This window comes from Aegilops tauschii, chromosome 6, assembly GCF_002575655.3.
Source record: "Aegilops tauschii subsp. strangulata cultivar AL8/78 chromosome 6, Aet v6.0, whole genome shotgun sequence".
Taxonomy (NCBI): domain Eukaryota; kingdom Viridiplantae; phylum Streptophyta; class Magnoliopsida; order Poales; family Poaceae; genus Aegilops; species Aegilops tauschii.
In genome coordinates this window covers 283,188,623-283,260,711 of record NC_053040.3, presented here as the reverse complement: position 1 = coordinate 283,260,711, position 72,089 = coordinate 283,188,623, and the positions used below count along the sequence as shown (strand labels likewise).

At 44.6% G+C, this 72,089-nt stretch overlaps 1 long non-coding RNA gene across 4 annotated transcripts; it reads right to left on the bottom strand.

Annotated features, from left to right (window-relative positions):
- Positions 1-26,534: 26,534 nt before the first annotated feature.
- LOC109784331 (uncharacterized) lies at positions 26,535-31,540 on the bottom strand. Of its 4 annotated transcripts, none has more exons than XR_012187750.1 (7): positions 30,569-30,953; positions 30,349-30,446; positions 29,651-29,717; positions 29,255-29,280; positions 28,973-29,094; positions 27,919-28,796; positions 26,535-26,912 (listed from the first exon to the last, which is right to left on the bottom strand). It is a non-coding gene; the product is annotated as an uncharacterized lncRNA (long non-coding RNA). The 4 variants fall into 4 exon arrangements; XR_012187752.1 differs by having other exon boundaries at positions 28,973-29,082; positions 30,569-30,858; XR_005760024.3 differs by lacking the exon at positions 29,255-29,280 and having other exon boundaries at positions 30,587-31,540.
- Between the last annotated feature and the right edge of the window lie 40,549 nt (positions 31,541-72,089).

Here is a 72,089-nt window from a genome sequence, read left to right as displayed (position 1 = left end):
TTGTAACATTGCTACTTGCTGCATTTTATGTGCTATCTAGCTGTTTATCGCAGATTAGTGTCATTCTTGTTTTGCTTGCCATTTGCAAACCGTGCATCCGATTCCGGTGATCTTTATATCGATTTCGATCAAAATCATCTCATCTTTCCAGTGGCATGCTTGGTTTGCCAAGTTACTTCCATGTTCATCTTTTTCCTTCCGGAGCACGCATATGCATCGCATATCGTATCTTGCATATCATACATGTTTTGCATCATGTTGCTTGCGCATTTCTCGTTGTTGATTGTGGTTCCGTTTGTTTGTGCTCTTGTCTTGGGTAGAGCCGGGAGACGAGTTCGTGAATGAGGAACCTGTCGAGTACGCTTACGAGGATCAAGCTTTCGACAACTCTGAGAATCTTGCAGGCAAGATGACCACCCCTCGAAATCATTTCTATCTTTGCTATGCTAGTTGTTCGCTCTATTGCCATGCTCGCTACCTATCACTTGCTATATCATGTCTCCTATTTTTAGCCATGTCAGCCTCTAACCATCCTCTCCTAGCAAACCGTTGTTTGGCTAAGTTACCGCTTTTGCTCAGCCCCTCTTATAGCGTTGCTAGTTGCAGGTGAAGTTGAAGTTTGTTCCATGTCGGAACATGGATATGTTGGGATATCACAGTATCTCTTATTTAATTAATGCATCTATATATTTTGGTAAAGGGTGGAAGGCTCGGCCTTATGCCTGGTGTTTTGTTCCACTCTTGCCGCCCTAGTTACTGTATACCGGGATTATGTTCCTTGAGTTTGCGTTCCTTACGCGGTCGGGTGATTTATGGGACCCCCTTGACAGTTCGCCTTGAATAAAACTCCTCCAGCAAGGCCCAACCTTGGTTTTACCATTTGCGACCTATACCTTTTCCCCCCGGGTTTTCTAGAGCCCGAGGGTCATCTTTATTTTAAACCCCCGGGCCAGTGCTCCTCTGAGTATTGGTCCAAAACTGTCAGTCGCCGGTGGCCACCAGGGGCAACTCTGGTCTGGCCTATCGGAAGCTTGGACAATCCGGTGTGCCCTGAGAACGAGATATGTGCAGCTCCTATCGGGATTTGTCGGCACATTCGGGCGGCTTGCTGGTCTTGTTTTACCATTGTCGAGATGTCTTGTAAACCGGGATTCCGAGACTGATCGGGTCTTTCCGGGAGAAGGTTTATCCTTCGTTGACCGTGAGAGCTTATGATGGGCTAAGTTGGGACACCCCTGCAGGGTATTATCTTTCGAAAGCCATGCCCGCGGTTATGAGGCAGATGGGAATTTGTTAATGTCCGGTTGTAGATAACTTGTCACTTGACCCAATTAAAATACACCAAGTGCGTGTGTAGCCGTGATGGTCTCTTCTCGGCGGAGTCCGGGAAGTGAACACGGTCTGTGTTATGTATGACGTAAGTAGGTGTTCAGGACCTCTTCTTGGTCATTGCGAGATGACGTCTGTTCCATTGCTTCTCTTCTCGCTCTCATTTGCGCAAGTTAACCACCATATATGCTTTTGCCGCTGCAGCCCCACCTCACTACTCCTCCCTATACTACAAGCTTAAATAGTCTTGATCTCGCGGGTGTGAGATTGCTGAGTCCCCGTGACTCACAGATTCTACCAAAACAGTTGCAGGTGCCGACGATGCCAGTGCAGACGATGGCGTCGATCTCAAGTGGGAGTTCGACGAGGAACGTGGTCGTTACTATGTGTCTTTTCCTGATGATCAGTAGTGGAGCCCAGTTGGGACGATCGGGGATCTAGCATTTGGGGTTGTCTTATTTTCATCTGGTTTTTGACCGTAGTCGGTCTATATGATTGTATTTTGGATGATGTATGAATGATATTTATGTATTGTGTGAAGTTGCGATTGTAAGCCAACTCTTTATCCCATTCTTGTTCATTACATGGGATTGTGTGAAGATGACCCTTCTTGCGACAAAACCACTATGCGGTTATGCCTCTAAGTCGTGCCTCGACACGTGGGAGATATAGCCGCATCGTGGGCGTTACAAGTTGGTAATCAGAGCCATCCCCGACTTAGGAGCCCCCTGCTTGATCGAATCGCTGGCGTTGTTGAGTCTAGAAGAAAAATGTTTTGAGTCTTAGGACTATATATATCGGAGAGTAGGATTCTTTTTACTCCTCAGTCCCTTCGTCGCTCTGGTGAGGTCTCCTGACGTAGAAGTTTTGACTATTCTCTCCTCAAATTTCACTAAAAAAAATTTAGGATCACGCGGGTATCTTGGAATCGTTCCGATGGTTTTGTGACGAGAACATTGTTCTTGGTGCCTCCTGACATTTAGGGGTTGTGGCAGTGTCCCGGGGAGTTGAGCTCCGAGGTGTTGTCGTCACAATTTTATCGTTGCAGTTCTGGAATACCTGAGTTTCGCCGACATCGAAATCTCTTTTATGCAGTTGTTGGTGAGATCACCTCGACGCCACCCAGTACTGTGGCGGGAGTTCGGGAGTATTGCCATAACTTGTATAACGGATGTTTTTCGAAGGTTGAGGTAAACGATTTCCGAAGATTTCTTGGTTATGTGTTGACAGATGGATACAGCTGGATCTAGGGATTGTTAGTTTGGGTGATATATTTTGTGTCCCCTGTATCCCCAACACCAGATTGCATAACCAGAAAGTTTCGGGAGTTTATAAGTGGGAATTCAAGTAGCTCTTAGGATATCTTTCCGACAGATGCATGATATGAGATTGGGGTTCGACGTCTAGTGGTCCGCCTGTATACGGTTGGTTTTACAGTGGTCTCGTAGTGTCTTAAAGAGTCCTTGGCTATGCCGACTCGGGGACGCTTCATATGTCATGTGCACTGCCTTGTACATGATGGTGCTGTACGATCGAGCCCGTGTGGGCCCCACCACGAAAACTTCGGACGAAATATCTATCATATGTTTGTTCCGGCTTATTCTGCAAGCCAATACTTTGTTTTATTTTGTATTGTGGTATTCGAGTTGCTTCGAATTCATATGTTCATTCCATATCTTTTTCAAGTGGCTTCTCAACTTATGGAAGTGTGATGATTTACTACGGAATTCATTCGTTCATCTTCGTTCGAATGTTTATTGTGAAGACTATATGTTGCAATTTCTATCCGTTGAGTCTACTTATCTTTTTGTTTATCAAGATGCTAACGGATGTCACCCTCTTCAGGATGGCTCCGCCAACGCGTCAGAATCCGGATCGCAATGAAGGGAGTCAAGCGAACCCTCCGCCACCACCTCCACCTCCGGAGGCATGGCAAGCAATCATGGCAGCCACCAACGCCAATGCTCAGATGATTCTGCAACTCTTGCAAGAACGTACTCAAGGGCAAGGCAATCAAGGCAATCAAGGTCAAGGCAACAATCAGTTTCACTTTGCCACTCTCAACCAGTTTCTCGCAAATCAGCCCAAGTCTTTCAGCTACTGTGCCGAGGCCACGGATGCCGATGATTGGCTCGTGGACATCAACAAGCATTTTGAATGTAGCAATGTCAGGCCTGAGGACTATGTCAAGTTCGCTTCTTTCCAGCTCAAGGACCAAGCTGCTGATTGGTTTCAACAATACAAAGATTCCAGAGGAGGTCGTGTGATCACTTGGACTGACTTCTGTCGGGACTTCAAAGTGCACCACATTCCACAAAGTGTTGTCGAGAGCAAGCGTGAGGAGTTCCGCAATCTCAAGCAAGGAAACATGTCTGTGTATCAATACAACATTCAGTTTCAGAAACTTGCTCGCTTCGCTAAACAAGACGTTCCTGATGAGAAGAGCATGATCTATCACTTCAGAGGTGGCCTTAAAGAGGATCTGCAGTTAGCTCTCGTTCTTGTTGAGCCTACTCAGTTTGATCAATTCTACAATATGGCACTGAAGCAAGAGGCTGCTCAGCTCAAGTGTGAGGCTTCTAAGAAGAGAGTCAGGGATGCAGTTCAGTCTTCTTCTTCCTCACTTGTGTCAGCTAAGCAACAGAAGTTCTGGTTGCCTCCTCCTCCTCCGTTTCGTCAGCCTTACCAGCAGAAGAACAAAGGTGGCCATGGTCCATCCAACTCTTCCAACTCTGGCTATCAGAACAAGTCTCAGAATCAAGCTCCAAAATCCAATGCTCCTTATCACCGTCCACTCTCAGAGGTGACTTGCAACAAATGTCAGCAGAAAGGTCACTATGCTAACAAGTGCTTCAACCAGAGGCGTCTTCCTCCTCCTCCTCCTGTCAGATCTTCCAGCAATGCAGTAGTCAAGCATAATCCAAAGTTTGCAAAGGTGAACATGATGAATGCAGCTCAAGCGGAGGAATCTACTGATGTGATAATGGGTAATCTTCCTGTTAATGATATTCCTGCAAAAGTTCTTTTTGATACTGGTGCATCGCTTTCTTTCATATCAAGACCTTTTGCATCCAAGCATGAATTGCATTTCCAAGGATTGCCTAGGCCGTTAGTAGTTGTCTCTCCAGGCAAATGCATGAATGCAAGTTCCATGGTTCCGAATGTTACCATCAAGATGGGCGACTTCAAATTCCAGTCTTCTCCAATTGTTCTTGGTGACTCGGATATTGATCTTATTCTCGGGATGGACTGGCTTTCTAAGCACAAGGCTAAACTTGATTGTGCTGCCAGGGAAATTCAATTGACACACTCGTCTGAGGATGTGATTATTTTTGCCGCTCGTGATGAAACCACTCGGTTTTTCTCTCTCAATGAGAAGGGCGAATTGGATGCCATCTCTCAAATTCCAATCGTTTGCGAGCATCAAGATGTCTTTCCAGAAGAGCTTCCGGGTATGCCTCCGCACCGGCCAGTTGAGTTCGTTATCGAACTAGAGCCTGGTACTGTACCTGTTTGCAAGCGTCCATACAAGCTTGGACCTAACGAGCTGAAGGAATTGAAGAAGCAGCTCGATGAACAAGAACGTCTGGGTTTGATCAGACCGAGTTCTTCTCCATGGGGTTGTGGTGTTCTTTTTGTCAAGAAGAAGGATGGCACGGACCGACTTTGTGTCGACTACCGTCCATTGAACAAAAAGACAATCAAGAACAAGTATCCACTTCCCAACATCAATGAGCTATTTGAGCAACTCAAAGGAGCTAAAGTATTCTCGAAGCTTGACCTTCGTATGGGTTATCATCAGATTCGCATTCGTGAAGAAGATATTCCCAAGACAGCATTCAGAACAAGCTTTGGTTCTTATGAATATACTGTCGTGTCTTTCGGCCTTGTCAATGCTCCTCCGGTGTTCTCTCGGATGATGAATTTCATCTTCAACCTCTATACCAATGAATTCGTTCTGGTGTATCTCGATGATATCTTGGTCTTCTCCAAGAATAAGCAGGATCATGCCAAACATTTGCGATTGGTGCTCGACAAGCTCAGAGAGTATCAATTCTATGCGAAGTTCTCTAAATGTGAGTTTTGGCTCGATGAAGTCCTTTTCCTTGGTCACATCATCTCTGCCAAGGGCATCGCTGTTAACCCCGAGAAGGTGTCCGCAGTTCTGGATTGGGAACCTCCTCAAAATGTCAAGCAGCTCCGCAGTTTTCTGGGTCTTGCAAGCTATTGCCGAAGATTCGTTGAGAATTTTTCCAAGATTGCAATGCCTCTTTCCAACCTCCTACAGAAGCATGTGAAATATGTCTGGTCTCCTGAGTGTGACGTTGCTTTCAACACTCTCAAAGAGAAACTAGTCACAGCTCCTGTCTTGACTCCTCCTGATGAATCCAAGCCGTATAAAGTTTTCTGTGATGCTTCTCTCCAAGGTCTCGGTGCTGTGTTAATGCAAGAGAAGAAAGTTGTGGCCTATACCTCTCGGCAGTTGAAGCCCAACGAGAACTACCCCACTCACGATCTTGAGTTGGCGGCAGTTGTCCATGCGTTGATTACGTGGAGACATCTCTTGTTGGGCAGACAAGTGGACATTTTCACTGATCACAAGAGTCTCAAGTATATCTTCACTCAGCCCAACCTCAACCTCAGGCAGACTCGATGGGTCGAAATGATTCAAGAGTACAATCCGAGTATTGAATATACTCCAGGCAAAGCAAATGTCATTGCAGATGCTTTAAGCAGGAAAGCGTATTGCAACAGCTTAATTCTCAAGCCTTTCCAACCGGAGCTTTGTGAAGCTTTCCGCAAGCTGAATCTCCAAGTTGTTCCTCAAGGCTTTCTTGCCAACCTCATAGTATCTCCTACTTTGGAAGATCAAATTCGTGAGGCACAACTCCTTGATGCCATGGTGAAGAAGGTGAAACGTGGTATCGACAAGGGTCTTTCCAAATACAAGTGCTATCGCATTGATGACAGAGACACTTTGTTCTTCGAGGACCGGATTGTGGTTCCTAAAGGTGATCTAAGGAAAGTCATAATGAACGAGGCGCACAATTCTCTCCTTTCCATTCATCCTGGAAGTACGAAGATGTATCATGACCTCAAGCAGTCGTATTGGTGGACTCGAATGAAGCGAGAAATTGCTCAATTCGTGAATGAATGTGATGTCTGCCGAAGAGTGAAAGCAGAACACCAACGACCAGCTGGTCTCCTCCAACCTCTTGCTATCCCGGAATGGAAGTTTGATCATATCGAAATGGACTTCGTGACTGGTTTTCCAAAGTCCAAGCGCGGAAATGATGCTATCTTCGTTGTCATTGACAAGCTTTCTAAAGTGGCTCATTTCCTTCCTATCAAAGAATCCATCACAGCAGCTCAGCTGGCAGAGCTCTACACCTCCAGAATTGTCTCTTTGCACGGCATTCCACAATTGATTTCTTCTGAGCGTGGAAGAATCTTCACCTCTAAGTTCTGGGACTCCTTCCAGAAGGCCATGGGCACAAACATTCGCTTCAGCACAGCTTTCCATCCTCAAACTAGTGGCCAAGTCGAGCGAGTCAATCAAATTCTTGAAGATATGCTCAGGGCTTGTGTCATTTCCTTTGGCATGAAATGGGAAGATTGTCTCCCTTATGCTGAATTCTCCTACAACAACAGCTTCCAAGCGAGTTCGGGCAAGGCCCCATTCGAGATTCTCTATGGCAGAAAGTGCCGTACTCCTCTCAATTGGTCAGAGACTGGTGAACGCCAACTTCTTGGCAATGACTTAATCACTGAAGCTGAAGAAATGTGTAAAGTCATCCGTGATAATCTCAAAGCCGCGCAATCGCGTCAGAAGAGCTACTATGATAGTAAGCATCGTGATTTGGCTTTCGAGATCGGAGACCATGTCTACCTCCGCGTCTCTCCAATGAAAGGCACTCGTCGCTTCGGTATCAAAGGGAAGCTTGCCCCTAGATACGTGGGTCCTTTCAAGATCATTGGCAAAAGAGGCGACCTCGCCTATCAACTTGAGCTTCCTTCCAACTTCGCGAACGTGCACGATGTGTTCCACGTGTCGCAGCTCCGCAAGTGCTTCAAGACGCCTGAGCGCACTATCGACTTCGAAGAGATTGACCTCCAAGAAGATTTGTCTTATCATGAGCACCCAGTTGCTATTCTTGAAGAAACTGAGCGCAAGACTCGCAACAAGTCTATCAAATTCCTGAAAGTGAAGTGGTCGCACCATTCCGACCGGGAAGCCACCTGGGAACGCGAGGACCATCTCCGTTCCGAATATCCGGAGTTCTTTCAGTCCTAGATCTCGGGACGAGATCCTCTCGTAGTGGTGGAGTGTTGAAACACCCCGCATGTAACTTGCCATATTTGTAACTCCGACTCTTGCCATTTCCGGCTATGTGATATATTTTTCCCTCCGTTGTCGGGTTTTGTCTTTCGTTTTGTATTTTGTCATGTCATGCATTTTCATATCATGTCATCATGTGCATTGCATTTGCATACGTGTTCGTCTCATGCATCCGAGCTTTTTCCCCGTTGTCCGTTTTCCAATCCGGCGCTCCTATCTCCTCCGGTGCACCCCTCTAGTTTTCTTTCGTGTGCGTGTGTCAAACTTTCTCGGAATGGACCGAGGCTTGTCAAGTGGTCTTAATATACCACCCGGAGACTACCGGTCAAGTTTCGTTCCATTCGGAGGTCGTTTGGTACTCCAACGGTTAACCGGGCATCCGCAAAGTCCATTTGAGTGTCCAGCAAAAAACCCCTCCAAAACCAGCCCAAAACCCACCAAACTCTCTTCCATGCTCTAGGTCGTTCGATAACGATCGTGTGGGCGAAAACCACACCTCATTTGGAGCCTCCTAGCTCCCTCTACCTATAAATATGTGGGCATCCCGAATTACAACCGCAGTCTAACCCTAGCCCTCGTCCCACTCCGCCGCCGGACACGTCCGGGCGGAGCCGGACACGTCCAACCGCCGCCGCCGGCCCGCGAAGCCCGCAGCGGGCCCGACCGAGCCCGCCGCCGCCTCCTCCTGTGCCCGCACCGCCGCCGGCCCCGCCGCCGCCGGCCGGCTCGCCTTCTCCGCCGCCGGCGCCGTGCCCGCCGCCCCGGCGCCGCCTCCTCCGCCCGCCGCCGGCCTCGCCTCCCCCGGACCGCCGCGCCTCCTCTCCCTCCTTCCCCGTCGCCGGCCAGGAGCTCCAGCCCCGATCCGATCTGGATCGAGCCAGCGGTACTGTTCCCGTTGACTTCTTCGTCCCCCCTTTTTTCTTCCAAGTCCTGGAATCTTATCAGTATATGCATTTGTTTCCGATGCCGTAACTCTGTGCATGTAGCTCTGATTCGCGCGTGTAATATGTCAAATTGTTCGCCTCGTGATTCTCTACATCTTATTCAATTGCACCATGTTCATTAGAGGTCATCTTGATGCCCAAATCTTCGTTGGAAGAGGGCTAGTTGCTGTTATTCTCTGGTTCTTAGCAGAACTTGGAGATTTGTCATTTTTGTATCATTTATTCTGTGCATCTTTTGAGCATGAGCTCTACATGTGTTTTGAAGTATGCCATGCCATCTTTCCAGTGGTGTAGTCCATGTATTTTTGTGATCTCTGTGGTGACTAGCACAAGCATGCAAAGTATGCCCCGTAATATTTCTGATTTCAGGGACTTAGTGTTTTCTGTAAGTCCTCGTCTGCTGTAATTTTGTTGCCATGTAAACTTGATGCTACAGAGAGATCCGTGTATATTATGGAGATGTTCAGTAAGGATGTTTTGTAGCTATTGTTGTAATTGATACATTCCTGTAATTGTTTGCAATTATGGTGTGCCATAGCATGACTCAATCTTGCTCTACTTTTGCTATAAAATATTTCTGGCAGATTCTTGACATGATTTGCAATCTTGCCAAGCTTATTGTAGTTGATCCATACATGCTATATAATTGTTCTTGCCATGGATAGCTTCATAAACATGCCATCTTGCTGTAGGTATGCTTGGTTTGTCATGCATTTCTCTGTAGTGAGTGCATTAAGCTCACAAAGAGGCCTACATATTAATATTTCTGCCATGCTCTGTTTTCTGCCAAGTCTGAAACCTGATAACGTAAACTGCTATGTTTACATGCTTGCCATTATATCTTCTGGTCCTTTTTGGCTTATGGTCAGTATGGGACTTTTGTCACGTGCATTTAGTAGAACACTACCATGCCTTGTTTTGCTATGTTAAGTTTCTGTAGCATGTTGATTTCGTGCTCTGAACATTGCTACCTGACGCTGTTTTCTGCCATGTCCAGTTTTTCACCAAGTCTGTGAACCTGTAATCTTTTGCACTTTTGCCATGCTTGTTTGAGCTTGATATGTTGTGAACTAGCCGTAGCTCAGTGTTCATCTTTTGTCAAGCATCTCCTGTAGATTACTACCATGTGCTTTGTTGCTATGTTGGGGTGCTGTAACATTGCTACTTGCTGCATTTTAAGTGCTATCTTGCTGTTTATCGCAGATTAGTGTCATTCTTGTTTTGCTTGCCATTTGCAAACCGTGCATCCGATTCCGGTGATCTTTATATCGATTTCGACCGAAATCATCTCATCTTTCCAGTGGCATGCTTGGTTTGCCAAGTTACTGCCATGTTCATCTTTTTCCTTCCGGAGCACGCATATGCATCGCATATCGTATCTTGCATATCATACATGTTTTGCATCATGTTGCTTGCGCATTTCTCGTTGTTGATTGTGGTTCCGTTTGTTTGTGCTCTTGTCTTGGGTAGAGCCGGGAGACGAGTTCGTGAACGAGGAACCTGTCGAGTACGCTTACGAGGATCAAGCTTTCGACAACTCTGAGAATCTTGCAGGCAAGATGACCACCCCTCGAAATCATTTCTATCTTTGCTATGCTAGTTGTTCGCTCTATTGCCATGCTCTCTACCTATCACTTGCTATATCATGTCTCCTATTTTTAGCCATGTCAGCCTCTAACCATCCTCTCCTAGCAAACCGTTGTTTGGCTAAGTTACCGCTTTTGCTCAGCCCCTCTTATAGCGTTGCTAGTTGCAGGTGAAGTTGAAGTTTGTTCCATGTCGGAACATGGATATGTTGGGATATCACAGTATCTCTTATTTAATTAATGCATCTATATATTTTTGTAAAGGGTGGAAGGCTCGGCCTTATGCCTTGTGTTTTGTTCCACTCTTGCCGCCCTAGTTACTGTATACCGGGATTATGTTCCTTGAGTTTGCGCGGTCGGGTGATTTATGGGACCCCCTTGACAGTTCGCCTTGAATAAAACTCCTCCAGCAAGGCCCAACCTTGGTTTTACCATTTGCGACCTATACCTTTTTCCCCCGGGTTTTCTAGAGCCCGAGGGTCATCTTTATTTTAAACCCCCGGGCCAGTGCTCCTCTGAGTATTGGTCCAAAACTGTCAGTCGCCGGTGGCCACCAGGGGCAACTCTGGTCTGGCCTATCGGAAGCTTGGACAATCCGGTGTGCCCTGAGAACGAGATATGTGCAGCTCCTATCGGGATTTGTCGGCACATTCGGGCGGCTTTGCTGGTCTTGTTTTACCATTGTCGAGATGTCTTGTAAACCGGGATTCCGAGACTGATCGGGTCTTTCCGGGAGAAGGTTTATCCTTCGTTGACCGTGAGAGCTTATGATGGGCTAAGTTGGGACACCCCTGCAGGGTATTATCTTTCGAAAGCCGTGCCCGCGGTTATGAGGCAGATGGGAATTTGTTAATGTCCGGTTGTAGATAACTTGTCACTTGACCCAATTAAAATACACCAAGTGCGTGTGTAGCCGTGATGGTCTCTTCTCGGCGGAGTCCGGGAAGTGAACACGGTCTGTGTTATGTATGACGTAAGTAGATGTTCAGGACCTCTTCTTGGTCATTGCTAGATGACGTCTGTTCCATTGCTTCTCTTCTCGCTCTCATTTGCGCAAGTTAGCCACCATATATGCTTTTGCCGCTGCAGCCCCACCTCACTACTCCTCCCTATACTACAAGCTTAAATAGTCTTGATCTCGCGGGTGTGAGATTGCTGAGTCCCCGTGACTCACAGATTCTACCAAAACAGTTGCAGGTGCCGACGATGCCAGTGCAGACGATGGCGTCGATCTCAAGTGGGAGTTCGACGAGGAACGTGGTCGTTACTATGTGTCTTTTCCTGATGATCAGTAGTGGAGCCTAGTTGGGACGATCGGGGATCTAGCATTTGGGGTTGTCTTATTTTCATCTGGTTTTTGACCATAGTCGGTCTATATGATTGTATTTTGGATGATGTATGAATGATTTTTATGTATTGTGTGAAGTGGCGATTCTAAGCCAACTCTTTATCCCATTCTTGTTCATTACATGGGATTGTGTGAAGATGACCCTTCTTGCGACAAAACCACTATGCGGTTATGCCTCTAAGTCGTGCCTCGACACGTGGGATATAGCCGCATCGTGGGCGTTACAATAGGCTTCATTTTCTTCGGAGCAGAAGAATCTGAAGAAGCTGATGCTTTCCTTTTCTTCACTGTTGCACGCTCTGCAGCCTTGGTCTTCTTCACATCTGATGCAGATGGAAGGATCGGAGTTGGGGTAGGCGCAGGAGGAGCAGAGGAATTTGGTTCAGTTTCTTCAGGCACAACTGATGCAGTTGCCCTGACCTCTTCATTTTCTTCAGGCGCACCGCTAGTGGGTGCTCTGGAACTCACATTATCTTCAGCAGCCTGATAGTCATCAGCGGTGCTGGCATGTTCTTCAGTTTGCTGAGCAGATGCTTCAGCCTGAGTGACTTCAATATGCACAGGGGCAGCGGCACTTGAAGTGAGTGTCTTCGTCAGATTGACGAACCTGACCTTGGCTCCTTTCCAATCAGCATAGTAAGCGTTGAAATCATTGCCGAGGACTTTGATTTCAGACTGGAGCTTTACAAGTTCATTAGTTGTCATAGAGACAACGTTGTTCTTCAGGAACTTCTCCTTCCTGTACTGTGCTTTCTTGAGTTGCCTGGCCTTCTCATATTTCCATTTTTCTTCACTGATGAAATGGGCCAGCATGTGAGTTTGGCCAGGTGTCAACTTGAAATCAGGCATAGGGGTGTTTGGGTCCTTGTGCCAGAGATCAATATAGTCGAGGATCAGCTTTGGATCCAAAAGCAGTGGCACTTCTATGCCCTTGGCTCTAGCGGCCCTAACTTGCCTGTCTCTGATGATTTCAGCAAGTTCTTCATCATCAGCTTCGTCGTCATCGGACGGTACTTGGAAGGCGACCTGCTTCTTCTGAGGACTTGGGCGAGAGCCTCGTCCAGCAGTTGTCTTTGTCTTTAGCAAAGAGGGTCCTGTTGAAGACTTTGGTGCAGCTGAGGAACTAGCTGAAGCTCCTGAGGCAATAGAAATGCCTGTAGTCCTTTGGCACGTGGCAAGATGCACAGGTGCTGAGGATTTTGTCGGAGCAGCTGAGGACTTTGGAGGAGCAGGAGCGGCTTGAGGAATTGGCCGTGAGGGCTGAGCTGAGGAAATTGGCCGTGAGAGCATTGACGAAGAGGCACTTGGCTTGTGCGCAGGCTTCTTTGCCATGGATTTCTTCGTCCGTACAGAGGCCTCAGTAGCAGCAACAGTGGAATCTTTGTTGAATTGCTTCACTGCATCTTTTGCCTGTTTGGCCAACTTGGCTTGGCGCTTGGCCCATTCTTCAGGAAAATCCTCACCGCGCTTGATGCTAGTGGGATCTGCCTCTTGGCCAGGTGCCAATGGAGGTCTTGAGCATGGAGGAGTAACAGTGAATTTCTTCATGTATTTTGGAGTCACATACCTGTACTCCCTCCACTCTGTTGCCCATCTCCTTTCTATCCTCTGAATGCGCACCTTGCGCTGATTTTTATCTTCCTCAGGGGGTGTGCAGTACCCCGCATAAATGTCCTCAGGGATTTCGAAGGCAGTATTGACCTCAGGCTTCTTTCCTCCTTTCTGTGGCCTCTTTTCAGTAGCCATTTTCTTCAGCTGAGGAATTTGAACAATTGAACTCTCTGAAGAAGTATGCAACTTTTCTTCAAGGAACGCTGCAAATGAGTTAAGTTGATGAGAACCTAGTGATTCAGCAGCGGACATGAGTACCTGTGAACAGAGTATAGTTGTGAGGAATTTGGAGAGGTCATATGCGTTCTCAGAAGGTTTTCCAATAAGAACAAGTTTGAGGAATTTGACCAGATGAGTCTTGAAGAATTTCACTAAGCCTTCTTTGTCTTAGGTTCCAAAGTTGTATAGATCGAAGATCCACACAATTGAGGAATCTTGAAGAAAAGTGATGCTTAGAGAAACCAATCAAGAGCAGATGACATGCGAGGTGTTTAGTGTGTGAGGATTTGAAGAAAAAAACACCTTTGAAGATTTTGTAGTAAACATTTGAATCAAAGTGGGCAGTAAAAGTAACTTTTAATTACCTTGAACGAAGAACACGACGAACTGGGATGTGGAGAAGTGAAGCTCGTCTGTGCAGATCTTCCACGCCCTAACTTGGCGGAGGAAGACGGCTATGGCGGCGGCGGAGTGAAGATTTCCGCGGCCGGCGTGAGTACGGCGGCGACGAGGTCGAGGCAGTGAAGCTCTTCCTCACCGGCACGATGATGTAGCAACGGCGCTAGGGTTTGAGAAGATCGAGCTGGAGAGAGGTCAAGCGGAGTAAAAGAAGTGAGGAAGGGGAGAGGGGGTATTTATAGCCACGGTGAAAAACGGTTAGATCGTGGGTGCCCCTGACCCTTCTCATTCGCATGACATGTGTCACCCACGTACTGAGAGGTGGAGATCGTGTTAGATCGTGGGTGAATAGATAAGTATATCGTGGGAAGCGGAACGGTTTGAGCGGCAAAGCCGAAAATTTGGATAAGATAAGTTAAAAGTTCCGTTCGCAAATTCTTCAGCTGACAAGGACACAGTGAAGATTTTGAACGAGTTTCAAATAGAACGCACATGAAGAATTTGTGAATAGATTGGGTTGAGTATAGCATAGAGGGGGAAGAGTCCGGTCACATTCACTTAGCAGAAATAGCAACTTGAAGAATTAGCCATAAGTGAATGCTGTAGAGGACATAAACTCATATATATCTATATAGCCAATGAAGAGAAACGACGGAAACAGTGAAGATTTTGTGGTGGCGTGACCCACCGTATAAGAATGATGATTTCAGACACGGCGTACAATTGTCGTAGGGTTCTGAGAATCAAATTCTTCATTAATTTCTTCACACTTAGAGTGTTATTCTTCATTGATTGAAGAAAAACGTTTCTTCATGTGTTGCACATCTAAGTCATCAATTTTGCATAAGTGTTAGGATGAGTGTCCTTTTCAAAGAACATTCGAAGATTCTAGGATATTTAGCTCACACCGCAACTTGCTAAATCTCTTCTCATCCAAGGGATTTGTGAAGATATCGGCTAGCTGTTCTTCAGTCTGCACATGCTCAATAGAAATGTCGCCCTTCAACACATGATCACGAAGAAAATGATGACGAATCTGAATGTGCTTTGTCTTCGAGTGCTGAACTGGGTTGTGAGCAATCTTGATGGCACTCTCATTGTCACAGAAGAGAGGCACATTCTTCACGTTGATGACGTAGTCCTTGAGAGTTTGCTTCATCCACAGCAATTGAGCACAGCAAGAACCAGCAGCAGTGTATTCAGCTTCAGCAGTAGACAGTGATACGCAGTTCTGTTTCTTCGAGGACCAACAGACCAAAGATCGTCTGAGGAAATGACATGTTCTAGATGTTGACTTGTGATCCACACGATCACCAGCATAGTCAGAGTCAGAATATCCAACGAGATCAAAAGCCGAGCCCTTGGGGTACCATAATCCTAGTGTTGGTGTGTGAGCTAGATATCGAAGAATATGCTTCACAGCCTTATGGTGTGATTCCTTCGGTGTAGCTTGAAATCGGGCACACATGCAAACACTAAGCATAATATCTGGCCTAGATGCACATAAGTACAATAAAGAACCAATCATGGAGCGGTATACCTTTTGATCGAAGTCAATACCATTTTCATCAGTGCACAGATGGCCATTTGTGGGCATAGGAATTTTGACGCTTTTGCAATCTTGCATGCCAAATTTCCTCAGTACATCCTTGAGGTATTTCTCCTGAGATATGAATATGCCATTGCGCTGTTGACGAATTTGAAGACCTAAGAAGAATTTCAACTCTCCCATCATAGGCATTTGATATTATTCACTCATCATATAGGCAAATTCATCACTATAACGTTGGTCAGTGCAGCCAAAAATGATGTCATCAACATATATTTGGCATACAAAAAATTCATCATCATATGATTTAGTGAAAAGAGTAGGGTCGAGTGAACCGGGTTTGAAGCCTTTCTTCATGAGGAATTCCTTCAAAGTATCATACCACGCCCGAGGGGCCTGCTTGAGGCCATAGAGGGCCTTATTTAGTCTGAAGACTTTGTCAGGATGCTTAGGATCTTCAAAACCTGGGGGTTGAGCAACATATACTTCTTCCTCAAGCTTACCATTGAGGAATGCACTTTTCACATCCATTTGATATAAGGTGATATCATGATGGTTAGCATAAGCAAGTAATATGTGAATAGCTTCAAGTCTAGCAATAGGTGCAAAAGTTTCATCGAAATCAATTCCTTCAACCTGTGTGTAGCCTTGAGCTACTAGCCGTGCCTTATTCCTCACCACAAGGCCACTTTCATCTTGCTTGTTGCGGTAGATCCACTTTGTGCCAATGATATTGTCTTTGCGAGGATCTGGACGATTGACCAGTTCCCAAACGTTGTTGAGCTTGAACTGATGTAATTCTTCTTGCATGGCCTGAATCCACTCAGGCTCCAGAAATGCTTCATCTACCTTAGTGGGCTCTGAGATAGAGACAAACGCATAGTGCCCACAAAAGTTAGATAAATGTGAAGCTTTTGAGCGTGTGAGAGGACCTGGTGCTTCAATGTCATCGATGATCTTCTCAACTTGCACTTCTTTTGCAACGCGAGGATGAGTAGGTTGTCGTCGAGGAATTTGATCAGCATTTTCTTCAGCACCATTTTCTTCAGCAATTTCTTCAGGTGCATTAGCTCGACGTTCTTCACGTTCTGGAATGAATTCTTCAGCAGATTCTTTGGTAGGAATGACATCCTCAGTAGCCTTGAACTTGATAGTTTCCTCAGGTGCTGGTTCATCTATCACAGAGGGTAGGTGCTCTCTTTGTGAGCCATTAGTTTCATCGAACCGCACATCTACAGTTTCAACAACCTTGTGAAGACGGTGTTGAAGACTCCGTAGGTGTGCGAGTCCTTTCCGTAACCAAGCATAAAACCTTCATGTGCTTTCGGTGCAAATTTAGCATTGTGATGAGGATTTCTAATCCAACATTTAGCACCGAAGACTTTGAAATAACTCACATTGGGTTTCTTGTCAGTGAGGAGTTCATAGGTAGTCTTCTTGAAGAATTTGTGAAGATATACCCTGTTGATGATGTGGCACGCAGTATAAATTGCCTCTATCCAGAAGTGACGAGGCGTCTTGTACTCATCAAGCATAGTGCGAGCCATCTCAACAAGAGTTCTGTTCTTGCGCTCCACGACGCCATTTTGCTGAGGAGTGTAAGGAGCAGATAACTCATGAGTAATACCAAGTTCATCAAGATAGTCATCAAGACCAGAATTCTTGAACTCAGTTCCATTGTCACTTGTGATGTGTTGATCTTCATACCAAAGTTGGTTGAAGCCCTCGAGGAAAATCGTTTGAAGACTTCCTGCACTTCATGTTTGTAAGTAACAATGTGTACCCATGTGTAACGAGAGTAATCATCAACAATAACAAGCCCATAGAGAGATGCGTCATTTGTGACAGCTGAGTAATGGTTTGGACCAAAGAGGTCCATGTGAAGCAATTCGAATGGTCGAGTAGTGGTCATGACAGTCTTCGCTAGATGCATAGCCTTGGTCATCTTTCCAGCTTCACAAGCTCCACACAGGTGATCCTTGAGGAATTTTACATTCTCAATGCCAATGACATGCTTCTTCTTCGCAAGCGTGTGCAAATTCCTCATGCCTGTATGACCAAGTCGTCGATGCCATAGCCATCCTTCTGAAGCTTTTGCAAGTAGGCACACGGCTGGTTGCAGTCCTGTAGAGAAATCAACAATATACAAGTCTCCTCTCCTAAAGCCTTCGAAGACTTTGGAATTGTCAGCTTCCATAACCACAACACAACGATACTTGCCAAAGACAACTACCATATCAAGATCACAAAGCATTGAGACAGACATGAGGTTGTATCCTAAGGACTCGACAAGCATGACTTTGTCCATGTGTCGATCCTTTGTGATAGCAACCTTACCTAGACCCAATACCTGACTTTTGCCTTTGTCAGCGAAGATGATATGCTTCAGATGCGATGGTGATAAGGGAGCATCAATCAATAGATTCTTGTCACCAGTCATGTGATTTGTACATCCACTATCGAGGACCCACTCAGTGGCTTTGGGTTGATCATCCTTGGCACCCTTTGCCATGAAGCAATAGGTGGGAGCATAGTCATCATTGCCTTCATCAGCCTTGTTGGTGAGGTCATTTTCTTCAGAGTTGAAGATAGACTTGCTGACGAATGCAGTAGCGAGGGCTAGGCTTGCCACACCGGATTCGGAATCCTCAGATGCCTCCTCTTCCTCATTTTCTTCAGATTCAGCCTCAGAGTCCATTTCCTTGCCAATGAATGCCCGAGCCTTCTTGGAGCTACTCTTCTTGTGAGATGAAGACTTTGAGGATTTTGATGATGAAGATTTTGAGGATTTCTTCTTTTTCTTCGTATCATCAGAACTGTAATCCTTGTATTTCTTCTTCTTTGATTCCTTTTCCCACTGAGGACAATCTTGAATGTAGTGTCCTGGTTTCTTGTATTTGTGACAAAGCCTCTTCTTGTAGTCACTGGATGAGGAATCATTGCTCCTTGAGGGTCTTCCAAAGCGACCACGTCTTGAGAGCTTCTGGAATTTCTTCACTAGCAGTGCTAGATCATGGCTCAGTTCTTCAGGATCACCAAGACTGCTTTCAGAGTCTTCATCTTCAGATTCAGAAACTGCCTTGGCCTTCAGTGCACGTGATCTGCCATAGCTCGAACCATAGAGATCTCTCTTTTCAGCAAGCTGGAACTCATGAGTGTTTAGCCTTTCGAGGATATCAGCGGGATCAAGTGACTTGTAATCAGCACGCTCTTGTATCATCAAGGCTAGAGTATCAAATGACGAATCAAGCGATCTCAGCAGTTTCTTCACCACCTCGTGGTCGGTGATGTCAGTGGCACCAAGTGCTTGAAGCTCATTTGAGATGTCAGTGAGGCGATCGAAGGTTTGTTGAACATTCTCATTGTCAAGTCTTTTGAAGCGGTTGAAGAGATTGCGAAGAACATCAACTCGAGAGTCACGCTGTGTTGAGACTCCTTCATTTACTTTGGACAGCCTATCCCAGATAAGCTTAGCAGTTTCCAAAGCACTCACTCTTCCATACTGTCCTTTGCTCAGATGACCACATATGATATTCTTCGCTTGAGAATCGAGTTGCTTGAATCTCTTCACATCGGCAGCGTTCAGTGAGGGTGAGACAAAGGGAACACCTTTTTCCACAACATACCAGAGATCATTATCAATTGCCTCAAGATGCATTCGCATCTTATTCTTCCAGTAGGGGTAGTCCGTCCCATCGAAGGTAGGACACCCAGCAGAGACCTTGATCGTACCTGCGGTCGACATAACTAAAACTCCAGGTGGTTAAACCAAAATCACACAGAACAAGGGAGTACCTTGCTCTGATACCAATTGAAAGTGCGTTATATCGACTAGAGGGGGGTGAATAGACGATTTTTATGAATTTTTCACTGAGGAATTTGTGGGTGGGGAAATTCCTTAGCGAAGAACTACTTGCAGCGGAATAAGTACTCAAGAGTATGCATAGCAGAGCACAAGCATAGTCATCATGATGAAATGAAAACAAGCACAGAGTACAAAAAGCGTAAACAGAGGATAACACAGGATGAAGACAAACAGACTGAGGAAATTGAGAAAGTCTTCAGTCAAAGTCTTCAAACACATATATGAACAATTGCACAACACAGGAATGAGGAAATGAAAGAGTTGAGGAAATAGAACCAGTTGGCTTGGTGAAGACAATGATTTGGTAGACCAGTTCCAACTCCTGTCTCAGTTGTACATCTGGTTGGAGCGGCTAGGTATTTAAACCTGAGGACACCCAGTCCCGGACACACAGTCCTCACCGTATTCTCCTTGAACTAAGGTCACACAGACCTCGTCCAATCACTCGTGGTAAGTCTTCAGGTGACTTCCGAACCTTCACAAACTCGGTCACTCGGTGATCCACAATTTCCTCTTGGATGCTCTAGACCATGACGCCTAACCGTCCGGAAGAAGCACACTCTTCAAAGGTAACAAGCGTCGGATCCACGCAGGATCAATCTCTTCAGTGATGCTCAATTACTTTGGGTTTGTAGGTGTTTGGGTTTGGGGTTTTTCCTCACTTGATGATTTTCGCTCAAAGTCCTCGGAGGATGGGACGCTCTCAAATGACAAGTGTCAGTTTCTCTCGGAGCAGCCAACCAGCTAGTGGTTGTAGGGGGCGGCTATATATAGCCTAGGGAGCAGCCCGCATGATAAGACATAAATGCCCTTCAATGATATGACTGTTAGGTGGGTAGATATTTTGGGACAGCTGGCGCATAGCACAGCAACGGTTGGAAATTTGAGGTTCAAATTCCTCAGGGCTATCATGTTCCTCACTGTGTAGGCAATCCGCACTGGCCAATTCCTAACTCCTCAGTCAGAACAAATTCCTCAGAGACCAGAAGAACTCCGTCTCTGTCACTGAAGAATATGACTGAACTGTATGAGATTTCCAATGGCTTCACTCGAAGGGATTGGTAGGTGTAGGATTTTGAGTTGAGCATCACATGGAAATTTTTCCTTAGTATTTCCTCGACCCCCTTTAACAGTACGGTGTTTCCTATGACTCAAGAAGGAGAAAATGAAACTACGAAAACAAAAGTCTTCACGCTTCATGTTCCTCAAAAGAATACCAAGTCTTCAAGGTCACACCAATTTCTTCACTTTCAAAGTCTTCAGAAATCCAAAGTCTTCAGTCGAAGAACTTCATTTTTAGGGGTCGACTTTCTCTATAATTATCAAACTCCTCATAGACTTATAGATCTGTGTACACTCACAAACGCATTAGTCCCTTAACCTATAAGTCTTCAATACACCAAAATCACTAAGGGGCACTAGATGCACTTACAGAGGAATCTGTAGACGGCGTCCAGGGCAGTGCTCTATTGTGATGGATCGTTCCGTCGTTGGAGCAGCTCCGGTGAGCCGTAAGACGTCGAGGATGAAGCAGCACAAGACAGACATCGTTAATCTCAAGTGGGATTCTAATAGCATCTCCAATAGATTATGTAAAATAAATTACCAAAAAGTGATAGATGTAAAATTTACATCACCAAAAACCACTTGACTACAACAGATGAGGTAAAAACTGTTGACTCTGAACTTAACTGTCGAAACTGAAATTTACTGTGGAATCTGAATGTTACTGTTGAAACTGAATGCAATGGTAGCAGAGAGGCACTTCACATGTAGTTTAGGGAGGGCTGCAGTTCATCTTCAACCTGCACCCCCTGAGCCGCCAGCCACCACCGGCCCCCGCGCCACCTCGCCGGCCCGAAACAACTCCCCACCACCGGTCCGCCGCCGCCCCAAAACAACTCCCCATCACCGGTCCACCGCCGCCCCGGCCAGCCCTCTAGCCCCCCCCCCCCCCCCCCGCGCCGAGCTTTTTCTCTGGCGATCCCCACGCCACCGCCACACCACCGCGACCCCACCCTGAAACCTAAGATAGATAGTGGGGTACCTCTCCGGTGAGCCCCCTCCCCGCTGCGGGTGGTTCTTCCTTAACTCCGGCGAGCCCCCCACCCCCTGAAAATCGACTGACCCAAAAGTCGACTCAGTCGACTGAAGTGTAGCTAAATCGGAGCAGAGCAGCAGCACGAGCGAGGAGGAGAGCAGCAGCAGCGTGAGCGAGAGTCGGAGCAGCAGCAGCTGTGCGAGCGAGCGAGCGAGAGCCGGAGCAGCAGCAGCTGCACGAGCGAGCGAGCGAGCGAGAGCAGCAGCAGCAGCAGCGCGAGCGAGTGAGCAAGAGCTGGAGCAGTGCTACCTCTTGAGCATGTGTTGGTTTTCCCTTGAAGAGGATAGGGTGATGCAGCAAAGTAGCGTAAGTATTTCCCTCAGTTTTTGAGAACCAAGGTATCAATCCGGTAGGAGACTACACGCAAATCGCCTAGTACCTGCACAAACAAATAAGAACCTTGCAACCAACGCGGTAAAGGGGTTGTCAATCCCTTCACGGTCACTTGCAAAAGTGAGATCTGATAAAGATAATAAGATAAATATTTTTGGTATTTTTGTGGTATAGATTGGAAAATAAAGATTGCAAAATAAACGGCGACAGAAATAGCTAGTTGACGGGAAACTAATATGATGTAAAGTAGACCCAGGGGCCATAGGTTTCACTAGTGGCTTCTCTCAAGATAGCATGTATTACGGTGGGTGAACAAATTACTGCCGAGCAATTGATATAAAAGTGCATAGTTATGATGATATCTAAAGCAATGATCATGAATATAGGCATCACGTCCGTGTCAAGTAGACCAAAATGATTCTGCATCTACTACTATTACTCCACACATCGACCGCTATCCAGCATGCATCTAGAGTATTAAGTTCATAAGAGCGGAGTAACGCATTAGGCAAGATGACATGATGTAGAGGGATAAACTCAAGCAATATGATATAAACCCCATCTTTTTATCCTCGATGGCAACAATACAATACGTGCCTTGTTGCCCCTGCTGTCACTGGGAAAGGACACCGCAAGATTGAACCCAAAGCTAAGCACTTCTCCCATTGCAAGAAAGATCAATCTAGTAGGCCAAACTAAACCGATAATTCGAAGAGACTTGCAAAGATATCAAATCATGCATATAAGAATTCAGAGAAGAATCAAATAATATTCATAGATAATCAAGTTCATAAACCCACAATTCATCGGATCTCGACAAACACACCGCAAAAAGAGTACATCGAATAGATCTCCAAGAAGATCGAGGAGAACTTTGTATTGAGATCCAAAGAGAGAGAATAAGCCATCTAGCTAATAACTATGGACCCGAAGGTCCGTGGTAAACTACTCACACATCATCGAAGAGGCAATTGTGTTGATGTAGAAGCCCTCTGTGATCAAATCCCCCTCCGGCAGATCGCCGGAAAAGGCCCCAAGATGGGATCTCACGGGTACAGAAGGTTGCGGCGGTGGAAAAGGTGTTTCGTGGCTCTCCCCGATGTTTTCAGGGTATAAGAGTATATATAGGCGAAAGAAGTAGGTCGGTGGAGCTGCGAGGGGCCCACAAGGGTGGGGGGCGCGCCCTCCTGCCTCGTGGCTTCCTCGCTGCTTCCTTGACGCCCAGTCCAAGTCTCCTGGATTGCGTTTGTTCCAAAAAGATCCTCGCGAAGGTTTCATTCCGTTTGGATTCCGTTTGATATTCCTTTTCTGCGAAACAATGAAATAGGCAAAAAAAACAGCAATGTGCACTGGGCTTTCGGTTAATAGGTTAGTCCCCAAAATAATATAAAATGGTATATTAAAGCCCATTAAACATCCAAAACAGATAATATAATAGCATGGAACAATAAAAAATTATAGATACGTTGGAGACGTATCAAGCATCCCCAAGCTTAATTCCTGCTCGTCCTCGAGTAGGTAAATGATAAAAACATAATTTTTGATGTGGAATGCTACCTAACATAATTTTCAATGTAATTCTCTTTATTGTGGCATGAATGTTCAGATTCAAGATAAAAGTTTAATATTGACATAAAAATAGTAATACTTCAAGCATGCTAACCAAGCAATTATGTCTTATCAGAATAACATAGCCAAAGAAAGCTTATCCCTACAAAATCATATAGTTTGGCCATGCTTCATTTTCGTCACACAAAATGCTCCCATCATGCATAACCCCGATGACAAGCCGAGCAATTGGTTCATACTTTTTAACGCGCTTCAGCCTTTTCAACCCTTACGCAATACATGAGCGCAAGCCATGGATATAGCACTATAGGTGGAATAGCATATGATGATGGGGGTTATGTGAGAAGACAAAAAAGGAGAAAGTCTCACATTGACGCGGCTAATCACCGGGCTATGGAGATGCCCATCAATTGATGTCAATGCGAGGAGTAGGGATTGCCATGCAACGGATGCACTAGAGCTATAAATATATGAAAGCTCATCAAAAGAAACTAAGTGGGTGTGCATCCAACTTGCTTGCTCACGAAGACCTAGGGCATTTTGAGGAAGCCCGTCATTGGAATATACAAGCCAAGTTCTATAATGAAAAATTCCCACTAGTATATGAAAGTGACAAAATAAGAAACTCTCTATCATGAAGATCATGGTGCTATTTTGAAGCACAAGTGTGGAAAAAGAATAGTAACATTGTCCCTTCTCTCTTTTTCTCTCATTTTTTTGTTTGTGCTTCTTTGGCCTCTTTTTTTCATTTGGGCTTCTTTGGCCTCTTTTTTTATTTCATAGTCTTCATCATCCTTTCCTCACATGGGACAATGCTCTAATAATGATGATCATCACACTTTTATTTACTCATAACTCAATATTACAACTCGATACTAGAACAAAAATATGACTCTATGTGAATGCCTCTGGCGGTGTACCGGGATATGCGATGAATCAAGAGCGACATGTATGAAAGAATTATGAAAGTGGCTTTGCCACAAATACGATGTCAACTACATGATCATGCAAAGCAATATGACAATGATGGAGCATGTCATAACAAACAGAACGGTGGAAAGTTGCATGGCAATATATCTCGGAATGGCTATGGAAAATGCCATAATAGGTAGGTATGGTGGCTGTTTTGAGGAAGATATAAGGAGGTTTATGCGTGATAGAGCGTATCATATCACGGGGTTTGGATGCACCGGCGAAGTTTGCACCAACTCTCAAGGTGAGAAAGGGCAATGCACGGTACCGAAGAGGCTAGAAAATTGCGGAAAGGTAAGTGTGCGTATAATCCATGGACTCACATTAGTCATAAAGAACTCATATACTTATTGCAAAAATTTATTAGCCCTCGAAGCAAAGTACTACTACGCATGCTCCTAGGGGAAGGGTTGGTAGGAGTTAACCATCGCGCGATCCCGACCGCCACACAAAGGATGACAATCAATAAATACCTCATGCTCCGACTTCGTTACATAACGGTTCACCATACGTGCACCGGCGGAGTTTGCACCAACTCTAGAGGTGAGAAAGGGCAATGCACGGTACCGTAGATGCTAGCAAATTGCGAAAAGGTAAGAGTGTGTATAATCCGTGGACTCACATTAGTCATAAAGAACTCATATACTTATTGCAAAAGTTTATTAGCCCTTGAAGCAAAGTACTACTACGCATGCCCCTAGAGGGATAGATTGGTAGGAAAATACCATCGCTCGTCACCGACCGCCACTCATAAGGAAAGCAATCAAAGAGCACCCCATACTTCAAATTTGTCACACAACGTTTACCATACGTGCATGCTACGGGACTTGCCAACTTTAACACAAATATTTCTCAATTTCACAATTACCCAACTAGCATGACTCTAACATTACCACCTTTATATCTCAAAACCATTATCAAGTATCAAATTTACCATAGTATTTAATGCACTCTATATGAAAGTTTTTATTATACCCATCTTGGATGCCTATCATATTAGGACTAATTTTATAGCCAAAGCAAATTACCATGCTGTTCTAAAAGACTCTCAAAATAATATAAGTGAAGCATGAGAGATCAATAATTTCTATAATATAAAACCACCACCGTGCTCTAAAAGATATAAGTGAAGCACTAGAGCAAAATTATCTAGCTAAAAAGATATAAGTGAAGCACATAGAGTATTCTAATAAATTCTGATTCATGTGTGTCTCTCCCAAAAGGTATGTACAACAAGGATGATTGTGGTAAACAAAAAAGCAAAGACTCAAATCATACAAGACGCTCCAAGCAAAACACATATCATGTGGTGAATAAAAATTTAGCCTTAAGCAAAGTTACCGATAGACGAAGACGAAAGAGGGGATGCCTCAAGGCATCCCCAAGCTTAGGCTTTTGGTTGTCATTGAATTTTACCTTGGGGTGCCTTGGGCATCCCCAAGCTTAGGCTCTTGCCACTCCTTATTCCATAATCCATCAAATCTTTACCCAAAAACTTGAAAACTTCACAACACAAAACTCAACAGAAAATCTCATGAGCTCCGTTAGTATAAGAAAACAAACCACCACCTTAAGGTACTGTAATGAACTCATTCTTTATTTATACTAGTTGACCCGTTGCGCCAAATGACGTAGAGACCTACTGAAGACATATTGTCGATGAAAATAGTTTCATGCTGCAAGAACCTTCAACTAAATCATGCTATTTTTTAAACATGCTTATTATGTTGTTAAATAATAGTCTGGGAAAAGGGAAACTTTGCATAATATGAATAGGTTCAGTTTGAAAATATGGGCACTATGATGAGAGAGTAAAGTTGGCATGGTTGTATTTTTTTTTAGCAAGTTTGGAAACATGGTTATCATGATGAGAAACCTGGCCATGCATATTTTTCCTGCAAAAAAAGAGGGAAAAAGATGAGAAACCTAAGAATATATGTATACTAAACACCATGTATAAAACCAGTTAAGGAGAGAGGGTTTTGGTGCTCCTAGGTGTAGATACGCCTATTATGAAATATGTATTAAAAAACACATTTCAAAAGAGTAGTGTTTCTATCAACTTTGTTTTTGTGTGTTTGAAATAAAAAGTATTCATGTGTCTCTTAGACACATGTATATTTCCAAGCAGTCGTATGGCAGCTAGTTCGGCCGATGAATCAAGCGATTTATTTATCCCTTCTTCCTCAACACCTATTCCTTCTTCCTTGACAGCTTCATTGAGTCAAAGACAAAACTCCTCACTAGTACTTCCATCACCTCAATAATTGGGATAGATATCATCCACTACAATGAAGAACAATAACATTTCTCTATACCTTGAACAATAATAAATCATTTACAGTACATTTGGCCAAGCAAACAATTAGTAGAAGAACAATAACATTTTCTATTTCTTGAATTCCACATGGGAGTATGGATGGCTTCACTCGTAATAATACATATGCCTTTTGTTTATTTGCCTGACAAAATGTCCATCAGATGAATCAATCAAATAGGAGGAAATGGGGAATATTTCAAACTAAAACAAAGAATTGATCCTAACTACATGAAGTGCAGTAGCTTTAAAGCCTCCAAATTATTTTGCTCTACTCCACCAAGAACGTGCAGCTCTTCAAGAACCAAAAGACGCCACTCGAGCTCTCTTCGGCCTCATAAGCCCTGTTGTTGTTTATATCCTTAACCCCAAAAGGTTGTCTCTTAGCATATCTGTTGTTCTCCTAATCCTTATTAGGTGTCGGCTTATCCTGAAGAAAAGGCAATTGATATCCTATTATCATTAAATAAATCCACAGTTAACATGTGGATCGTGGGGAATGGTGAGATGCCATATTGGGGTTCGCAACACGAATAGAAGACCACTAATTTAATGCCACTAATTTACAGAAGGACAAAAATGCCTGAACACCCTTAAGAAAGGCCATGATGATGAGGTGAGAACAAGTAGGCTAGTGATCCAAGTGAAACTTAAAATGGAGCAAAAAATTGCCATAATGGTGTTGCTTGGAAAAATCACAGTACAATGCAGAATTAGTGCCACATGTTGATGCCATTAAATAAAACACCCTTAAGAAACACAATCAACTAAACCTTGAACACAAGTAGGCCTAGAGCAAGAAAACAATACATCATATTACTAAGCAAAAGCAAATAGAAATATCAAATTGAGAGGCAGAACTATTTGAAAACAAAAATGTAGGCCAAGTACAGACAACTAACATAAAAATGAATAATAATACGCCTTGAAGCTTGAAAATAATGCATACTAAAAGCAAGTTTCCTAAGCGCTAATACACCCTGCAATTTGTGTATACATGCCTGAATAAGAAATTTGAATTGATCAAACCAAATCTGTTATAACACAGACGAATTAGAACTCTGAAAGTTGCATATACTGGAGTAAAGTTTGCTAAGCGACACAACACCCTACAATATCTGCGGTAAAATTACTTAGAAAGGCATCATGGACCCTGCAGTATAACCTGCATTACCATAGTTGTAGCTGCATCAACATGGACGCATCAGTTACTAAAAGGAACCTTTGCAAAATGGAAAATGAGCTTTTATTGCGCCTTGCTTCTTAGTGGGATGTGCATACCAACCATATCAATATGGAAAATTACCCCACTTCACGATAGTGCCAAATCAAGCTATAGCCTAAAATACCCCGTGAAAAACTTGTAGAGAAATTAGAAAACAAATTGTAGGTTGGGAAGATGAGGAAAGAAGGAAGAAAGAAACAAAGAAGCTCACATGTTCCCATCTCCTCGGCACATTGGGAGTTGTCCTCGAGCTATCCTCCTCTCCAGGCAGCTGCCAAGGTGGGGGGCTAGGGGCTCGACCAGGAGGGGTTCCCCGCCAACCAGGAGCGAAGATGAGGTACAATAAATATCAGTTATTCAGAAAGGGTATCAGCAAAAGCTCCATCCATGGTAGAACATTCAACAAGGCAGACCCGGAAAGCTCCATCCATGGAGGCACATTACGTGAGGCCATCAACTAAGCAGAACTAAAAAATCATGATAGATAGGCAAACTCCAGTACCATTCTTAATCATGTCTAAAGTACTCATAATAGACACCTGTTGAGAAGAAAAGGAACATATCTAATTTATACGGACTCCCCTAGTTCTGTTGGAAATGGATGTACGCAATTTAGATGAAACAGAGCATACAAAAAATAAGGACAAACTGATGCTTCTAAGGACAGGAGGTAGTAAACTCAAGGATATCTGTAAGCAGGTGCAATTGGTAATATGAAGCAATAAACAACAATTTCATTAACAATTAGGATAAAATCGCTGGTGTTTTTCGACATAGACTGATGCCTTCCCTGTACACATGGCTACTCAGTTGCCATCACATCATGGACATACACTGTATTTTTGCCGACTCGAAACCGTCACTTAGAAAAAAACGTTTTTAGATCAGCACATTAGTATGCTGATATATCGATGCTGTTTTTATGGACTTACATGGTACACATGGAATCCCTGGTGGTGTTTTTATATCAGCACCATTTGGAATAAAGGAGTGTATGCCAACACAAAGACCTTCATATTCGTCGAAGCTCAAGTTTCAAGGATTTTGGAGAGTGATTCACGTTACATTTATTTACAGACAATTGATGTGCTGCAGGTGAGATTCTCAACTCAAAAAAGGTCTGAAACACTGATTCAGGAAGGAGAGAAATAATACCCTTGTTTTGGGAAGGTAAGAAGTATGATGTAAAATTTACATACGTATGAATTGAGCCTGGTTGTGTAGTAAGAGAAAGCAGTTTTTAAAGAAAAGACTGAACTACTTACGTAGTGGCTTTTCTATGTGCCCATATAGGAAGTATTAGACTACCCAAAAGGTCGATCTCTTGTGATCTTCCGGCTCTCATGGCCGCCGTCTCTCTGGCAGATGTGTCCATCTGCAAGTTTACCTTGAAAACCCAATATTAGAACCATTGGTGCAAAGTACTACCTCCATCCCAAAATAAGTGATTCAACTTTGTACTAACTTTGTACTAAAGCTAGTACAAAGTTGAGTCACTTATTTTGGGACGGAGGGAGTAACTATGAAAGAAAAGGTAAAGAGTTTACATCTTCTGCAAGTGGCTTCCAGTATTCTGTAAGTGATGGTGTGTGGACTCGGTCAGGATCAGTCAAAGCAGTCAGCAGTTTCAATTCAAATAAGATGTGGGTTTCCAAAAATTGAACAGACAAAAAATGTGACCAAGGACACATACAGGGAATTGGATGATTAATTTTTATGAATACTATGTAGGCCAGTCCACTAATGAGGTAGTAACTTGCAGAAAAACTGTACAAAATCCCTTTCCAAATAGAGTGTCCCCACTCAGACTCTTTTAACATTTGTATATAGAAGTAAAATTGGACAGTAAGACAAAAAAAGGCCTAACTGACGTATTTTTTGCGCTTAATGCATTGTTGCTCCTTCAAATAGGATAATAGCGGGAAGTTCTAGCTAAAACATACAGGGTTTAGTTCTGCCCATTTCCACAGTTGGGCAAGTTCTTTGTTTCCCAACCTCCACCTTGGCTTACTGCAACGAAGGAAAACAGAATGTAAAATAATTAGAGAGCAGTAGAGCATGACATAATTACATCACCAATCTGTACAGTATTACCATTGCCCTAAATTCTTTTTATCACAAAACAAGGCTATTAAAATTGGAAATGGGGCTGGACTTTCTGGTTAAAAAATCGTACTACAAATACTGGCACAGTAAATGGGAGGTGCGTAAGGTCAAGGAATGTATGCACCATTTCCTAAATAACTTTGTGTAATATACCCTTTTCCTAGACTAATCTAGAACATGAAATTACAATGAGAAAATCGATGTCAGTATCCATTCCAACATGAACTTCATGCATATATAACAACCCATCTAACTACATTAATCAACATGAATAAGATCTGACTTGATATTCATGTTGATTCCATGCTTCTCCCTTAATCAAGAAGTGAATAATACAAAGTTCCAAATAACTGCAATAGATTCCAAAACTCACAAAAGATTAGTAATTCCTGTGCAAAAAAATAACGATATAGAAGAACAAAATAAGAATCAGGATGCCTAGTAAAAATCAAAGTTGGAATAGAAGTTCTCCCTCCCTCCCTCCCTCTCACACAAACATGCATCAGACAAGACGTACAAAGAGATAGAAGAGTACCTATGTTTTCTTGGTCCTCCCTCCCTTTCCTGCTTCAAACTGTGCTGGAATTCATGGTAGGCATCGGGCTGGGGAGGACGAATTGGAAGATGGCGCGCCTGTTCCTCACCATGAAGCAAGAACAAAATAAGATCAGGATGCCTAGTAAAAATCAAAGTTGGAATAAAAGTTCTCCCTCCCTCCCTCCCTCTCACACAAACATGCATCAGACAAGACGTACAAAGAGATAGAAGAGTACCTATGTTTTCTTGGTCCTCCCTCCCTTTGCTGCTTCAAACTGTGCTGGAATTCATGGTAGACATCGGGTTGGGGAGGACGAATTGGAAGATGACACGCCTGTTCCTCACCATGAAGCACCTCGGCCAACCCATGGTGCCCAGCTGTGGCCACTACTCCCATGCTCGAGTTACCTTCCACCAGGAAGAGGACATGCGTGTGCGCTCGTCCGCCAGTGCTGCCTGCGAAGGCGAAGACGTGACTCCGTCCATGGCGGATCCGTGGTCAGCGGCGAGGATGAGGCAGTGGGATGAGCTGGCCGCCGGCGATAGAGAAGAGGGAGGGGGAGTGGCGGCGGCGGCTGACAAGGGAGGTGGGGAGGGAGGGTTGCAGCGGCTGTGGGGATCGAGAAGAAAAGGGGTAAAAGGTTTGTGCGGGGGCGGCTGAGGCGAGACCAGGATGGGATTGGGTGCGCGCGTGTGAAAAAATCGAGAGAATGAGAGATTGGGAGAGGGATCTCGCCGCCTCCAGCTAGAACTCGCCGACGAGTGGTCCTTCGCCTCGAGCACCTTCATCCCGTCTCTTCATTTTCCGACCTTCCTTGTCTCCGCCTCGAGCTCGAGCTCCAATCTGCCGCCACCAGATCCGACCCCGTCACGCCCTCCTCCCTTGCCTGCCCCTCGAGCTCACCCTCTCCTTCTCCGCCACCTGGGTCAGTGAGCCCGGAGGGGAAGGCTCAGCGAGAGCACGGGGATGGCTCGGTCGGGGTGGTGGTTGCAGCGAGAGAAAGGACGACGGCGACGCAGCAAGCATCCCGTGCTTCACTTGTGCCGAGGACGATGGTGACGGCGCCGGACGTCTTGTGAAGTCGTCTCCTTGAGATGGAGGAGGTGGAGCTCGAGCTGGTCGCGTTGTGGAGGGAGAGGCGGCGTAGCAGCCGGAGCAGAGGAGGGATGAGGAGAACCAAGGGACGAGCGAGCGGGGAACGAAGCGCAAGGAGGCCTAGGATGTGTGACGGCTGGTGCGGGAGTGAGACGAGAGGACGGGGGATTGGGTGCGGAGCGCGCGGTGCGGATTGGGCAAAACGCCCTGCACGCGAAAACAGGCAACCCGGCCAACCAGCGCGCCGCGCGAGCCCACTCGTCATTGGACAATGAAAACGACTGCGAGGTGAAAATTAGTTTTAACCGGTGTGAAGATCCGAACGCGCCAGAACGCAGATCCAACGGCCAACGAAGCTTCAAATCGGGAAGCCTTCTCGAGGTGAGTTGGCTAGGCTCATTATTATTGTTTTAAACTAGTTGACCCGTTGCGCCAAATGACGCAGAGACCCGCTGAAGACATGTTGTCGATGAAAATAGTTTCATGTTGCAAGAACCTTCAACTAAACCATGGTATTTTGTAAACATGTTAATTGCGTTGTTAAATAATAGTCTGGGAAAAGGTAAATTTTGCATAATATGAATATGTTTAATCTGAAAAAATGGCCACTATGATGAGGTAGTAAAGTTGGCATGGTTGTATTTTTTTAGCAAGTTTGAAATGATGGTTATCATGATGAAAAATTTGTGCATGCATATATTTCTTGGGATGATGAGAGAGTAAAGCTGGCTTGGCTGTATTTTTTTAGTAAGTTTGAAAAACATGCAGTATGATGAGAAAGCAAAGTTGGCATGGTTGTATTTTTTAGCAAGCTTGAAAACATGGTTATCATGATGGAAAACCTGGGCATGCATATATTTCTTGGGAAAAAAGAAGGGGAAATATAAGAAACCTAAGAAAAAAAGATAAAATATACTCGGTTTATCTTAAAATAGTTGGTTTATTTTAATAGCATAGAGTGAAAGCCGAAACAAAAAGAAATATTCGTTGGTATGAAAAATGAAGATAGAAGTGTTTTGAAATGTTGTCTCTCTCGATAAAAATCGGTTGTACCAATTACTGAGGCATATATGAATATAGTTGGTTTATCTTAATATACTTGGTTTATTTTAATAGCATAGAGTCAAAGTCGAAACAAAAAAACAGCCGTTGCTATGAAAAATTAAAATAGAAGTGTTTTGAAAAGGTTGTGTCTCTCAATAAAAAACGGTTGTACCAATTACTAAGGCATATGCATGTATTATGTGGACTGAAAGGTATGTGTCTGTTTCGCCTCAAAAAAAAGAGGTATGTGTCTGTTTTCTTTTAGAAGCATGTCTAATATTATTTACAGAGTATTTAAGGTTTATTGGGCTGGCCTGCTTGTTGTTTGGCCCACGGGCAATTTTTCTGCCTGGCCCGCTCGCTGTAGAATATCAAGCGGCAGGCATCGGTCCCATGCTATTCCTTTTCCTCGGCATCTCCGTCCGGTGGTTCAACCCTTTGTTGAGAGACAAACCCTAGCGTTTGCGTGTTGGTGAGATTTCTTCCCCTTTCTGACTGGCTGGAGCTTATTTGAAACATGGATCTGGTCCGCATTCATTTGGATTTGGCAACTCTTTTCGTTTTCAGCCGACTCCTACTCCATTGCTGTCTTTTTTCAGCACGATGTTTTCTGCCTGTTTCCACATAGTTTGTGCCGATTGAAAATCTTTGCTGTTTAAGGTTTGAAGCACGGCCAGGTGATACGTCTCCAACGTATCTATAATTTATGAAGTATTCATGCTATTATATTATCCATCTTAGATGTTTTATATGCATTTATATGCTATTTTATATGATTTTTGGGACTAGCCTATTAACCTAGAGCACAGTGCCAGTTTCTGTTTTCTCCTTGTTTTTGAGTTTTGCAGAAAAGGAATACCAAACGGAGTCCAATCGGCGTGCCAATTTTTGACGATTTTTTATGGACCAAAAGAAGACCCCGGAGTAAAAGAGTTGGGCTAGGAGAGTCCCGAGATGCCCACGAGGGTGGGGGCGCGCCCACCCCCCCAGGCGCGTGGGCCTGCCTCGTGGACAGCTCGGGCACCTCCTTGACGTGAGACCGACGCCAAAAATTCCTATAAATACAGAAACCTCAGAAAATTAACCTAGATCGGAAGTTCCGCCGCCGCAAGCCTCTGTAGCCACGAGAAATCAATCTAGGCCCTCTCCGGCACCCTGCCGGAGGGGGCCATCATCACCGGTGGCCATGGAGGAGTATCCCAGAGAGGCCATCATCGCCATGAAGGCCAAGGACCAGAGGGAGAACCTTTCCCCATCTAGGGGGGAGGCCATGGAGGAGGAAGCACAAGGGGGAGAACCTCTCCTCCTCTCTTCCGGTGGCGCCGGAGTGCCATCGGGAGGGGAATCATCGCCACGGTGATCGTCGTCATCAACATCACCATCATCATCACCATCCTCATCTCTTTTACGCGGTCCACTCTCCCGCATCCCGCTGTAATCCCTACTTGAACATGGTGCTTTATGCCACATATTATGATCCAATAATGTGTTGCCATCCTATGATGTTTTGAGTAGATATCTTTTGTCTATGGGTTGATTGATGATCTAGATTGGTATGAGTAGTATGTTTTATTTTGGTGCTGTCCTATGGTGCCCTCCGTGTCGCGCAAGCGTGAGGGATTCCCGCTGTAGGGTGTTGCAATACATTCATGATTCGCTTATAGTGGGTTGGTGAGTGACTGAAACACAAACCCGAGTAAGAGGGATTGTTGCGTATGGGAATAAAGAGGACTTGATGCTTTAATGCTATGGTTGGGTTTTACCTTAATGATCTTTAGTAGTTGCGGATGTTTGCTAGAGTTCCAATCATAAGTGCATATGATCCAAGTAGAGAAAGTATGTTAGCTTATGCCTCTCCCTCATATGAAACTGCAATAGTGATTACCGGTCTTGTTAACAATTGCCTAGGACAATTCCGCACACCGATCCACCATTATTCCACACTCGCTATTTATAATATTTAGTAATATATTCTAACTTTATGATAACAGCACCTACTTTTATATCTTAGCTCTCTGTTATCATACAAAGTTATCCTCTTCATACCCACAACATAGTTTTATTTCTCGTTGCTAGTTGGAAGCAAACGTTCGGTGTACGTAGAGTCGTATCAGTGGCAGATAGGGCTTGAGAGAATATTGATCTTACCTTTAGCTCCTTGTGGGTTCGACACTCCATACTTATCACTTCCACCTTTGGAAATTGCTACGATGATTCCTTGCACTTGGGGATTATCAAGCTCTTTTCTGGCGCCGTTGCCGGGGAGCAATAGCGTGGGGTTGATATTCTCATGTGTGCTTGTTTGCTTTCTTCACTAAGTAGATTTTGTTTTTCCTTTTTGTTTCTGTTTAGTTGTGGGTGAAACATACAAAAAAATTAAAATAATGAAAATACAAAAAAATATTACTTGCCTCTCATGCCTAAAAAGTTTTTCAAAAAGAGAAGTGATTGGAAAGTTATGCATTGAAGAAGTGAGGGTCGACCTTGAGCACTTGTGTTCATGCTCAGGGAAACAATGTAGAATTTTTCATGGAAGTTTCTCTGTAAATAATTATCCCCTTGTATATATCCATTGTATTATAAAAATAAATGTGCCAAGCTTTGGTTTTAGGATGATTAGATTGCTTGTTTACTATGTGCGGAACAAAAACAGAAACTTTGGCTGTAGTGCATGAATTTACATTTTTTACTGGAGAGTCAAATGGGTCTGAAACTTTTTGCACATTACTTATGTACAAATTTTTCGAATTGTCAAATTTATTTCATAATTTTAGGAGTTACATAAGTTTACTAAACTTCCAGATTACTACAGACTGTCCTGTTTTTAACAGATTCTGTTTTGCGTGTGTTGTTTGCTTATTTCGATGAATCTATGGCTAGTATCGGGGGCTATGAACCATAGAGAAGTTGGAATACAGTAGGTTTAACACTAATATAAATAAAGAATGAGTTCATTACAGTACCTAAAGGTAGTGATTTGCTTTATTACACTAACGGATCTCACAAGTTTTTGTTAAAGTTTTGTGTGGATGAAGTGTCCAAAGGTCGAGGAGCTATCAATATGAGAAGACTAAAGAGAGGCAAGAGTTCAAGCTTGGGGATGCCCAAGGCACCCCAAGTAAATATTTCAAAGGATACTCAAGCATCTAAGCTTGGGGATGCCCCGGTTGGCATCCCATCTTTCTTCTTCAACAAATATCGGTATACCTGGGTTTTTGCTTTGTTCACATGATTTGTGTCTTTTGTGTTTTTCTTTTTCTTTAAGAACCATGCTAGCATGAGATAGCCATTCATTGATTTATAGAATACTTCATGTGCTTCACTTAAATCTTTTAAGTATGATCTTATAGAATTGCTCTTTGTGCTTCACTTAAATCTTTTGAGTATGGTTTTATAGAATGCTTCATGTGCTTCACTTATACATCTTGAGCTTGGATATTGGTTAGTATATATTAATTGTAGAATGCTCCATGAACTTCACTTATATCTTTTTGAGTATACATAATACTATAATTTAAAGTGGGTTTGGAAGAGTGTCAACTTTAGGAATTAGTGATCCCACTATTTTGGAGGGTGCTGAATCTTAGTGTGATATTTATGAAAGTGGATTTGGAAGAGTGTCAACTTTAGATAGTAATGATTTCACTATTTCGGAAGAGGTCCCAATTGAGTATGAGAACAAAGTTGCTATCCATGATGCTACTGAAAATTATTATGAGGGAGGAATACATGCTTGTAGGAGTTGCAATAATATCAAGTTTCCTCTCTATGTGCTTAAAGTTTTGAAGTTATACTTGTTTTGCCTTCCTATGCTAGTTGATTCTTGTTCCCATAAGTTGTGTGCTCACAAAATCCCTAGGCATAGGAAGTGGGTTAGATTTAAATGTACTAGTCATATTCTTCAAGATGCTCTCTTTGTATTTCAATCCTTGTCTATTATGTGAGCATCATTGAAATCATCATGCCTAGCTAAAAGACATTAAAGAAAAGCGCTTGTTGGGAGACAACCCAATATTTACCCTTACTGTTTTTGTGGGTTTACATGATTAAGCTACTGTAGTAATCATGTTTTATAGCTTTTGTTTCAATAAAGTGCCAAGTAAGACCTTTGGGAAGACTTGGGAGAAAGTCAATGTGATCTTGCTGTAAACAACAGAAACTTTGCGCTCACGAGATTAGCTGTCATTTTTTTTTACAGAAGAGTGCTTTTTAGTTGATTCTTTTTGAAGAAGATTAATAGACAAATTCCTCACGTCCACCAATTTATTTCATAATTTTTGGAGTAGCAGAAGTATGGTTTATGTTCAGATCATTACAGACTATTCTGTTTCTGACAGATTCTGTTTTTATTGCATAGTTTGCTTGTTTTCTAGTTTCTATTGCTTATATGTCTCAATATAAATTGTAGAAATGTTATGGTACAGTAGTCGTTGTGTGAGAACAATTATGAAACTTGTCCTTAACAGTACCAAAGTGAATGGTCTACTCTTTATCATACTAACCTATCTCACGAAGTTTGGTTAAGTTTTGTGTGATTGAAGTTTTCAAGCTTTGGGTGAGATATCGGTATGAGGAGAATAAGGAGTGTAAAGACCCTAAGCTTGTGGATGCCCAAGGCACCCCAAGGTAATATTCAAGGAAGACTCAAGTACCTAAGCTTGGGGATGCCCCGGGAGGCATCCCCTCTTTCGTCTTCAAAACTATCGGTATACCTTACTCGGAGCTATATTTTTATTCGTCGCATGATATGTGTTTTGCTTGGAGCGTATTTTCAATTTTACTTGCTATTTGAATAAAATCATTGGATCTGAAATATTGAATGAAAAAGAATCCTCCCATGGCTAGTTAATTATTTGATTACTCAGTGTTCTTCACTCATATCTTTTGGAGTAGTTTGTCATTTACTCATGTGCTTCACGTATATCCTATGAGTAAATGGTTGAATAAATTGAATGTCATAAATTTGAATTTATATATGTTTCATATGCTTATAACATGGGGAGTAATGACTTCACACATAATAAGTATAGGTAGTAAACTTATTGAAAGTTAGCAAACGTAGAATTAGTCACTTGAACAATTCATGAAAGAATATTGAAGGGAGAGGGATTTCACATATAAATATACTATCTTGGACATCTTTTGTAATTGTGAGCACTCATTAAAATATGACATGCTAAAAGGTTGATGTTGGACAAGGAAGACAACGTAATGGGTTATGTTTTCTTATATCTGAAATAAAGTATATTGTCATGGATCGCCCAACACGTTGAGCTTGCCTTTCCCCCTCATGCTAGCCAAATTCTTTGCACTAAGTAGAGATACTACTTGTGCTTCCAAATACCCTTAAACCCGGTTTTGCCATGAGAGTCCACCATACCTACCTATGGATTGAGTAAGATCCTTCAAGTAAGTTGTCATCGGTGCAAGCAATAAAAATTGCTCTATAAATATGTATGATTGATTAGTTTGGAGGAAATAAGCTTTATACGATCTTGTGATGTGGAAGAAATAAAAGCGACAGACTGCATAATAAAGGTCCATATCACAAGTGGCAATATAAAGTGACGTTCTTTCGCATTAAGATTTTGTGCATCCAACCCTGAAAGCGCATGGCAACCTCTGCTTCCCTCTGCGAAGGGCTTATCTTTTACTTTTATCTCTCAACCTTATGCAAGAGTCATGGTGATTTTCACCTTCCCTTTTTACATTTTATCCTTTAGCAAGCACCTTGTGTTGGAAAGATTCTGATATATATATCCAATTGGATGTAAGGCATCATGAACTATTATTGTTGACATTACCCTTAAGGTAAAAGGTTGGGAGGCGAATCTATAAGCCCCTATCTTTCTCTGTGTCTGATTAAAACTTTGAACCCATAAATATCGCGTGAGTGTTAGCAATTGTGAAAGACTAAATGATAGTTGAGTATGTGGAGTTTGCTAAATCAAAGCTCCGACATAGACTCTTCCTGAAAATAAGATGAATTGCAATTGTTTGATGACTAAGGACACTGTTTGTTAGTTTTCAAGAAAGTTTATGATCTATACTTTAACATGTGAATGGCTTGTTACTTGATCATGAAAAGTTTTATGCGATGAGCTACTGTTATGACATATAATGATGCTAGAAAAGGTGATTGAAATTATCATTGATCAAACTTGTGCACCTGCTAGCATTCACACTTCATAAATTATTTCTTTTATCATTTACCTACTCGAGGACGAGCAGGAATTAAGCTTGGGGATGCTGATACGTCTCCAACGTATCTATAATTTATGAAGTATTCATGCTATTATAATATCCATCTTAGATGTTTTATATGCATTTATATGCTATTTTATATGATTTTTGGGACTAACCTATTAACCTAGAGCCCAGTGCCAGTTTCTGTTTTCTCCTTGTTTTTGAGTTTTGCAGAAAAGGAATACCAAACGGAGTCCAATTGACGTGCCAATTTTTGACATTTTTTATGGACCAAAAGAAGACCCCGGAGTAAAAGAGTTGGGCCAGGAGAGTCCCGAGCTGCACACGAGGGTGGGGGCACCCCCCCCAGGCGCGTGGGCCTGCCTCGTGGACAGCTCGGGCACCTCCTTGACGTGAGACCGACGCCAAAAATTCCTATAAATACAGAAACCTCATAAAATTAACCTAGATCGGAAGTTCCGCCGCCGCAAGCCTCTCTAGCCACGAGAAATCAATCTAGGCCCTCTCCGGCACCCTGCCGGAGGGGGCCATCATCACCGGTGGCCATGGAGGAGTATCCCGGAGAGGCCATCATCGCCATGAAGGCCAAGGACCAGAGGAAGAACCTTCCATGGAGGAGGAAGCACAAGGGGGAGAACCTCTCCTCCTCTCTTCCGGTGGCGCCGGAGTGCCATCGGGAGGGGAATCATCGCCACGGTGATCGTCTTCATCAACATCACCATCATCATCACCATCCTCATCTCTTTTACACGGTCCACTCTCCCGCACCCCGCTGTAATCCCTACTTGAACATGGTGCTTTATGCCACATATTATGATCCAATGATGTGTTGCCATCCTATGATGTTTTGAGTAGATATCTTTTGTCTATGGGTTGATTGATGATCTAGATTGGTATGAGTAGTATGTTTTATTTTGGTGCTGTCCTATGGTGCCCTCCGTCTCGCGCAAGCGTGAGGGATTCCCGCTGTAGGGTGTTGCAATACGTTCATGATTCGCTTATAGTGGGTTGGTGAGTGACTGAAACACAAACCCGAGTAAGTGGGATTGTTGCGTATGGGAATAAAGAGGACTTGATGCTTTAATGCTATGGTTGGGTTTTACCTTAATGATCTTTAGTAGTTGCGGATGTTTGCTAGAGTTCCAATCATAAGTGCATATGATCCAAGTAGAGAAAGTATGTTAGCTTATGCCTCTCCCTCATATGAAACTGCAATAGTGATTACTGGTCTTGTTAACAATTGCCTAGGACAATTCCGCACACCGATCCACCATTATTGCACACTCGCTATTTATAATATTTAGTAATATATTCTAACTTTATGATAACAACACCTACTTTTATATCTTAGCTCTCCATTATCATACAAAGTTATCCTCTTCATACCCACAACATATTTTTATTTCTCGTTGCTAGTTGGAAGCAAACGTTCGGTGTACGTAGAGTCGTATCAGTGGCAGATAGGGCTTGAGAGAATATTGATCTTACCTTTAGCTCCTTGTGGGTTCGACACTCCATACTTATCACTTCCACCTTTGGAAATTGCTACGATGATTCCTTCCACTTGGGGATTATCACCAGGCATGAGGGGAGATCGCATCAACGATCCTGTGAACATTAGCTCTGATGAGAGCATGGACAGCAGCTCTGATGAAGCTTTGGACACGAGCTCTGATGAACCCGCGTACACCAGCTCTGATGAAGCTGTGGACACGAGCTCTGATGAACGCGCGTACAACATCTCTGATGATGGCGTGGACACAAGCTCTGATGAAGGTACTTTTAGTAATGCTAAACATCAGACATTTGACCTAATAAAATGTGGCCATGATCTGTATTTTAATCATTTGCGCTTATGGGCCATTTGTTTGTTGAATTATTGAGGCATGTGCTACCGTATGAAGAAAAAGAAGCTTCAGAAGACATGCAAGGATGTGTGTGACTGCCCTAGGGGTATTCAGTTGGTAAGGACTAATGCTAGATAATCCAGAGTGTTTCTTTCTATAGATAGGAAATTAATTATTTTACTTTTGTTCTTAGGATATGATCCTAATTCTGAAGCGGACTGGATGTATTCAAAGACATTTATGATGTCGAAGTGTGCTCGAAAGTGCCTTAGTTGCTATGTTCGTTCTGTTAAGCCTGCTATTAGGCACTATGTGTGTGAGATGAACAAGACTTTAACCAAAGCTGGGCAGAGAATGGTGAGAAGCGAATTTATTTGCCTATATGTGTATTTGCCTACTCTATCAATCATAGTGTCTAACTGTAAGTCTGTTGAATGCTTGTAGTACTTCTCTACTTTGTTCACTGAGAAGCACCTGATGAAGTTTCTCTCCAGTCCGGTCGATCGAATGCGGATTAAGCTTTCACCTGGGCATTGTTTAACCTATGTTCGACTCATGAAAGGGGTTGACAAGAGGGCTGCTATAACACATAACTGGAGCCGCTTTGCGGAAAGAGCGAAGTTGAAAGAAGGGGAAATCTGTGTCTTTTCTCTCCGACATTGCAAGGGGGTGCCAGTGCTCACTATGCACAAAATCTGAAGAGGTTGGTGTATGAAACAGAATTTTATTTCTGAAAGAAATATTTATTTTATTTCCTGGTCTAAGTAAGTATGGGTTTCTGTGATGCAGTTTGGAAGGAGGAAGATGGGAAGGTGTTCTGCAAGGACATGTAGATATGTTCTCTAGTATGATGGTATGCCTATGTTTAGTAATGTTTAGTCGTTTCATAGACTGCGGTCAGGTCTGTTGGGTCAAGGGAGCCAGGATGCTTTTCTTTTGGCACTAATGTATCATCTATGCTATCTATGTAATGCAATGATGATGAAGACTCTAAACTATTAGTGAGCTATATGCTTTTGCCTAACATTGTAATTCTGTTTGTTTGAAGTAATTAAGCGTACGCACATAGATATAGCATAGTCAGTACATGGGATTTCATAAGATAGGATTAAAGTTTTGGCTGCATCAAAATACTCCGCACGAAGGATAATAAGTTTTGGTAATGCCTTTGAGCTAGCTTTCAAAAGTATCATGGTCGACGTTGTTGCTTGGATTTACAGCTCATTGCCATGGTCGAACAACGCTCTCTTTGCACTTCTTTTTCCAGACACCCTGTATATAGTGCTTTGCTGGTTGGTCAAAGAGGAAGATAGTTGATTTAGTAGGTTTTTCTTGTGAGTGTTTTACCTAGTAGTTCTGTTGCATGCGATTTCTGGGTCCAGCTTGCTGGTGGCAGGAAAGAGGTTAGAGATCACTTCAGCTGGTGGTGTGTTCATTGCGCTGCCATTAAACTGTGGTTCTGCTTCAGGTGTTGGAACCAATTCATCACCGGGTTCCTGAAACTTGTTATGAGATATACATGGTCTATTTTTTGTATGTGTAAAACTGGTACACAAACTAAGACAAAAGTATGTCTAATATACCTCAAGAAGTGGTGTATTTGGACTGTCGTCATCGGATGAAAGCAACAATGTTAACGGTTGCACCCTATCTCTTTCCATGGCTTCGACTTGCTTTTTAAGCTGCATAGTAGATTGCTCAAAACCCCATGAACAGGATGTTGCTTGTAGAAGCTCTCTTCTGCATTTCTTCAGGGGTTGTAGGTTTGCATCATCAAATACTACTATGTTGTTTTCTTGTAGATAGTTTATTGCAGCTACATTAGCTGATTCAGCAGCTTCGAGGGATGTACTTTTGAAATCCCCATAAATTTTTTTGGGTTCTGTGGCTGCCCAGCCTCTATGAGGTGGTAAATTGATTGAACGAGAGGCAATTAGGCCATGTTCTCCCATGTCAAGTAGGTCATGGTCAGTGATTTGCAGCTTAAGAGCGTTCGTGGCTTGCTGAAGAATGTAAGGTTTGCTTATGTTGACATGGGTTGGCGACATCTGCAAGTTGTAAATCAGGCATGCATCACGCAAATGGACAAAGATGTCGTTGCACATATGCTTTAATCGACCATATAAATAGGAAGTAAATTACCCAATTGTCTTGAGGCACGTACCTGTGGAAGGCCCCTGACCATGAGTTCTTCGTCCAATGGAGAATCCGGATCCTCGCTCGCCATATCCTTGCACTAGATGTGTGATTTACGGAGTTGGAAGATAGAGGCGGCTCGGGGGGGGGGGGGGTAGATCGAACTGGAAATGGATGCGGCTGATAGAAACCCTAGAATCTGTGAGTTGGAGCCAGTGTGCTTGCTGTATATTGACTGCTATGGGCTTGCCAAGGGTTTTCAGTGCGGCCTGATATGGACACCAGGCCCAAGGCTTTATTCATTTTTTTAGCGCGTGTATTTTAGAATATGAGCCCACTCTCACAGCCGTGCGATCCCATTTTCACAGCTAGATGGAAACGAGCTATTTTGCACTGCATTAGCGAATTTAGCTTTGTTGTCTACAGAAACAGGAATTGTATACGCAATAGGAATCCTGAAGTATATTGATGGCCTTGGCTATGCCAGCTATAGAGACATAAATGGCACTAAAAATTAAATAAGAAGCCACATAGACATAAACGGTGCAAGCAACAGAGTCTTAATAGGGCCATCATTAGTTCTTACACACAGTCTTGGCAAGTCTTACACAAACAGAGAAATATAATTATACATTACTGTTAATCTATGCGGTTAAACAAAAGGATCGAAATAGACTACAATTCTAAAACGTCTGGTTTAGGAACCATTCTTGTACAATAGAACTCTAGAAACCTCTCCTGATGCTTTTTAGTTGCTTCTCTGATTTGAGCACCCTGCGCTTGAGCCTTTTTGCTATCTTCTCAATGTTGTTAAGAGGTTCGTTCATAAGCTGATCTATGGGTTCTTTCCCAGATGATCTGTTGAGCGCTGTCACATTGCATATATGATCAGATAATCCATGCATGTATCTTGTAAGAATGAACCAGCCCATAGCATTTTTCTTATTCTTATACCTAGCCATCATTAATTTGTTCTTGATGGATCTGTTCTTCGCCTTTGTTTCCTGCTTGTTATACTTTGCCACTGCTAGCTCATGCTTTAGAGACTGATTTTCCTCATCCAGTTTCTTCATGTTGCCGTAATTGTAGTCTCTTAGTTCAGTCTTAACCATGCATTTTATGTATCCAATTGCTTCCATGGCAGCTGTGTCCTCTGACATTGCATGATCGATACACTGCACCTCGGGAATAGCCATACGACTGCAATGATCTTCAACATATGATGTGGGCGTATGGAAAAAAATAGTGACACATACTCTACCGCCATCACATGCTTTGCTTCGATACTCAGCTGCTGGAAGTTCTAAAGTCTCTAAAAGAACATCCAGCATCATCCTGTAAGGGATTTTGATCATCGGTGGTATGGCCTCTGATTTTAAACGGATGTCATTAGGCGCGAGGGCATGAATCATATTTCAGCAGGTAAAAGCTTTTAGAGGGGAAAGTGTACTTTGAATAACCCAAGTAAAACTAACACCATATTAGTTTTTGCTATGGTAACAGCTGGAACGAAGATAACTAATTTAACCTGGACAACTTTATGCACAAGATGTTGATGAAGGTAAGTTTGTATATGATCACTTGTATAAGCATAAGCTATGCATCAACGGTGTAGACCACAACATTTACTACCTGGTAGGTTCTAATTTCACAAGTATGAACTGATAACTATCACAAGTGTGAATTGAATCCTGAATGCAATGTATAAACAGGAGTATTGTGCCTGTATGAAACAAAAAGACTTTGGTGTGAAAAACTTGCGTACGAACGCATATCCAACACTGAAACAATGCTGGAAGCTCTCTAGTACTGTGCCTGTATGAAAAAAAAGACTTTGGTGTGTGCCTGTATGGAAGTATTTGGTGTATTCTTTTTAGATGACCACGCCAACATTGGTTTTCGTGGCTCAAATTTTGTCTTGCTGAGTGGTGTCAGTACAGGCATATCTTTTTGCCTGCTTAAAACTTCATGACATTAAGAAATAGTTTTCATAATAAGCCCACAAAGCTTAAACTACCAATCTTGCTAAGAGGAAATAGGCATAGAAAAACTATCCACAACAGATAACTAAAGTATCGGTTGTTTTCTACTATATAATCACCAACCTCACAGCGGAGCTGCGAATTCTCATACTGAGTGTAGGCCTCTTCCATGCCTGGCACCTCCTCCTGCATCAAATATTCGGAACAACTTCAGTGCATACCAAGGAAATCATTCCGGTCAAAGGAATGCTTATCTATTTTTATGAAAGAAAGCCACCTCAAGCAGCTGGCCTTCAGATTGGTTATTGTTGGAGTATTCTTCATCCGGAGAAAACCTGGCATGTATCTCCTCTGCATCCAATGGCATCTCCTGCGAAATCAGGTAGATAGACTAAACGCCGACCACAGCTGCAAGCTTAATCAGAAATAGGGAACATAGATCTGCGCCCACATCACTGAATCGTAAGGGTAGTTACCTGTGGTCCCGCTGAGGACTTCTCCAGGCATCCAGATGTTGAAACACATGGAGAAACAGCGGCTAGCAATATTGACTGCGCTCGCGCCGGTGTGGTCATTGTTTGGGAGCGAGGCACTGAACATGCGGGAGAGAACACTCTGCCGATCTAGGGTTTCATCTGGCTGCCTTCATAGCAATATGTGATATGTCTATGGGCCTTTTGGCTGGGCTATTGTCTCTGGGCCCATACACCACAACTCCCAAGGGCCTCCATAGTAGTTGGAAAGGAAAAATGCGAATAGAAAGGTACACAGAGGGCCACGATAATCGTTGATCGCAGGTAATAGAAAAGAGAAGCAGGTAATACAGGTCTTAAACTGGCGTTATAGTTTGAAAATAAAAACACACTGGTAGCATAGTAAGGTTGCTTGCTAATAAGACATCTATAATAGGTAGTTGAAGTTTTCGATCTTCTCCCCTATTTGATGTATAGAAGTTTGCTCAGAGAGCAGAATACATCAACTTTTGTAGGCTTCATCACAACAATATTCCTGTGGGAAATGAAGAAACAAGTTAACTATTATATGATAGGACCTTGTCAGTATGTGTACATAAATTGACTCACACATATAGTATACCTTAGTTTTCCAGCATAGTTGGAGATCGAACCGTTATCTTTGCCTGTTGCGTGTCTAGCGGCATGTAATGATGTCCTGTATGCATATAGTCTGATTTGCATCCACGTGGCGTTATGTAGATGGTAATATAGTCTGGGATATCAATCACACTGTCAACCCAGCCGAAACAGTCATATCTAGGTGAATTTATGAAGCCCTGTCCAGGCAAACCATTCCCTTCAACCAAGACAAACGGGCTCAACAGCTGGCTTGCTATCTTGTGTCGGAGGATTCCAGCCGGAAGTTCACTTATACTCACACGAATAAATCGGGTAAGAGAAATTTGCTGGCCACCATAAGAAGAACACCAAGGAATAGCCTTGAAGATGTGGCCGCCTAGCTCAATGTGTCCCCTTGCCAAAACAGTTGATCTGAATGCTGCAAATGTAGCATACTGAACATCCCCTTGATAGTATACAAGGAAAGCATCAAAGCTAATCGGCTTCACCATGACGTATCTTGACGCTGGTATATACCGAATGACCGCAGAAAATATTTCCTTTGTGTCTATGGGTTCAACACCATCTTCTCGTTTGAGGATTATAGAATGTGATAGCTCTTGGAATCTATCGGGGTCGACCTCCGTGTCTTGAAGAAAACAGTGTGGGGGCAGCAGCATCGATGGTGATGTCCCGAGCATCTGGCACAGGTGGTAATGGCTCAATGGGCCTCATCATCTTGCTGAAAGGGTTGTTAAGCACACTAATAAGCACAGTGAACATGTCCAGGTGGATCCCTACTGCTATGTTTGCTCGATCCCTAAACCTACGTCTGATCTTGATATTCATCCGCAATGGCACATTTTCTGGCGTGTCTGTCCAACAGATGCACCGGAACGCGAGAAGATCGTTGTAGGTGATTGTGTCAGGGTAAAGCTTAGAGACAACACAATATGGATGCAGCATAAAATCCACTGTCTTGAATGTCCAAAGGTGCAGCGGGAGGTTTGTTATTTCAACTAAAACCTAGGATCCGGCATGGTTATCATTGAAATCATAGGCTGGTGTGCCACAAAATGTTGAGTTTTCATCTGCACAGAGAGTCATAAAGTATATATTACCCAGGTTAAGCCTCTGTTCGGACTGAAGGAACTCGACTGCTTGTCTGTTCTACTGCTTGTTTGGGATGCTAATTAAGAACTCCTGGTCAGGAGTATCAATAGTAACAATTTCATCGCATTCAAGCTGAAAAGCTTTAGCCAATGCATTATCAAAGTGCCTTCGTGCAGTTCTACTATCAGGAGAGAAAATGATTTGGAAATGGTAGTGTGTCCGGATCTCTGGGCATTTTGTTTCACCATAAGAAAGAAAAGCTCTTGTAATATTTCTTCTGGAAGAGACAGACGAGGACGAAATACCTAGCAAGATTATAAAATAGTTTAGGCTATCCGCCAGCTTAGGTGCTGAGAAAGGACGACTGGATCTAAGAATACAGGGGCAGTGGCTCAGCTTAGAGGAACAGGGAAAGAATGGAATCTACCTTGAACTGAAACGGCAGTATAGGATGCAGCTTCTTCGGTTGAAGAAGACGCCATAAGCCCATGGCACCAAGATGTAGCGAGGGAAGAAACCCTAGAAATGGATGCGCGGAGAGTGTGATGGCGGGATTGGTGGGGTGGAGCAAGAGAGCGTGCAGGTTATGGGGGACAGCACATAGGCCAGTCCTCAGCCACACAACCTGTCTGGATATGAGGCACGGCCAAGAACGGGCCTACTGGGCCGAAGTAAAAACAGGAATGGGCCAGAGCCTTAAAGGCTATGAAAAAAGGAGGAGATGACCAGAGTCTAAAACAGAGGGGAGACAAAATTATCTATGAAAAGAAGAAATCATCTACAGACTATGGGGCAGCATATCACACATAAAAAGGCAAATCATAATCGAACAGCACACACATAATAGGCTAGAGTTCACTTGATTATATAGAGGAGTTTTTTGTTTTGCTGTGCTTTGACACTGCTACTTGAGCAGCCAAAGACTTTTTAGCACACAGACATATAAATAGAGGAGTTTTAGACATGCTTCGTAAGAAGCATACAACCACACCAAGGTCTATGCAAGAAGCATACACGGCAACGGGCTCTGCTTGTAGCTGGTCAAAGAGCATTGTGATGGAGCGTTGTCGAGAGCGAAGCTAGATGCATAAACCGCCATCTTTCTCCTTCGATCTTGCTGAGGAGAAGCTCATGTACATAGGATAGATAACCTACAGCAGAATGCAAAGTTTCAGAAACTAGTTCCAAGTATGAGAACGACAAAATAACTCCAAGAATAGTAGTATATAGGGAAATTGTGGTGTACCTATAGATATTTTAAGGTTGCATAGGCAGGGCAAAGGAGTCACTGCTGCTTTGTTTTCTTCCCTCCTCCAGCTCCTTTTCCAGCAACGGGGTTCCTTTATTTCAAGGTGTGTTAGTCAAAAATAAATAAGCGGAATGCTATACACAAGTTTGGAAACCAGCTATATTAGTGGAATGTAAGAAGCAGTACTTTTTGTTTTTCTGAAGTGGACTCTTATCATCTTTTGCATTAGCAGCACCAGAAGGATCTTCAGCCTTTTCATCATTGTTCTCCTGGAGCACCCAACATATACATAAGCTTGATAATACAGAGACATAGCATATTGATATTGGATGGTTATTAGGCTATACAATAGAAATATTTTGCCTTGACACCTGTGTATCGGCGCGTGACCATGCTGCTCATTTACTAAACGTACATGCATGCATTTATAGTATTATGCGTTAGTTAGCACATGTGTGTTAACAAGTATCTCAGGCGGAGCAGAGAAATATTTACCGCGGCTATTTCGTCACACTTCTTTGGAGGTTCCTCTGCCAGAGGGAGCTTCTTGTCATTGCCGATAAATAAAGCACGCTTGGTCCTGCTGGGTGGGCATGGTGATTTGCTAGAAAAGAAAATACGATCATAAGAGCAAGCAAGCATTAGAAAATACTGCAGTATTCCTTTCTAAAGAGGCATACCCTGGAGATGCAGATGAAAGGAGACCAACACTGAGCTTTGAAGTTGGTGTCTGCGCCTGAGTGTAAAAAAAGGAAATGAGAAGAACTGAATTAGTTTTCGGGCATCTTGATTGAATAAATCGAGCGGGAGATGGTAGACTAAGAAAACAACACACCGCACGTGTAGGTGATGGAAAATTTATAGCAGGGCTCCCTGAGGAGCTGCCAGGCTGGGCTTGCTTGATGCTTGGGGTACTGGGTGTAAACATCTCAGAAGGTGCTGGACTGTCAGTGAGGGAAGCAGAGGATGATGCTCCAGATGATCCAGGGACACAGTCAAAGGCAGATGAGCTTAACTCAGGCTTGTAGGTTTCCATAATTTTCACAACTTGAAATGATAACTGTGTGCTTGTGGTTGCAAAGCTTCTCTTTGCAATGGACACAAGAAGTTTATACTTCTGCCCAATAATCTGGGTAACCTCTGGTGGAGCAATCCTATCAACCATCGTACATGAGCTATCTCTTGTATGGTTGGAAGTCCTGGGTTTCTAAACTTCAGTAAATTGAGGAGTGGTTTTCCAACAGCTGCTTTTCCAACTTTATCAAACATGGTGAACTCAGCCTCACCCACGTCATCACTCACAAATACCAGTACCTGCACATGGCATGAATAGAATGAGGATTGTAGTAAAGGACTATAAAACATAGAAGAGGCATGTCTAGGCAGGAAGCCCGAGGAAACAAACAACACAAAACAAAAGAAACAGGAGACAAAGATCTAGGAAGGCACATACGTCTCCTGTGCTGCTATGGATGAGCAGTTAGGATTGGCGCATCGGTAGTTCGATGCAACTATTGTAGAGGTCTTGTTGTAGGAGGAGCAAGAGAAGAACCACCAGCGCTGATCAGGATTGAGCCTCTGGACAGTAACGGTACATATGAACCGTTTTTCCTGTCGAAGTAACATAACTTGCAGTTGAGCACATGACCAGGAAAAATGGGAACAACATATAGAGGAAAAGACAGCGAGGATACCTCGTTTTCGTAAGGGTTCAGGCGAAGGAGCTCTGACACGGTCTTTTCAACTAGATCAGCATAGATACGGGTAGTAAATGCACCCTCGGTCAAAGCAGCATCATTATCAATGGGTTTGAAATTAGTCCCCAACCTATTTTAATACGCAACAGGGGAGATAGTTAGCAGCGTGACAAAGAAAACAACACTGTCTTCATATTCATGGTTAAAGCAAGAGAAGCCAATTAGAAGGCATATAGAAATCACCTGTTGCGGAAGTCATTTATCACTGGGAGATCCTCGTCAATGTACCAACGGCAAGCAGAACTACCACTAAGTCCTTGAACACCTGCATAGTTATTGAACAATATAGAGGGGTAAGAGGCTGCATTGTACATAGGATTAAAAGGCTGTACAATACAGAATGCATAGATGTATAAGATGCAATAGGTTGACTACCTTGATTATTTTAGGTAGTGTTCCTACGAAAATTGCAATCACAGCTTCCTTTTCGTCTCTTGCCCGCACTGCTTCTTCTTCAAATTCAATCGCTCGATCACCCCAGAGGACCAGCCTTAGCTCCTTGCCCCTATAGGTTTCATATGACGAACAAATCAGTAAACAAACGAACGAGTAGGCGGCCTAGAATGGTGCATGCATAATAATAAGCAAATGACACTTACTATAAGCAGTGAGGATTATTGTCCTTGTCTTTGATGGCTCTGGCTGATGCATTGATTGGATGGTGACCACATCAGAAACAGCAGTTATTCTTCCAATGACATCTTCAAAACCATAGAATTTGCAAGAGCATCAGACTCCAGATATTTGACAAGTAGTTTTTAATGTACTTAGGCGTGTAGTGACACAACTTACCAAGGAAACGAGGCGGTGGCCCACATGGCCTGGGGATGTCCTGAAATGGGATCAAATTGTAGGTGCAGAACGGGTAATCTGCTTCCAAGCCCGGGCGTAAAACAACATTGCTAAACCTGGTGAACTGAATCATGAAGCCACTCTCAATAGGTCTATAAGTTGTCTTTGCTTCAACGCAGTTGAAGCTGCTCATCATGTAGACCTTTCCTTCCCGCAGCTCATCCTTCAGTTCTTCTGCTCGCTGAGGAGGTATCTGCACATACATATGGTTACCTTGCCAACAAAAACAGCAATCAGAAAGGTATCCTAGGCCAAATATGGACAGTTGGCGTTGAGCTAGCTATGTAAAGACAAACCTGGCTATCAAGAACAACTAAGTCCATGTGCTGGATAGGCCCATTATCAGTCCTCCCACGATAAAACCACAGGGACAAGACAAGGACAGAGACAACCCACTTCCTACTGTGGTTGTGTATCTCAGAGAGCATCTGATGCACCATCTGGAAATACAAAGACACTTTTGCTTAGGAAGGTAAAAATACACAAAGAAGCAACATATTAGGTTTTGCAATATGATAGCATACCTAATCGAAGCCAAGTGAACAGACATACTAAGCGAACTACCAAAATACCTTTAACACGTACATAGATGCACATAAAAGAACAATAGATGCTATCTTAGGTAATGAGCAGCAACAGATAAAACAACATTTACAGCCTCAAATCTTATTGAAAAGGGAGCAGACAATCGAAATACTTCACCAAATTAGGAAGCATACAAATAATAGAGACTAAGAGGCAGCAAGTAGTAGTGAGACCAAAAGCAGCTCGCAAAATAAAGCGCAACGTAAGTACTATTCCAAAGACTCAAAGATCTCAGAGAAAACTATGTTTCTAGTCTGAGATCCAAGTGTGCCATCTTCGTTCTCGATAAGTATTTTCAAGTTTTTTCTTGGAAGTCACACGTGAAACCGCCACGTAAAGCTGGCCATGAGTGAAAACAGGGCTTTTCAGGTATAATCCAAAGCTGAGAGAGTCTGTCCCTGGCTCTTATTGATAGTCATGGCATAACAAACCCTGACTGGAAACTGGCGACGATGTAAAGTAAATGGCCATTTAGGATCCTTGGTAGTGAGGCAAATCCTTGGAATGTACACAACATCCCCAATATTAGAACCAGTCATAATAATAGCCTCAATGACTTCCTCACCAAGTTTAGAGACAACAAGACGAGTACCATTACAAAGACCAGTTGCCTGACTTAAATTTCTAAGGAGCATAATCGGCACGCCTTTTTTAAATAGCAACTTGTGCTGTGGGAAATTGTTAATTTTAATTGTATTGAGGTACTCGATAGGATAAAACACATCCATATTACGCATTGAGTCAGCAACATTTCCTATAGAATCATAGCTTAAGTACTCCCTCTCAGCAGAAGGCATTAAGGCTAGCACATGGTCATTAACTTCTTGTAACGCCCGGATAATTAGGCTACAGTAAAACTCTCCTAATGATGCCATGTCATCTCTGATTACTGTTGCTGATCTCTCATTAGTTCAAAACCCGTTCAAAAGTCAAATTCAAAATATGGCAAACAACAAAAAATTTCAAACCTTGAAACAAAAATGTTCAGTGGGTGCCAAATAATGCACTGGTAATTATTGTGGAGAAAATGATTTTTTAGAAAGTGCCTAAATATTTTAAAAATGAAATAAAACAGAAAAGAAAATAAATAAAAAGAAAGAGTGGAAATAAAACCAAAGGAAAAGAACACCCCCCACCGGGCCAGACGGCCCAACAGGCCAGTCCATTAACCAGACGGCCCAACCGGCCCCACTCCCCTATATCCCCCCACTACCCAAACCCTAATCCCACCGACACCCACTTCCCCCCGACTCGCCCCTCCCCCCCGATCCAGATCGGATCGGGGCTCGTGCGCCCTGCCGCGCCTCGAGCCGCCCGACGCCGTTCGTCGCCGCCCGGAGCACGACCTCGCCGGACGCCATCGCCGGCCTGCTTCCTCTACGCGCGACATCCCCGACCTCCACCTCGCGCCCCGCTGCCACTCCCTACCGACCCCGTGAGCACGCCCCACGCCCCTCCACTCTCTCCCCTGTCTCCCACGCGCTCGCCGCGGCCCGTGCGCGCCCGCGCACGCATCGCCCCGGCGACCTCCGCTCGCCCGCGTCCTGCCTCTGCCGCTGTGGCTGCATGCTGCTGCGGCCCTCCAACCGCACACACGCACGCCCCCTCGTCACTGCTCACCGGAAGCCAACTGCCGCGCCGCGCCATGCATCCCGCCATCGGCGCGCCACCGCCTTGCTGCTCCCTGCCGCAGCCACCTCCGCCGCCGCGGCCATTCCCCCTCGCGCTCGCCTCTCCCTCGCCGCGCATCGCTCGCGCGTGCACACCGTGCCACTCTGGACACTCCGCCCCCTCCCGCACATGTCCCGCTCGCCTCCCTGCTGGTCCCAGCCACCGCTGCGACCAGAGCGTCGGGGCCGCGCCCGTCTGGCTCGGCCACGGCCACTCCCCCTCCACGCGCGGCTGTGCCCGCCGCCGGTAGGCCGTCCTGGCCACTGGCCTCGCCCCGCCGCGTTCCCTGCGGGCAAGCGCCCGCTCCTGGCGCCCGCGCCCGTTCGCGAACCCGGCGCCCGCTAAGCCCCCCTGCCTATGACACAGGGGCCCACGCCCCAGAACGTTTTTAGAAAAAAGAAAGAAAATAATAATAATAATAATAATAATAAATTTAATTAATTAATTAATTAATCCCATTTAATTAATCTAATTAACCTGTTAGTTTAAATAAACAGTAATTAGTTTAACCTAAACCCTAATTAACCTAACAGTGTATGACAGCTGGGTCCCACTGGGCCCACACGTCACTTTGACCGGTCAACACCTCTGTTGACTGCTGACGTCATGATGACGTCAGCAAACACTGTTCTGGATAATGTTGAATTAAAGTAATTAAATAAATCCTAAAATAATTTAAATCTTTTAAAATTTATATAAAATAAACGGTAGCTCGGATGGAAAAAACTTTGTACATGAAAGTTGCTCAGAACGACGAGACGAATCCGGTTACGCGACCCGTTCATCCGCCACTCACCCCTAGCATATTGCACACTCAACTTTCCCTCTCTGGTACATCTGTTGAAAACGCAAAACACTGGGGATACTTTCCCGGATGTTTCCCCCCTTCGCCGGATCACCTACTACCGCGATTGGGCACGCCTAGCATCACGCTATGTCATGTCATGCATCGTCATGCATTTTTTGCATTGTATTTATTGTTTCTTCCCCCTCTTCTCTCGCTAGACACCGAGACCGACGCCGCTGCTACCCAGTACGACTACGGTGTTGACGACCCCTCCTTCTCGGCTGAGCTTCCAGGCAAGCCCCCCCTTGATCACCAGATATCGCCTATTCTTCTCTAATACTGCTTGCATTAGAGTAGTGTAGCATGTTACTGATTTCCGTTAATCCTATCCCGATGCATAGCCTGTCCTTGCTACTACTGTTGTTACCTTTACCTGCAATCCTACATGCTTAGTATAGGATGCTAGTATTCCATCTGTGGCCCTACATTCTTGTCCGTCTGCCTTGCTATACTATTGCGTCGTGATCACTCGGGAGGTGATCACGGGTATATACTTATATACTTTACATGATACCTATGGTGACTAAAGTCGGGTCGGCTCGTAGGAGTACCCGCGAGTGGATCTTGTGGCGGAGCGACAGGGCAGGTTGAGACCACCTAGGAGAGAGGTGGGCCTGGCCCTGGCCGGTGTCCGCGGTTACATCAATTAACACGCTTAACGAGATCTTGGTATTTGATCTAAGTCTGGCCATTTGGTCTATACGCACTAACCAACTACGCAGGAACAGTTATGGGCACTCGACGTCGTGGTATCAGCCGAAGCCTTCGTGACGTCAGCGACTGAGCGGTGCGCGCCGGATTGGACTGGAACGCCTGCTGGGCTAGGTCTGCTTTTGGCCATGTTCGCAACATGCAGGTGTGCAATGGGCGATGGGCCCAGACCCCTGCGCCTTAGGATTTAGACCGGCGTGCTGACCTCTCTGTTGTGCCTAGGTGGGGCTGCGACGTGTTGATCTTCCGCGGCCGGGCATGACCCAGAAAAGTGTGTCCGGCCAAATGGGATCGAGCGTGTTGGGTTAGGTGGTGCACCCCTGCAGGGAAGTTTATCTATTCGAATAGCCATGTCCCTCGGTAAAAGGACGACCTGGAGTTGTACCTTGACCTTATGACAACTGGAACCGGATACTTAATAAAACACACCCTTCCAAGTGCCAGATATAACCCGGTGATCGCTCTCTAACAGGGCGACAAGGAGGGGATCGCCGGGTAGGTTTATGCTATGCGATGCTACTTGGTGAACTTACCATCTACTCTCTTCTACATGCTGCAAGATGGAGGTGGCCTGAAGCGTAGTCTTCGACATGATTAGCTATCCCCCTCTTATTCTGGCATTCTGCAGTTGAGTCCACCGATATGGCCCTTTACACATATACCCATGCATATGTAGTGTAGCTCCTTGCTTGCGAGTACTTTGGATAAGTACTCACGGTTGCTTTTCTCCCTCTTTTCCCCCTTTCCTTTCTACCTGGTTGTCGCAACCAGATGCTGGAGCCCAGGAGCCAGACGCCACCGTCGACGACGACTCCTACTACACCGGAGGTGCCTACTACTACAGCCCGCTGACGACGACCAGGAGTAGTTAGGAGGATCCCAGCCAGGAGGGCTGCGCCCCTTTCGATCTGTATCCCAGTTTGTGCTAGCCTTCTTAAGGCAGACTTGTTTAACTTATGTCTGTACTCAGATATTGTTGCTTCCGCTGACTCGTTTATGATCGAGCACTTATATTTGAGCCCTCGAGGCCCCTGGCTTGTATTATGATGCTTGGATGACTTATTTATGTTGTAGAGTTGTGTTGTGATATCTTCCCGTGAGTCCCTGATCTTGATCGTACACATTTGCGTGCATGATTAGTGTACGGTTGAATCGGGGGCATCACAAGTTGGTATCAGAGCCGACTGCCTGTAGGAATGCCCCTTCCACACTCCTTGGCCGAAGTCGAGTCTAGACATTGCAAAAACTTTACTATCATGGTTGTGTGTCTTACGGGCCCACGTCGCCATTGGGTGGTACTAGGATCTTTTACTCCTCGACCTTTACTCTGGGACTCTGAACTCTCTTCTACTCGGGTTAAACGAATTTACTAACTCTAACACTAGGATCCCGTGACCACATTCACCCCAAAGTTGGATAAGCCATAGTTATTTCTTAGAATAGTATTTTGAACAATTCCCACACTGTCATTTGACTCCTTTGAAACATCTTTGCTTTCAGATGGAACCCACGAGACAGGTCGTGTGCCACACGACGGCCATTGGTGCCTCGGGATCACCTGCTGTGCTAGCTGAGATGATGACCTATCTGGGATATCGTTGGCACCCTGAGTACACCGTCTACGAGGAGTACCAGGACTTTAACCAGGAGCAGTATCGTGCCATCATCCACCTCTACTCTCGGGAGTATGACTCCTCTACTGTGTTGCACACCGCTCATGGTGTTGGAGTGACCATCGATATGGCTGTCCACGATGCTGCTTATGCTGCTCTGACACGTCTTCGTGGAGAGTATCGGGAATTGGACACCTCCCCTTTCAGGCACATTGCTATCGCATCTGATGTTGGTGCGGAGGGATACTACACGGCTGCCTACTCCACTGTCACCCGAGAGCCCTTCTACCATCAGAACCTGGTTCTGCATGCTGATGGGCTGGATCGAGCTAACCGAGCTCTTCGCCACGAGTTGTACACCACCCGTCAGCACCTTTACCGTGCTCTGACGCTGTTGCACCCCTTTGTCCGATCTAGAGAGTTGCCCCGTTCTGCGATCTACCCAGCCAGGACTGTGATGCCCCAGGGTGTCGGCTTGCCAGATGTGGGAGGCTACTCTCCCACACTTGGTCCGCTTCTGCCACCTGCGCATCAGGTTCTGCACTAGAGTATCCGCGGACCCTAGGTTGCTGACGTGGAGTTCCCAATGCGACACTACCAGCTTTCAGGCTACACCTACCTCCACAATACCTCTTGGGACTGATGTAGGCTTGCTTGTTAGTGTTAGATGCATTCGCCGCGAGCCTGTGTGCCGCCTATGGTGTTTTAGTTTATGTACTGAACTCTATGCATGACCCCTTTTGTAAGTTATGCCGACTACTATGTAGTAGCTATCGAGCTCTTTCATTATGCATGTTTCATCATGAATGATTCTTGTCTTTGCAAATTTCTCAATGACTGAACTACCCCTGTTATATATTAGCAGGATGGTTAGACCAGGTGGTCATGGTAGTGGTGGCAATGCCCCACCTGAAGGAAATATGCCCTAGAGGCAATAATAAAGTATTATATATTTCCTTGTATCATGATAAATGTTTATTATTCATGCTAGAATTGTATTAACCGGAAACATAATACATGTGTGAATACATAGACAAACAAAGTGTCACTAGTATGCCTCTACTTGACTAGCTCGTTAATCAAAGATGGTTATGTTTCCTGGCCATAGACATGAGTTGTTATTTGATTAACGGGATCACCTCATTAGGAGAATGACGTGATTGACATGACCCATTACGTTAGCTTAGCACCCGATCGTTTAGTATGTTGCTATTGCTTTCTTCATGACTTATACATGTTCCCATGACTATGAGATTATGCAACTCCCGTTTACCGGAGGAACACTTTGTGTGCTACCAAACGTCACAACGTAACTGGGTGATTATAAAGGTGCTCTACAGGTGTCTCCAAAGGTACTTGTTGGGTTGGCGTATTTCGAGAATAGGATTTGTCACTCCGATTGTCGGAGAGGTATCTCAGGGCCCACTCGGTAATGCACATCACTATAAGCCTTGCAAGCATTGTGACTAATGAGTTAGTTGCGGGATGATGTATTACGGAACGAGTAAAGAGACTTGCCGGTAACGAGATTGAACTAGGTATCGAGATACCGACGATCGAATCTCGGGCAAGTAACATACCGATGACAAAGGGAACAACGTATGTTGTTATGCGGTCTGACCGATAAAGATCTTCGTAGAATATGTGGGAGCCAATATGGGCATCCAGGTCCCGCTATTGGTTATTGACCGGAGAGGTGTCTCGGTCATGTCTACATAGTTCTCGAACCCAAAGGGTCCGCACGCTTAAAGTTACGATGACAGTTATATTATGAGTTTATGTGATTTGATGTACCAAAGGTTGTTCGGAGTCCCGGATGTGATCACGGACATGACGAGGAGTCTCGAAATGGTCGAGACGTAAAGATTGATATATTTGACGACTATATTCGGACACCGGAAGTGTTCCGGAGAAGTTTCGGATTAAACCGGAGTGCCGGAGGGTTACCGGAACCCCCCGGGGAAGTATTGGGCCTTAGTGGGCCTTGAGGGGAGAGAGAGGGCAGCAGCCAGGAGGTGGTGCGCCCCCTCCCAGAGGAGTCCTAGTTGGACTAGGAGAGGGGGGCGCAGCCCCCTTTCCCTCTCCCTCCCCCTCTCTTTCCTTCCCCCCTTCTTTTCCTAGTAGGACTAGGAAAGGGGAGTCCTACTCCTACTAGGAGGAGGACTCCCCCCCTCTCCTTGGCGCGCCCCATAGGCAGCCGGCCTCCCCCTTGCTCCTTTATATACCGGGGCAGGGGGCACCTAAAGAACACACTTGATATACGATATTTTAGCCGTGTGCGGCGCCCCCTTCCACCAGATTACACCTCGATAATACCGTCGTGAAGCTTAGGCGAAGCCCTGCGTCGGTGGAACATCATCATCGTCACCACGCCGTCGTGCTGACGAAACTCTCCCTCAACACTCGGCTGGATCGGAGTTCGAGGGACGTCATCGAGCTGAACGTGTGTAGAACTTCGGAGGTGCCGTACGTTCGGTACTTGATCGGTCGGATCGTGAAGACGTTCGGCTACATCAACCGTGTTGTAATAACGCTTCCGCTGTCGGTCTACGAGGGTACATGGACAACACTCTCCCCTCTTGTTGCTATGCATCACCATGATCTTGCGTGTGCGTAGGATTTTTTTTTTGAAATTACTACGTTCCCCAACAGTGGCATCCGAGCCTGGTTTTATGCGTTGATGCTTTGCACGAGTAGAACACAAGTGAGTTGTGGGCGATATAAGTCATACTGCTTACCAGCATGTCATACTTTGGTTTAGCGGTATTGTGAGATGAAGCGGCCCGGACCGACATTACGCGTACGCTTACGCGAGACTGGTTTCACCGTTCGGAGCACTCGTTGCTTAAAGGTGACTGGCGGGTGTCTGTCTCTCTCACTTTAGTTGAACCGAGTGTGGCTACACCCGGTCCTTGCGAAGGTTAAAACAGCACCAACTTGACAAACTATCGTTGTGGTTTTGATGCGTAGGTAAGAACGGTTCTTGCTAAGCCCGTAGCAGCCACGTAAAACTTGCAACAACATAGTAGAGGACGTCTAACTTGTTTTTGCAGGGCATGTTGTGATGTGATATGGTCAAGACATGATGTGATATAATGTGTTGTATGAGATGATCATGTTTTGTAACCGAGTTATCGGCAACTGGCAGGAGCCATATGGTTGTCGCTTTATTGTATGAGATGCAATCGCCATGTAATAGTTTTACTTTATCACTAAGCGGTAGCGATAGTCGTAAAAGTAATAAGTTGGCGAGACGACAACGATACTACGATGGAGATCAAGGTGTCGAGCCGGTGACGATGGTGATCATGATGGTGCTTCGGAGATGGTGATCACAAGCACGGTGCTTCGGAGATGGAGATCACAAGCACAAGATGATGATGGCCATATCATATCACTTATATTGATTGCATGTGATGTTAATCCTTTATGCATCTTATCTTGCTTTGATTGACGGTAGCATTATAAGATGATCTCTCACTAAAATTTCAAGATAAAAGTGTTCTCCCTGAGTATGCACCGTTGCAAAAGTTCTTCGTGCTGAGACACCACGTGTTAATCGGGTGTGATAGGCTCTACGTTCAAATACAACGGGTGCAAAACAGTTGCACACGCGGAATACTCGGGTTAAACTTGACGAGCCTAGCATATACAGATATGGCCTCGGAACACAGAGACCGAAAGGTCGAGCGTGAATCATATAGTAGATATGATCAACATAGTGATGTTCACCATTGAAACTACTCCATCTCACGTGTTAATCGGTCATGGTTTAGTTGCTTTGGATCATGTAATCACTTAGATGATTAGAGAGATATCTATCTAAGTGGGAGTTCTTAAGTAATATGATTATTTGAACTTAAATTTATCATGAACTTAGTACCTGATAGTATCTTGCTTGTCTATGTTAAATGTAGATATATGGCCCGTGCTGTTGTTCCGTTGAATTTTAATGCGTTCCTTGAGAAAGCTAAGTTGAAAGATGATGGTAGCAATTACACGGACTGGGTCCGTAACTTGAGGATTATCCTCATTGCTGCACAGAAGAATTACGTCCTGGAAGCACCGCTAGGTGCCAGGCCTCCTGCAAGAGCTACACCAGAAGTTATGAACGTCTGGCAAAGCAAAGCTGATGACTACTCAATAGTTCAGTGTGCCATGCTTTACGGCTTAGAACCGGGACTTCAACGACGTTTTGAACGTCATGGAGCATATGAGATGTTCCAGGAGTTGAAGTTAATATTTCAAGCAAATGCCCGGATTGAGAGATATGAAGTCTCCAATAAATTCTATAGCTGCAAGATGGAAGAGAATAGTTCTGTCAGTGAGCATATACTCAGAATGTCTGGGTATAATAATCACTTGATTCAACTGGGAGTTCAACTTCCGGATGATTGCGTCATTGACAGAATTCTTCAATCACTGCCACCAAGCTACAAGAGCTTCGTGATGAACTATAACATGCAAGGGATGGATAAGACGATTCCCGAGATCTTCGCAATGCTAAAGGCAGCGGAGGTAGAAATAAAAAAGGAGCATCAAGTGTTGATGGTCAGTAAAACCACTAGTTTCAAGAAAAAGGGCAAAGGGAAGAAGAAAGGGAACTTCAAGAAGAATAGCAAGCAAGTTGCTGTTCAGGAGAAGAAATCCAAGTCTGGACCTAAGCCTGAAACTGAGTGCTTCTACTGTAAGCAGACTGGCCACTGGAAGCGGAACTGCCCCAAGTATTTGGCGGATAAGAAGGATGGCAAGGTTAACAAAGGTATATGTGATATACATGTTATTGATGTGTACCTTACTAATACTCGCAGTAGCACCTGGGTATTTGATACTGGTTCTGTTGCTAATATTTGCAACTCAAAACAGGGGCTACGGATTAAGCGAAGTTTAGCTAAGGACGAGGTGACGATGCGCGTGGGAAATGGTTCCAAAGTCGATGTGATCGCCGTCGGCACGCTACCTCTACATCTACCTTCGGGATTAGTTTTAGACCTAAATAATTGTTATATGGTGCCAGCGTTGAGCATGAACATTATATCTGGATCTTGTTTAATGCGAGACGGTTATTCATTTAAATCAGAGAATAATGGTTGTTCTATTTATATGAATAATATCTTTTATGGTCATGCACCCTTGAAGAGTGGTCTATTTTTAATGAATCTCGATAGTAGTGATACACATATTCATAATGTTGAAACCAAAAGATGCAGAGTTAATAATGACAGTGCAACTTATTTGTGGCACTGCCGTTTGGGTCATATCGGTGTAAAGCGCATGAAGAAACTCCATACTGATGGAATTTTGGAAACACTTGATTTTGAATCACTTGGTACTTGCGAACCGTGCCTTATGGGCAAGATGACAAAAACACCGTTCTTCGGAACTATGGAGAGAGCAAAAGATTTGTTGGAAATCATACATACAGATGTATGTGGTCCGATGAATATTGAAGCTCGTGGCGGATATCGTTATTTTCTCACCTTCACAGATGATTTGAGCAGATATGGGTATATCTACTTAATGAAACATAAGTCTGAAACATTTGAAAAGTTCAAAGAATTTCAGAGTGAAGTTGAAAATCATCGTAACAAGAAAATAAAATTCCTACGATCTGATCGTGGAGGAGAATATTTGAGTTACGAGTTTGGTCTACATTTGAAACAATGCGGAATAGTTTCACAACTCACGCCACCCGGAACACCACAGCGTGATGGTGTGTCTGAACGTCGTAATCGCACTTTACTAGATGTGGTGCGATCTATGATGTCTCTTACTGATTTACCGCTATCGTTTTGGGGTTATGCTTTAGAGACGGCTGCATTCACTCTAAATAGGACACCATCGAAATCCGTTGAGACGACGCCTTATGAACTATGGTTTGGCAAGAAACCAAAGTTGTCGTATCTTAAAGTTTGGGGTTGCGATGCTTATGTGAAGAAACTTCAACCTGATAAGCTCGAACCTAAATCGGAGAAATGTGTCTTCATAGGATACCCAAAGGAGACCGTTGGGTACACCTTCTATCACAGATCCGAAGGCAAGATATTTGTTGCTAGAAATGGATCCTTTCTAGAGAAGGAGTTTCTCTCGAAAGATGTGAGTGGGAGGAAAGTAGAACTTGATGAGGTAACCGTACCTGCTCCCTTATTGGAAAGTAGATCATCGCAGAGATCAGTTTCTACGACACCTACACCAAGTAGTGAGGAAGTTAATGATAATGATCATGAAACTTCAGATCAAGTTATTACTGAACTTCGTAGGTCAACTAGATCAAGATCCGCACCAGAGTGGTACGGTAATCCTGTTCTGGAGGTCATGTTACTAGACCATGGCGAACCTACGAACTATGAAGAAGCAATGGTGAGCCCAGATTCCGCAAAATGGCTTGAAGCCATGAAATCCGAGATAGGATCCATGTATGAGAACAAAGTATGGACTTTGGTTGACTTGCCCGATGGTCGGCAAGCCATTGAAAATAAATGGATCTTCAAGAAGAAGACTGACGCTGATGGTAATGTTACTATCTATAAAGATCGACTTGTTGCGAAAGGTTTTCGACAAGTTCAAGGGATTGACTACGATGAGACCTTCTCACCCGTACCGATGCTTAAGTCTGTCCGAATCATGTTAGCAATTGCCGCATTTTATGATTATGAAATTTGGCAAATGGATGTCAAAACTGCGTTCCTGAATGGATTTCTGGAAGAAGAGTTGTATATGATGCAACCGGAAGGTTTTGTCGATCCAAAGGGAACTAACAAAGTGTGCAAGCTCCAGCGATCCATTTATGGACTGGTGCAAGCCTCTCGGAGTTGGAATAAACGCTTTGATAGTGTGATCAAAGCATTTGGTTTTATACAGACTTTTGGAGAAGCCTGTATTTACAAGAAAGTGAGTGGGAGCTCGATAGCATTTCTGATATTATATGTGGATGACATATTACTGATTGGAAATGATATTGAATTTCTGGATAGCATAAAGGGATACTTGAATAAAAGTTTTTCAATGAAAGACCTCGGTGAAGCTGCATATATATTAGGCATTAAGATCTATAGAGATAGATCAAGGCGCTTAATTGGACTTTCACAAAGCACATACCTTGACAAAGTTTTGAAGAAGTTCAAAATGGATCAAGCAAAGAAAGGGTTCTTGCCTGTACTACAAGGTGTGAGATTGAGTAAGACTCAATGCCCGACCACTGCAGAAGATAGAGAGAAGATGAAAGATGTTCCCTATGCTTCAGCCATAGGCTCTATCATGTATGCAATGCTGTGTACCAGACCTGATGTGTCCCTGGCTATAAGTTTAGCAGGGAGGTACCAAAGTAATCCAGGAGTGGATCACTGGACAGCGGTCAAGAATATCCTGAAATACCTGAAAAGGACTAAGGATATGTTTCTCGTATATGGAGGTGACAAAGAGCTCATCGTAAATGGTTACGTTGATGCAAGCTTTGACACTGATCCGGACGATTCGAAATCGCAAACCGGATACGTATTTACATTGAACGGTGGAGCTGTCAGTTGGTGCAGTTCCAAGCAAGGTGTCGTGGCGGGATCTACGTGTGAAGCGGAATACATAGCTGCTTCGGAAGCAGCGAATGAAGGAGTCTGGATGAAGGAGTTCATAACCGATCTAGGTGTCATACCTAGTACATCGGGACCAATGAAAATCTTTTGTGATAATACTGGTGCAATTGCCTTAGCAAAGGAATCCAGATTTCACAAGAGAACCAAGCACATCAGAAGACGCTTCAATTCCATCCGGGATTTAGTCCAGGTGGGAGACATAGAAATTTGCAAGATACATACGGATCTGAATGTAGCAGATCCGTTGACTAAGCCTCTTCCACGAGCAAAACATGATCAGCACCAAGACTCCATGGGTGTAAGAATCATTACTATGTAATCTAGATTATTGACTCTAGTGCAAGTGGGAGACTGGAGGAAATATGCCCTAGAGGCAATAATAAAGTATTATATATTTCCTTGTATCATGATAAATGTTTATTATTCATGCTAGAATTGTATTAACCGGAAACATAATACATGTGTGAATACATAGACAAACAAAGTGTCACTAGTATGCCTCTACTTGACTAGCTCGTTAATCAAAGATGGTTATGTTTCCTGGCCATAGACATGAGTTGTTATTTGATTAACGGGATCACCTCATTAGGAGAATGACGTGATTGACATGACCCATTACGTTAGCTTAGCACCCGATCGTTTAGTATGTTGCTATTGCTTTCTTCATGACTTATACATGTTCCCATGACTATGAGATTATGCAACTCCTGTTTACCGGAGGAACACTTTGTGTGCTACCAAACGTCACAACGTAACTGGGTGATTATAAAGGTGCTCTACAGGTGTCTCCAAAGGTACTTGTTGGGTTGGCGTATTTCGAGAATAGGATTTGTCACTCCGATTGTCGGAGAGGTATCTCAGGGCCCACTCGGTAATGCACATCACTATAAGCCTTGCAAGCATTGTGACTAATGAGTTAGTTGCGGGATGATGTATTACGGAACGAGTAAAGAGACTTGCCGGTAACGAGATTGAACTAGGTATCGAGATACCGACGATCGAATCTCGGGCAAGTAACATACCGATGACAAAGGGAACAACGTATGTTGTTATGCGGTCTGACCGATAAAGATCTTCGTAGAATATGTGGGAGCCAATATGGGCATCCAGGTCCCGCTATTGGTTATTGACCGGAGAGGTGTCTCGGTCATGTCTACATAGTTCTCGAACCCAAAGGGTCCGCACGCTTAAAGTTACGATGACAGTTATATTATGAGTTTATGTGATTTGATGTACCAAAGGTTGTTCGGAGTCCCGGATGTGATCACGGACATGACGAGGAGTCTCGAAATGGTCGAGACGTAAAGATTGATATATTGGACGACTATATTCGGACACCGGAAGTGTTCCGGAGAAGTTTCGGATTAAACCGGAGTGCCGGAGGGTTACCGGAACCCCCCGGGGAAGTATTGGGCCTTAGTGGGCCTTGAGGGGAGAGAGAGGGCAGCAGCCAGGAGGTGGTGCGCCCCCTCCCAGAGGAGTCCTAGTTGGACTAGGAGAGGGGGGCGCAGCCCCCTTTCCCTCTCCCTCCCCCTCTCTTTCCTTCCCCCCTTCTTTTCCTAGTAGGACTAGGAAAGGGGAGTCCTACTCCTACTAGGAGGAGGACTCCCCCCCTCTCCTTGGCGCGCCCCATAGGCAGCCGGCCTCCCCCTTGCTCCTTTATATACCGGGGCAGGGGGCACCTAAAGAACACACTTGATATACGATATTTTAGCCGTGTGCGGCGCCCCCTTCCACCAGATTACACCTCGATAATACCGTCGTGAAGCTTAGGCGAAGCCCTGCGTCGGTGGAACATCATCATCGTCACCACGCCGTCGTGCTGACGAAACTCTCCCTCAACACTCGGCTGGATCGGAGTTCGAGGGACGTCATCGAGCTGAACGTGTGTAGAACTTCGGAGGTGCCGTACGTTCGGTACTTGATCGGTCGGATCGTGAAGACGTTCGGCTACATCAACCGTGTTGTAATAACGCTTCCGCTGTCGGTCTACGAGGGTACATGGACAACACTCTCCCCTCTTGTTGCTATGCATCACCATGATCTTGCGTGTGCGTAGGATTTTTTTTTTGAAATTACTACGTTCCCCAACAGTGGCATCCGAGCCTGGTTTTATGCGTTGATGCTTTGCACGAGTAGAACACAAGTGAGTTGTGGGCGATATAAGTCATACTGCTTACCAGCATGTCATACTTTGGTTTAGCGGTATTGTGAGATGAAGCGGCCCGGACCGACATTACGCGTACGCTTACGCGAGACTGGTTTCACCGTTCGGAGCACTCGTTGCTTAAAGGTGACTGGCGGGTGTCTGTCTCTCTCACTTTAGTTGAACCGAGTGTGGCTACACCCGGTCCTTGCGAAGGTTAAAACAGCACCAACTTGACAAACTATCGTTGTGGTTTTGATGCGTAGGTAAGAACGGTTCTTGCTAAGCCCGTAGCAGCCACGTAAAACTTGCAACAACATAGTAGAGGACGTCTAACTTGTTTTTGCAGGGCATGTTGTGATGTGATATGGTCAAGACATGATGTGATATAATGTGTTGTATGAGATGATCATGTTTTGTAACCGAGTTATCGGCAACTGGCAGGAGCCATATGGTTGTCGCTTTATTGTATGAGATGCAATCGCCATGTAATAGTTTTACTTTATCACTAAGCGGTAGCGATAGTCGTAAAAGTAATAAGTTGGCGAGACGACAACGATACTACGATGGAGATCAAGGTGTCGAGCCGGTGACGATGGTGATCATGATGGTGCTTCGGAGATGGTGATCACAAGCACGGTGCTTCGGAGATGGAGATCACAAGCACAAGATGATGATGGCCATATCATATCACTTATATTGATTGCATGTGATGTTAATCCTTTATGCATCTTATCTTGCTTTGATTGACGGTAGCATTATAAGATGATCTCTCACTAAAATTTCAAGATAAAAGTGTTCTCCCTGAGTATGCACCGTTGCAAAAGTTCTTCGTGCTGAGACACCACGTGTTAATCGGGTGTGATAGGCTCTACGTTCAAATACAACGGGTGCAAAACAGTTGCACACGCGGAATACTCGGGTTAAACTTGACGAGCCTAGCATATACAGATATGGCCTCGGAACACAGAGACCGAAAGGTCGAGCGTGAATCATATAGTAGATATGATCAACATAGTGATGTTCACCATTGAAACTACTCCATCTCACGTGTTAATCGGTCATGGTTTAGTTGCTTTGGATCATGTAATCACTTAGATGGAAAATATGATGGCTCAGTTTCCTCGCCCCAATATGAACCAGCAGCCAGCCCAAGGGACTCTGCAGGATTTCATGCGCCTCAACCCAACTGTGTACCGCAGCTCAACTCAGCCTCTGGATGCTGATGACTGGCTTCGTGACATCACCTATGAAATGGAGTCTGCTGATGTAGCCCCTGCCAGCTATGTCACTTTTGCTTCCTTCTTCCCGAAGGGACCCGTAGCTCAATGGTGGGACAGCCACAGGCGTACTCTGCCAGCTGGAACAATCATCACCTGGCCAGACTTCCAAGCTGCTTTCCGTGCCCACTTCATTCCTCAGGGAGTCATGGACTGGAAGAAGCATGAGTTCCGCAACCTCACCCAAGGCAACAAAACTGTTGAAGCTTATCAACGGGAGTTTCTGGACTTATCTTGCTATGCTGAAGAGGACATTGCAACTGATGCATGCAGACAGGAGAAGTTCTGTGACGGCCTTCAAGCTAACATCAAGCTCGCACTTCTAGTGCATGACTTTACTGATTTCGCCACCTTGGTGAACAAGGCCATCAATGTCGAAACTGGTCTGCAGGAATACCAGAGCTCTCACAGGCGCAACCGTGACACGGGCTCATCTTCGGGCCCGCCCTCGCAGAAGCGTAAGATATGGATTCCCAACAGCATGTACCAGCCAACTGCCCCTGCCCCAAGGCAGACCTATGCTGCACCTCGTCTGCCTACTCCTCCAACTAGGCAGCCAAGGCTTCCAGCTCCACCACCCCAGGGCACCGTGCTAGGGAATGCAACCAGAACCAGAAGCAACTGGCCCTTCCAACAACTGGCCGTGGAAGCAACCAACCCCGCAGCAACAATGCCAAGTCTTATGGTCGTGTTCATCCCAACCACGTTGATCTGAACGAAGCTCAAGACCAGCCTGCTACTGTGATGGGTACACTCCTCGTAAATTCAATACCAGCATCCATTTTATTTGATACAGGAGCATCCCATTCATTCATATCAGCAGAATTTGCATTCATGCATGGCATTAAATACGAAGAGATGAACACTCCGCTAGTGGTACACACCCCTGCGGGCCAATGTCAAACCTCTATGGTTAGTCACGACGTTCCTGTTGAAATTGAAGGACTGGAATTTCTTGTCTCTCCCATCGTACTGAAGTCCTGTAGCATTGATCTCATTCTGGGAATGAATTGGTTAAAAGCGCATACTGCTTCTTAGTTTGCGCCACTAAGACCGTCCATCTGCTACACCCTTCCGATGAAATAATAAGCTACAATGCTCGCCTGGTTCAGAATGCCGAGGCAAGGCTCTATGCATTGAATGCATTGAACGCTGCACCACTCGAGGGCATTGAAAACATTCCCGTCGTGCGTGAATTCCTCAACGTCTTTCCTGAAGAACTTCCAGGGATTCCCCCTGCTAGAGCTATGGAATTCATCATCGACTTGAAACCAGGCACCACTCCTATAGCCAAACGACCCTACAAGATGCCGCCGCATGAACTCCTTGAGCTTAAGGAGGAAATCGACAAATCTCTTCGCAAAGGATTCATTCGCCCAAGTTGCTCTCCTTGGGGAGCACCTTCTCTATTTGTCAAGAAGAAGGATGGGACAAACCGATTAGTTCAAGACTACCGTCCTATAAACCAAGCTACCATTCAGAATAAATATCCTCTTCCTCGGATCAATGATCTGTATGATCAACTGGCGGGTTCATCAGTGTTCTCTAAGCTCGACTTGAGGTTGGGTTACCACCAGATCCGTGTTCGCGAAGAGGATATCCCAAAGACCGCCTTCGTGACTCGATATGGTTCATATGAGTACACCGTCATGTCTTTCGGTTTAACCAATGCTCCAGCCACCTTCTCTCGTCTGATGAACTATATATTCATGGATTACCTCGACAAGTTCGTCGTGGTTTATCTGGATGATATCCTGGTATTTTCCAAGAACGAAGAGGAACATGCTGAACATCTTCGTCTTGTGCTGGAAAAGCTACGAGAACATCAACTATATGCCAAGTTCTCCAAATGTGAATTCTGGCTACCCGAAGTAACCTATCTTGGGCATGTCATCTCTAAGGATGGTATTGCCGTCAACCCTGAACGAGTCAAGGCTATTCTTGATTGGACTCCTCCCAAGAATATTAAGAAAGTCAGAAGTTTTCTCGGACTCGCCAGCTATTGCCGCCGATTCATCGAGAACTTCTCCAAGATTGCCAGGCCTCCGACTAACCTGTTGCATAAGGGCGTCAAGTTCCAATGGACAGACAAATGTCAGGAAAGTTTCCAGGCACTCAAAGACAAGTTGACTTCTGCTCCAGTGATTGCTCCACCTGATACTAAGAAGGACTTCGTCATTTACTGCGACGCTTCCCGTCAAGGATTAGGCTGTGCCCTAATGCAAGACCGCAAAGTGATTGCTTATGCCTCCCGTCAATTGCGCCCTCACGAAGAGAACTACCCAGTTCACTACCTCGAACTTGCTGCTGTCATTCATGCACTGAAGCAGTGGCGACATTATCTTCTTGGTAATCGTTGCGAGATTTTCACTGACCACCAAAGTCTGAAGTATCTGTTTACTCAGCCAGACCTGAATCTCCGTCAGCAGAGATGGATGGAGATTGTTGCAGACTTTGACTTGGGTATTTCCTATACGCCAGGCAAGGCTAATGTAATGGCTGATGCCTTGAGCCGCAAGTCTTACTGCAACTACCTCCAGGTTCACAAAGTTCAGCCCTCGCTTGTTGAAGAATTCAGAAAGCTGAACCTCCATATTGTTCCTCCGGGTGCACTCGCTCCCCCTCCTAAGGAGTTTCGCAAGATGAACCTCCATGTTGTTTCCCAGGGTTCCCTCAATACCCTGGCTGTCGAACCAGATCTCTTGGACTCCATCAAGAGAATACAGGGATATGACTCTGAAGCCCACAAGATTAAGCGCTACCTCGCAGAAGGAAAGCCCTCATTCTTCACTATTGCTGATGATGGCACTTTGTACTTCAAGGGCCGCCTAGTGGTGCCATGTGCAGAGAAAAACCTGGATATGACTCAGGAAGTTATGAAAGAAGCTCATGATACGCCTCTATGTATCCATCCTGGTAGTACAAAGATGTACCAAGACATCCGTCAGAGATTCTGGTGGTCTAATATGAAGCAAGACATTCCTCATTATGTTGCTGAGTGTGACGTTTGCCGTCGTATCAAAGCAGAACATCAAAGGCCTGCTGGAACTCTGCAACCTATCTCTATTCCTGAATGGAAATGGGACCATGTTGAGATGGACTTCGTCACTGGATTTCCCAAATCGCAGAGTTATTCTTGTCGTCATTGACCGGCTTTCTAAAGTTGCACATTTTCTGGCAGTCAAAGAAACGATCACTGCTTGTCAGCTTGCAACTCTCTACATGTCCAGAATTGTTTCACTTCACGGTATTCCACTGGTTATCAGTTCGGACCGTGGCAGCTTATTCACTTCAAGATTTTGGGCAAGTTTCCAAGAAGCTATGGGAACTCATCTGTCATTCAGTACTGCGTTTCATCCTCAGTCGCAAGGGCAAGTTGAGCGTGTCAACCAAGTTCTCGAAGACATGCTTCGAGCTTGTGTTATTTCCTTCGGCAAGAAATGGGAGGAATCTCTCCCGTATGCTGAGTTCTCTTATAATAATAGCTATCAAGCTAGTCTGAAGATGGCCCCCTTCGAAGTGTTATATGGACGAAAGTGCCGAACCCCTCTGATCTGGTCAGAAACTGGGGAACGTCCACTCTTTGGTCCGGATATTATCGAACATGCCGAAGAACAAGTCCGCATTATTCGCGAGAATCTCAAGACTGCTCAGTCGCGTCAGAAGAGTCAGTATGACCGTAAACATAAAGCATGGTCTATCAACCTAGCAAAAAGGCCTATCTTCGAGTTACACCAATGAAGGGTGCTCACCGCTTTGGGATCAAGGGCAAGCTAGCTCCTCGCTATATTGGCCCATTCGCTATTCTGGAAAGGCGTGGAAAAGTGGCATATCAACTGGAGCTTCCGTCGAACCTTTCTCAGGTTCACGATGTGTTCCACGTGTCACAGCTCCGCCGTTGCTTCAAGGACCCAATCCGAGCAGTGGATCATGAAGTGCTCGAATTGCAACAGGACCTCTCCTATAAAGAGCATCCGGTCCGCATTCTCGACCAAGCTGAACGCCGCACACGCCAGAAGGCGATCAAGTTCCTCAAGGTCCAGTGGTCGCACCATTCTGAAGATGAAGCCACTTGGGAACGCGAGGATCGCCTGCGTGATGAATACCCCGCGATGTTTCCTTCTACCTCCTAAATCTCGGGACGAGATTTCTTGTAGTGGAGGAAAATTGTAACGCCCGGATAATTAGGCTATAGTAAAACTCTCCTAATGATGCCATGTCATCTCTGATTACTGTTGCTAATCTCTCGTTAGTTCAAAACCCGTTCAAAAGTCAAATTCAAAATATGGCAAACAACAAAAAATTTCAAACCTTGAAACAAAAATGTTCGGTGGGTGCCAAATAATGCACTGGTAATTATTGTGGAGAAAATGATTTTTTAGAAAGTTCCTAAATATTTTAAAATGAAATAAAACAGAAAAGAAAATAAATAAAAAGAAAGAGTGGAAATAAAACCAAAGGAAAAGAACACCCCCCATTGGGCCAGACGGCCCAACAGGCCAGTCCATTAACCAGACGGCCCAACCGGCCCCACTCCCCTATATCCCCCCACTATCCAAACCCTAATCCCACCGACACCCACTCCCCCCGACTCGCCCCTCCCCCCCGATCCAGATCGGATCGGGGCTCGTGCTCCCCGCCGTGCCTGGAACCGAGCCGCCCGACGCCGTTCGTCGCCGCCCGGAGCACGACCTCGCCGGACGCCATTGCCGGCCTGCTTCCTCTACGCGCGACGTCCCCGACCTCCACCTCGCGCCCCGCTGCCACTCCCCTACCGGCCACGTGAGCACGCCCCGCGCCCCTCCACTCTCTCCCCTGTCTCCCACGCGCTCGCCGCGGCCCGTGCGCGCCCGCGCACGCATCGCCCCGGCGACCTCCGCTCGCCCGCGTCCCGCCTCTGCTGCCGTGGCTGCGTGCTGCTGCTAGTGCCGCTGCGGTCCT